We start from the raw sequence: 72,089 nt of genomic DNA, 5'->3' as shown, positions 1-72,089 counted from the left end.
GGTGTGTCCGACATCATGAGTTGCATGTCATACAATACATGTTATATCTAACATGAAACATGGAATAAATATAATCAAAAGAATTAAATTAACATGAAACAACTGTACCTGTGTGAAGCTCGTATGATGTATCTGCTCTATATCTATGGTAAAGGTGGAGGGTCCTGTGGAGAACTGATGCACATGCATAATTTTTTTTTGTCAATCCTTAATATGATTACATAATAAATATATGTATTAATTAAAATGATTAAATTGATACATACCTCAGGACTCGTTGAAGGGACAAAAAATGGGCCTGGAGGATTGCTGCTAGGCCCAGCAACACTTTGACCCTAAATTTTGAACAATGTCAATAAATGCTAATTAATTAATCATTCACTATACATATTAAATGTGATCAAATTAGTAATTTACCTGTGTGTCGATGCCAAATGTCTCGTTCAGGAACTGATCGATGACAAGCCCATCATCCGCACCATCTCCAGCATGAGTGCCAAATGTGCATAGGGATCCGCATGAAGTGCACATGTGACCACGATGCATAGAAGGCTCCCCCTCAACTAATGGGCTCATGGAATGGATGAGGGTCTGTGTCTAAGCATTAATGGTCCCTAGAGTGTTGGCATCTACATGTTCCTTCACAACTGAAGGAATAATCACATGCTCGTGTTATGGATGGACCACAGGTGCCCTAACTACATTAGGGTCACGACGTGCTCCTAGCCTCTCAAATGATGACCCCCCACCTCTACCCTAGGAGTCTAACATATCAAAATAATTTGGGATCTCCCCAAGGACAAACTCACAATATAATTTGTTCAAAAAATACATGGGGACCTCGTGATTGTTGCAAGGAGGGGCATAAAAAACCATCCACCATCTATCCCAAACATTATTTCTAATAGCATCGTGTATGCACCAATGGATGGGGAATCATTTAGTACCCTCTCTAATAGTATTTTTCTCACCGAGTTTTCTAAATAATGTACATATACTACCTTTTGGTATTTCTTTTTTTTTTAACATCTTCATATGACAATTTATTTGCATAAAATCTTTTTTGTTCATCCCTCTTAGCCCACCAAATATCTAACTAACCACTAACTGAGGCTATTTGAGTGTTAATGGATTTGAGGGATGATGCCAACTAAGCCCTCATTGGATTGGTTTGTCTGGATTCTTTCAACCGAGCAATGAGTCTTTCTAATTTAGTTTTGCCTCTCTCTATTTCATTTATTATATTTTCTTGCGTGCTTGGCGGAGATCTTGCAATTGGTTCGGGTTGTGGAATTTGTTGTTCTTCTTGAGGAGGGTTTTGATTTTGAGGTTCTTGAGGGTTTTGTGGATTTTTTGGTTGATTATGGACATTTCCTGATAAAAAATCAATTGAAATTCAACTAAATAAATAAATCTAAATGAAATTTGTAAAAACCCTACAAAAGAATATCAAAAACCAATAAAACAATATGGAAAACATATAAAAAAATGCAAACTTAAGTTTATATCACTTACCTCGTTGTCGTGGGTGTGCTCGTTGTCTTGGATTTTGTCGGTGAGGAGGCATTTTGGCAAATGGTGGTGAAATTTTGCTGTCAAACCCGCGTACGCCCTGTTGGAGAGCCAAAAAAAAAAATGATGGGCCACAGGTCTGCAGCCCATCATATAACTTTTTGGTCACAGAATAGCACGTATGCGCTATTGAAAATTAGAAAAAAAAAATACTTGTCATCTTTTTGGCACCACAACTCAGTGCATATGCCCGTGACTAGTCTTTAAACAGCTAAAACATGTGGTTTGACTCAACCGTCTTTTGTAGTCACTTCTAAAATGTGTTCTTGTGCAATTTTTAGAAGCATGTCCATACTCTTGACAATAGTGACAACTATACCTAGTAGTATAATCGCAATTATAAGAGTTTCCATTGTGCTTTACCTTTGTCTACTTGTTTGATGACCATCAGGCTTGGATTTGCACTCATATTCTCTATGTCCATACTTCTAACAATTATAGCAATATCCTTCAAATCTTTGTGTGCTTATGGTCTTTTTTTTGCATTCATGTGCCTGATGTCCTTGTTTTTTGCATTTGTGGCAATGACCCATGAACTTCTACTTAGGATTCTAATTTGCAGTCTTGCTCCTACAAACGTTAGCAATATTACCTATCTTACCACAATTATGACAAGTAGGTTTGAAGTTCCTACCTTTTCTACTTCTTTCTTCACCACTTTCGGATCATCCTCCTTCTTTAGTGCTAGTGTAACCCAATCTAGAAGTGTCACTATTGGATCTAGGAGATCTCATCAATTGCTCAAAGTAATTGATGGATTCACTAGGTTTGTTGAAACTTTCAATAAACTCTTTTTCTCTGTTCAGATTAGTTTTTAGTTGTTCATTTTGAAACTTTAGTGTTGTGATCTCAATATCCTTTGCATTTAGTTCATGATCTGCAATCATCATTTGACTCAAAGTTTCCAGTTGCATGTTAGCAATCCTATTTACCTCTGATGTTTTCTATTCCAATATGTCTGTCAGTATTCTTCTATCATCTTCAATCATGATTTTGTCCTATTTAGCCTTTTTTTCTGCTTGATCACCTCACATAGTAATACTGATTGGAATTCTTGTTCTCTCTTGAGATTTTTGACCTGTTCAGATAGGGTTCCATTCTTTTCCATCAAATCTGCAACTGCTACATCAAATTCATTAGTGTTTCCATCTACAAAAAAATTAGTAGTGTCAATTTCTTGATATTATGTGTCATTCTCTCCAATAGCTATTTCCTTCCTTGTTTTCAATGATCACTTTAACTCATCTCTTGCTTTATTCAGCTAATATAGGGCAAGTTGTGTTTCAATTGTTTGGTTCTCAATAGTCTTTTCCAACTTGTAGATTTCCATTTCCAAGATGTTTCCTCAAAGTTGCAAAGCTCTAGTTTCTAAAGAGCTCAGCTCTAATACCAATTGTTGGAAATACAATAGGGAAGTAAACTCTAAGAGGGGGGCAAGGGGTGAATCAACACTTAAAAATTTCAACCTCAAAAACATTCACCACACATCCATCTCACAATCTATGCATATAAACTGAAATACCAAATTAAGCATATATGTCCATAGCAAGAACATAAAACATTCAACACATGGATGACACAAGATATTTGGTTACCTAGAAACCCTCTAAGGAGAAGGTAAAACTAGGGTGGGGATGACACTCACAAATCTTCACTATTGCAGTAATAAAGTGTATCCAATGAAGTTTACAATAATATGATCATGAAACATGATCTACTCTATGAAAGGTCTGCCCTGTGAAACACTTACAAGATTGTTAGATCTTACCTTGTTAAAGGATTTCAACACCCTATTAGAAGTGTACCTGGTAAAAGGAATTTAACTTACAATGAAATAAACCTTGTTAAAGGATTTACAATAGCCTGTTAAGACTACTTTGTTAAGAGATTTGACTGATTCACCTATTAAAATGTCTTAGCAAAGATCCTATGATTAGCACTCTATTGCTTGATGTCAAATCACCTCTTTCCTAATGTGTATTTGATCTTTTTTTATTAGATGTATCTTTGAAGTCCTTTGATTCCTTTCCTCTATTCTCCTCTAACTGATTTTCCACTATATCTCAAATTATAACTCCTTGGTCACCATGAATGCTCTAATTTTGCATGTAAACTTCTCTTAAATTCTCCTTAAGCATTCATAAATTTTTTAGGGTTTGTCCTCCTTAAGAAGACCTAGGTGACTTAGGGTTAGGTATGAATCAATGATTGTGGTTCACCCATATTGCCGCTTAATCCTTCCCTTTTTCTAATTGGATGCATGTAATGTATAGGGATTCACAATTAAGATTCATCCTTATCATCAAAGATCATAAAAAAATCCTTAAGTTGGCCCAAAAATAGTTTACATAGAAGTTTGTGCTATTACAAACAACTATGTCAAAACTGTATAACTTGGCACTTGAAGTCCCTGGTGTTCAGCATCAACTACAACTTTAATGTTGTAACTCAAGCTTTGAATGACTTGGCATCCATTGATTTCTTGACATCTAAATAGCTCATGACATACTATCTTCTCAACACTTGAGTGACTCGACACTTACTAATTACTTGACTTATACTAAATATCTATTGCTCGACATATACTATCTGACAACTTATGCTTGGCATGTATTAGTTGTTCGGCATGAACTAAGTAAATGAATTAAGTATATTGTCACTCATATGTCAAAACCAATCTGAGATTAACAAAATGTGCATATACAACTACCTTATGATAGCTACCTTTACAATGCCAAATGGCCAATTTAAATGATGCAAATTGAACGTAGAACCTGATATACAAATTGGCTAATGAGTGGGTATTTTTTACGAAACTGTTCACTTCATTATAACAACCAACAATAAATATATTCACCAATTTAAGCACAAATGAAAGGACTAAAGAATCTCTTCCAATTTGCAACCCTTCGAAGGATATTTCACCACTTCAATTATGCTAATCTATGAGAGTTTTTGTTCCCAAAGACCAAGTAGATAATATGCATAAACCCTTAGCTTCACAAAGCTCATTAAATGCAAATGACAATAACCAGAACCTCTCATGTTAATTTATTATTTCATTGTGGGATCTCACTTACTTTTCTCCCCAATGTGGGATAAAATATATTCTTATATTTGCACTTTATTATAATATTGTAATATTAAATTATACCTCATCATAAAGTGCCAATCCCCAATAAAACTCTCTATCCACCATATTAGCCTATGAGGGTCACAATAATAAGCTAATCTCTAAAAATTTGATGCTTCTAAAAAATATGGGGACATTATAGTCCTCCCTCCCTAAGATTGTTTGTCCCCAAGCAATCCTCAAAATAAAATGAACATCACAGTCAACCTAGATCCCAAGGGTAGAATTGTGTACTATCCCTACAATGTACAAGAAACTCTTGTAGCACCAACACCCAAACAATGAATATCACCATTACAATCATCTAAAAACTTACCCTAGGTGTTGATGAAGGCAATGACTCGTCAGAACTCAACCCAACTAAAATACCAACTTTGTCCACACTTGAGTCCCCATCAAACTAATACTCATACCCAACTGCATTATGGAGATGGTAACAACTATAGGTACCTAAAACACTACCACCAACTCAAACATCTTCCAAACTATACTGGGTGTGTAGATAATGCAAGGGGTCTAACTTGCAATTGTCAATCCCATCTGCAAAAGATGGTGCTAACCAATCCCATAATGGATGGTATAAAATTGGACCCAATCCACACCAACATGAAACCAAGTCCTCTACCTGTGGGTTAAAAGAAAAGTCATGAGCACTCCTCATAGTGTAATTCAATAAAAAATCCCAATTTCTATCAAGGGCTCATCATCATCAAACTAGGAATCAAGAGATGGTTCCAATCTCTATTTAAACTATTGATTGGGTAGAACTGTGGTCGATCCTCACAAAAAATCCAACCATGAAATCCCTATGGGGAAGCATAGTAGACAAAGTCTCTACAATCTTTCCCACCAACCTCTAAATAACATGAGAGCCTTGAATGGAAGTATCCTCGAACACTATGTATGAATCCTCCCACACATCTAAAATCTCCAATAGATACTCCATGAAGGATTATGTATAGTAGAAATTATATGTGGGAGCATCAACCTGCTCCCTTGTGACCCACAACTGATCCCTCTAAAAATGTGGCACTACTAATTGTCCCAAGCTATCAGCTATATGAGATGAAGAAATAGATTTCCTTCTAGAAAAAGGAAGAAAATCAACATGAGAACTTGACTTCTCTGATACTCTTACCTCATCAGTACCAACTGCACCCATATCTTGGATGAATGTGACTACCACATCATCATGTACCTCATCCCCAACCATGGAAGCAAACTCACCACCAACCAAAATGTGTAACTGAACAAGGTTTGGGGTTGGTGTCGATCATACCCATTCTAACTCCATGGTAACATCATCTAACTATGATTGTGACTCCTAAAGAGCCAACTAAGTATACTGAAGAGAGTCCATAGTCACCTCAAGCTACTGGGTGAGCTCCATTACCTTCTCCTCTTTCCCTAACAATCTATCATAAATAGGTGCTACCCCACTCTAGAAGATAATCCTTGTTAGAAACTAACTGAGAGTAACTATGCTTCAAGATCCTAACAACATATTGAAGCACATGAACTTGTACTAGGGAAAACTACTATCATCATGCTCATCTAAGATAAGAGCACCCCAATCAGATGTAGCTAGCATTTGAAAGATAGCATCATAATGTTCAAAAGTTGAAGAAATGTCACTATTACTCAGTTTTATCTGAAAAGTCGCATGAAGCCTCTGTGACCCCTGACTCCTATGCAAGATCCATGTCTTACTAACTACACTATGATAGGAAGCTAAATTAGAACAGTCCAGTACAAGATTGCTCATACATGTGCTATCATCCTCACACATCTCTGTATCCAAGATACAGTTGCTATGTACCTCAATCAACTTCTCATCTAAAGAAATGGAAGCCCTCGCAATATCAATCTCCTTGCATATGCCAACTTCCACCTCAATAGTAAGATCTAGCAAATATTGATCTTTGGATTCATCCAAAACCTCCTTGGAGTCATTAGCCAATATCTGGCAAGGGGCATCATACCCAGTGCAACTCATAGCATCATCTGAAAAATCATCAGAGCTTTCTATACTATCTGCATCCCCACCACCTGACAAAGTCTCAACCGTCATCACTTGACTCTACACAGATGACTTTATGCCTAGTTGTGAATCAATAATGCTAGGAGCATTAACCCACATCTACTAACTTTTCTATAACACCCAAATCACCAACATCATAGCTAGGTGACTCCATACATGCATTGGTCCCACCTAAGAAAGCAATTGCCTCTTGTATTGGAGAACCACTATGAAAACTCACATACAAATCTCCAATAATAATCCCCTCCTTGAGAGAGCTAGAGGTATCAGTGGTAACAACTGCATCAACTATCTCTACACTAACTACATCAACAGCTCTAGGAGCCTGAACTTGTTGAAGCTCAATGCCACTATCCTTTGTTGCCACTAACACAACCAAAAATCCCTATGAAATAATTCCATCACTAACATTTTAGATAGGACTAGTAGTTGTTGCACTAAATATAGGTCTATTTGCATCAAAGACACCCTTTGGGAAACTCAAGCTTTCTTCCCTACAACCTCCATGTTGACCTTCTAAAGACATAAACGAATATACCTTGCTACCCTCCCAACTATCTTTGGATGTGACAAGCTTTTTGTCAACCTCTATTGATGAAGCTTAATTTTCTCCGTACTCTCCTTCAAAGCATTCATTTTTGTGCTAACTTCCTCATTACTCCACTAATTCCTAGAACTGTCAGTCCTCCTATGTCTATCCATGGCTAGAAAAATGTTAGAATGTTGATCACTCTAAATGCAATAGAAAATTTGAAAATAAAATAACTTTCCTACCCCACAAGATGGCAAGAAACTGCTCTAATGTCACTATAACAACCCCAACCAATTATAACTTCAAAAAATACTAATAAATTGTGGGATTGGGGATGTTTCCATCCCTCAATTTGACTGTTACATTAACAAAGGGGACCCACTGCATGAAAGGAATCCCTCGGAGGGTGTGGATAAGAATGCTAACCTATGTAGTGTAGAGGACCAAAAGAAGGAGAAGTTGGAAGTTGATCAATGAAAGTGATCTTCTTTTTTGGGAAAAGACCTAGAGGGAAGTCTTCTTTTCCTCTGGTAACATCGAAATCCTACTAGGAAAAATGTGAGTTTCAAATCTTTATACTAGATTTGATTGTTGATTATTCTATTTCGATAATGGATTTTACTCTAGTTGGTAAATTTCTGGGGGCTAGGCCTAATATTGATGCATTGAGAAAAATGATCAAAATAAAATGGGCTCTTCGTGGTCAAGTGGATATTGCACTTATAATGAATGGTTTATTTTCCTTTGTTTTTACATGTAAGAAATATTTAAACATGGTGGTATGTGGTGGACCTAGGTCATTTGGTAATAGTATTTTAATGATAAAAAAATGGGAATCTAATATGGATTTGTCTAATGCCTTCTTCCTAACGACTTTGGTTTGGGTGAGACTACCTGGTTTACCCCTTGATTTCTAGCATGACGAAATCTTCAAGGGGATAGCTGGATCTTTTGTTGAACTTATAGCTATTGACAATGTTACGGCCTCAAGATCAAAACTTTAGTGTGCCAAAATCTATGTGAAAGTCCCTCATATGAAGAACCTTCCCCAAAAGGTGGAATTGAATTCAAAATTTGGTAAAAGGATGCAAGAGATAATCTTTGAAGATCTTCCAAATGCTTTTTTTGTCCATAAAAAATAGGGACATTGGGTGAAAATTTTCCTTTGAAAATTAATAATCAACCTAAGCTAGTAAATGTGGAAAAAAAGATAGAAACTAAGATCCAGCAAAGGGAAAGGGTATGGAGACCTAAAGCAATGCTTGAAAAGGTGATTGAAGGTAAAGATATTCTAGATAATCAAGTTTTAGGACTGTAGAAGGAAGTAGAGGAGACTTCAAGTGTTGGAATTACAAGTGGAAAGAAAGTAAACTTCTGAGAGTGGGGGTGAATTAGGAATTTAAACTTGAACCCATAAAACTTCACCATTCATACATCACATGCATTAATATATTGAAATAACTTGTAAAGAATATACATTAATCATGTAAACATGTAATAAAACACACACATAACACTAAATATGATTACCCAGAAACCCTCCAAGTGAGAAGGTAAAACTAGGGTGGGGATGACACCCACAAATCTTCACTACTACAACCATAAAGTGTATCCAATTAAGGTTAAAATGGTTTGAACATGAATCATGGTCTGCCCTATGAAAGGCCTAACTTGTTAAAGGCTTAAAAAGACTGTTAAGTCCCACCTTATGAGAGGATTTCAACACCCTGTTGGAAGTGTGTCTAGTTAGAGGACTTCAACTTACAATTAAGTAAGCACCTTGATAGAGGATTTATTACAACCTGTTAGGACTACTTTGTGAAGAGATTTAACTAAAATCACCTGTCAAAATGTCTCAGCATAGATCCTACAATTGGCACTTGCTTTCCTGATAATAGATCACCTCTGCACAATCTCTAATTGATCCTTCACAATCTTATGTATCATTGTTGTATCCTTCTCTATCCTCTATTCTTCTCGAACATATTTTGCAATTTACTCTCACTTCTAATTCACCTTGAATGCTCTACAAACTATCTTGTTCACTTCTCCAATTTGATCATTCACCCCTTCTTACACCATAAAGAGTTTAGGGCTTTGTCATCCTTAAGAAGACTCTAGTGGCTTAGGGTTAGGTATGAATCTACAACTGAGATTCATCCATTTTGTTGCTTAAACCTTCACATTTTTTAATTTTTTGCATGCAATTGCATATGGAATCCACATATAGATTTGTCTTTATCTCCAAAAGACCATAATATATCCTTAAGTTAGCTTTAAAATGGTTTACATAGTTGTTTGTGCCATTACAAACAACTATGTCAAAATTGTTTTACTTGACATATGAAGTCACTGATGCTTGGCACACATTGTATTTCTTCTTTTGACTTAGCACTTGCACTACTTGACATCGATTGTTTACTCGACACTTGAGTGACTTGGCACTCATTGCAACTCGACATGGTCTAATATTTACATGTTGTGCTCGATATATATTACTAGTTCGGCATGAAGTAAATGGCTTAAGTGTGTTGACACTCACTTGTCAAAACTAATCTAAGATCAACATCAAGTTTGCAGGAAAAAGAGGAGGATGCAATTCCAATGAATCAGATGGTCATTTATCAAAAAAATGGCTAGATTGGAAAGATCTAGAAGAATTAGAAGAGACAGAGGAAGGAGAAATTCTTGAGAAAAAGAGTTCTATTGTAGCATTACAAAGTATTCAAGTGTTTGAATCTCGGATTCAAATGCCACCACTTTGTCAAGAGATTATATCCATTGAGAATGCCCTTGAATCCAAAGGTATAGATGTGATTTTAGATAAGAAAGAACCCAAGCAGAAATAGAGTCAAAGAAAGAAAACATAGAAGAAAGGTAACATTTTATCTAAAGGATTTGAGACTCGAAGTAGTAAATTGGAAATGTGCTTTCCAAAACTAAAACCAAATGTTGATACTCCAAAGAAACCTAGAAGGAAAATGTCTTAGAAAACCAAAGAAAGTGAAAGTTTATAGAATATTGTTGATGGGAAACAAGCAACTCTTCTAGATTTTACCACTAAAAAGTTATGATGAATATTATTACTAGGAATATCAAAGGGTTGAATAGTATTCATAAGTTAGACATTTTTCAAAATTTTGTTAGAGAGCACAAACCGGATCTATTAGTGCTTTAGGAAACCAAAATGGATAGAAAGAAAGCTTAAATCTTTTAATAACTATTGTATAATGGCTAGTAGTTCAGAAGATGCCTTAGGAGGAATGATGATAATGTGGAAGCATTCATTATTTTTAGGTACTTTTTTTAATACTAATAAACATTTTATGGTGGTCAAGATTAAGCCTTAAACAATGAATGGTATATTGTAAATGTGTATGCACTGAACATCAAGAATGCTAGAAAAAGGTTGTGGGATACTTTATCTAACATTAACAGTAAAGATTACTATCATATATGGATCTTTTTGGGGGATTTTAGTGTTATGCTTTATGATCATGAAAAAAAGGGGGAAATGCTAGTCAATTAGATGGCAGACTGGATTTTATGGATTTCATAAGCAAGGAAGGATTAATGGATTTAGATCTTCTTGGGATTGATTTCACTTGGAGTAACAAAAGGGTTTGTGATGGGGACACAACCCAAGCACAAAATGGACACAACAGTAAAGGGAAAATTTTATTAACTATGAAAATATGCTAGTACACTTAGTGTAGAGAAACAGACTCCAAAACATGCCCTATGGGATTACAATAGCATAAATCTAGAGATAAATTCTTGTCCTAGTACCTTCTCTCAAACTCCACTCTGAACTGCCTTTTAAAATGCTAGAAATGTCCTTAAATAGACCCCAAAGGGTTAAGGATTAGGAATACATTCTAGAAAGTGCTATTTGTCATCCACCAACCAAGTAGAAGGCTCCAAAAGCCATGTTAGGAGTTGGCACAAAACTAGAAGAATCTAGAAATGGTAACTGAACTTTCGAGTGGCATAACTTTTGAACCGTAGCTCTGATTGACAAACCATTTACATTTTCAGAAAGCTCTTGAAGCGCTCTATAGCCCTATGGACCAGCTTTTCTCATCCCCCATTTTTTGGCCCTGTATGAGGTCATTTAATGCCCCTAACCTGACTTTGAAGCATTCTTAGGAGGTCTCCAAAAATCAAAAAACTACAATAACTTTCAAACCATTTTGACCTAATTCTTTTTCTGGAATGCTCTAAATTACAATTACATTCATCCAACCAATTTACACCCTCTAATTTACCAAAATTATTGCTCAATTACATACTCCTATTTTTTTGGCATTTACATGTATCCCAAGGTGTTCAAATACTCTAACCTAGAACACTGATAGTGGAACTGTGAGAGTTGGAATCTTTATTTGACCCAAATGGGTATCCAGAAATGAAAACACATGAAACAGAAACTAAGTCTAAGTACATTTTTTTGGGTGATATAGGATTTGCCTTATACCTCTGGATGCTCCTGCATCAGTTGGTAATCACTGTATCCAAGCTTGCTTGGATAGAGTTCTTATATCATTGGATTGGACAAAAGATTTTCTATGTAATTTAAGGCCTATCCAAAAGATTAGTTTGGGTCATTTTCCATAGATATTTAGAGCTAAGGCTATTCTAAACAAAAGGAATTTTCCTTTTAGATTTGAGAAAATCTAGATTTACCATCCACAGTTTGAGGATCATTTGGTTGAATGGTGGAACATAAATATTGAAGGAACAACTTTATTTCAAGTGGCTTCTAAACTAAGAAATGTTTAAAAGGAAGTTAAAATTTGGACCAAAAGATTTTTTGGGAATATTTTTTATAGAAAAACTAAAATAAAAGACGATTTGCTAACTATCCAAAATAGAATACAAGTGAAAAGGTATTCTAAGGATATGGTGATGGAAGAAAATGAGAAGATGGTAGAGTACCATGATATCATTACCAAAGAAGAGATTTATTGGAGGCAAAGATCTAGATCTACTTGGCTAGATGAAGGTGATAGAAATAAAAAATTTCTTCATTTGTCAACTCTAAAACATAGAGCAAAAACTCAAATTTCAAGTCTTGATAAAGGAGGAACTAAGTTAACTGATGAAAAAGAAATCTTGGAGGAAATGGTTTCCTTTTTTACTTCTTTGATCGCATCAAATTTTGGAATTGATTTGAACCATCAAGTTGAGTTGTTGGATGTTATCCCTTCTTTGGTTATTGAAGATTAGAATAGATTTTTGTGTCCTATTCTTAAGGAAGAGGAAATTTATAATGTTGTTTTCTTGCTAGGGGGATAAGTCACTAGGACTAAATGGTTTTCCCATGATGTTTTACAGAAAGAATGGAATCTAGTTGGTAAAGATGTGTTTGATGTTGTTAAAGAATTCTATGGTGCTAAAAGGATGCTAAAGGAAATTAATTCTACTTTATTCTACTTTCCTATGTCTGATTCCTATGAAAATTGGTGCTAATTCCTCGAATCAATTCAAACCTATCAGCCTTTGCAATTTGATTTACAAAATTATTTCTATAGTTGTAACTTTGATATTGTTTCTCATGCTTCCTTCTCTTATTTCTAAGCAATAGAATGGTTTTATTCCTAGTAGACAAATCCTTAATTCTATTATCTCTATGCATGAGAATATCCATTCTTTGTCTATCAAATAATTAGGGGTTCATTATGAAAGTTGATATTGCTAAAGGCTATGATAGAGTAGAATGGTTCTTTCTTCAGAAGATCCTTTTATCTTTTGGTTTTAGTGTCAATGTAATTAAGCTTATTATGTAGATGATCTCTACTACTATGGTTGTTGTTCTATTTAATGGGTGTTCTTCTTCTTTCTTTAAACTGACAAGGGGGTTGAGATAGGGAGATCCTTTATCTCCTATCATCTTCACAATTATGGCTAATTGTTTGGGTAGATATATTGGGAAACTGGTCTCTTTAGGGGAAATTAAAGGTTTGAGACCTTCATCTCAGCTCATATTTGTTCTCATGAACAATTAGTGGATGATTCTATTTTTTTAGGTAAAGGTAAGCTTAGGGAGGCGAGGAATCTCAAAAAGGCCCTAAATCTTTATTCTTCTACTTCTGGTCAATTGATTAATTGGAATAAGAGATCCTTGTATTTTATTAATACTCATGTCTCTAGATAGGGAAAGATTGCTAATATTCTTGGTTTCTCTATAGGGTCTTTTCCTTGTATTTACCTAAGTCTCCTTTTGGGACTTAATCCTTTGGATTTTTTTGGAAGGATCTTGTTAAGAAATTCAACAAGAAATTGGCAGGTTGGAAAGGTAATCTACTAAGTCAAGCTAGTAAAGTCACTCTTCTTAAGGCTTGCCTCCAAAGTATCCCTACTTATGCTTTGAGTCTTTTTGAGATTCTAGCTAAACATGTTGCTACTATTGACAAAATCCAAAGGAATTTCCTTTGGTCTGGATCTGAGGAGAAGAAGAGAATGGCCTTAATTTCTTGGGAGAAAATTTGAAAGCCTAAATTGGATGGTGGATTGGGTAGTAGGTCTGTCAGGAGTATGACTAAAGCTTTACTTGCTAAGCAGGGTTGGAGAGTATATCATGACAATAAGGAGTGGAGTTCAATCTACAAACATAAATAGCTCTTTGCTGCTCCTTCTTCACCTAATTTTCTTTCATACCCTAATGTCTAGTTATCTTCTTCTATTTGGGGTGTTGTTCAAGGAGCCAAAAATATCTTAATCAAAGGATGTATCTCACAAGTGGGCAATGGGAAAAAGATCAGGTTTTGGAATGATGTGTGGCCTTCTAGATCATCCTTTGATTGAGGATTTTGAGGATAGAACTCTTATGGATAGATGTAAACATAAATTTGGTTTATTAGTAGAGAATTATTGGATTAATTGTGAATGGGTCAATCTTGTAGCAATTAATATAGTCTTTTCTAGTATCCAGTTAATCCTGAATGTTTTTAGTCTTTATCCTCATATTGAAGATAAAATGGGTTGAGGGATTGAACCAAGAGGTTGTTTTAAAGCCTTTTCTATTTTTAGAACTAAGGAAAAGGGAATGAGACCTTTATGGGCTAAAGCTTGGATTAAAGGGCTTACTCCTACAATAAATATTTTTTTCTAGATCTTGCTTCAAAAAAAAATCTTAACTTTGGACAATCTGAAAAAGAGAGGGGTTTATGTGGTTAACAGATGTTTTCTATGCAAAAGGGAATCTAAAGATAGGAATTGCCTCTTCTTAAACTGCAGGTTCAATCAGAAAGTTTGGAGTTATATCCTTCTCTATTAGAACTTATATTGGGTTTAGCATAATAATATTCATCAATGTTTCCAGAGTTGGACTTGTCCTTCAAAGGATGCTAATATTGGTTTTTTGTGAAAAATTTCTCTACCCCATCTCTAGTGGGAAATCTGGAAAGAAAGAAATAATAGAATTTTCAAAGAAAAAGAAATTCCTAAATGGTTTCTCAGTGATAATATTATTAGAGCCATCAAGGAAAATTTCAATTCTTATAGCAAACTAAGTGATGAAACTCAAATTAACAATCCTATGAAGACTAAAAGCTATAAAACTAAAATTGATCATCAGAGACAAAATTTTAAATGAGATTTTCCACCTATGGGCTAGATTAAAGGAAATTTTGATGGTGCTACTAAAAGTAATCTTGGTAAAGATGGTTGTGGAGGGGTGTTGAGGGACCATACTAGTAGAATTGTTGATGATATTGCCATTCCTATAGGGATTTCTACTAGCCATAAAGAAGAGGCTATGGCTGCTTTGTATACCATGAGGTTGGTAGTGGATTCTAGTTATCAGAATCTTTGGTTGGAAGGAGATTCACTTAACATTATTAATATGCTTAATAATAAGAGCATGGTTACTTGGACTATTGAGGGAAGTATAATGGAAATTAAAAACCTTTTTAATAAATTTGATAATGTTTTATTTTCTCATATTTTGTGGGAGGGTAAATTAGTTGCTGACTAGATTGCCAACCAAGTTGTCTATAGGGAAAGTAAGCTGAGTTGGCAAGTTGACCAATGCAAGGAAGTGGAGTTGACGGCGATAGCTAATTATGACAAGACATATGCTAGAGAAGGAAAGATTTTCTACGATTAGAAATTTTATTAATGGGAGTGATAGGTTTACAAAGGATAGCTTGAGTTTCCATAGGAAGTACTTTGGTGCTATTATGACTTGCACTCTTCATGCATATAAGGTTAATAGCTCCTCAGTAATCATTAAATCTTTACTCTTTTTTCTGGTTTCCATTTCTCAGGTGAATTGCAGGGGAAAACAAGATTTCAAGATGGGAGGGGAAACTAGAAAGCAAGAACTGAGCAGTTGTAGGGAATGGAAGGCTAATGCTTCTATGTGGGAGATTTTGCAAAAAGAAAAAGTGATGAATTACATTAAGAGGCTCCATGGGTATAAACCTCACATTACAGAGGCCTTTTTTCAAAAATTGGTTTGAAGAAAGGGTCACTTTGCATGGGGTCATGGTGAAATTGATTGAGGAGTTTATGTCTGAGCTTATGGGGCTTCCCATGGAAGGGATAAAATTCAGTAAGGAGACTACTATTTTGAATGTGGTGTCCTAAAGACGAAAATTGGAGAAAAATGGTGACTTCTATGACTTGAAACAAATTAAGGTCATCTACGGGGATGTGTTGTCATGTATCTATGACTACTTCATTCTTGATGGTAGGGAAAAGAGAGTTCATAAATTTTACTCTATTTTCCTAAATCATTTTAAGCACAAATATATGATTTCCTTTTCATTTTATCTGAAGTATTGTCTGCTACAAAGCCTCTATGCTCATAGGAAGAAAGATTCTCATCCTGTACTTCATGAAAGTTTAATTTTACTTATTGAAAACTTCTGTAAAAGTAATGCCATTAAGCCCTCTCCAGTTTCAGAGAAGAGGAAAGGGTCTAGTAATGATCCTCATTCTAAGAGAATTAAGGTTAAAAGCGAGGAGACTAGTGAGACTAAGAAAGTTATCAAATAGGAGAGGAATAAGAAAAATGTGGAGGATATCATCGAATTTGAGAATTTTAACAATGATGAAAAGATGGAAATGGGTGAACTTAGTTCCAATTTGGATGGATACTCTGGGAGTAAAGGGGTGTCGACTAGTAAAGATAATGTGGAGGGTAGCAAGGATAGAATTACTAAATCAAATGTTGGGTCAAAAGCCCTTGGGGAGGATGAAGAGAAATAGAGTGCTCACCCTACCCACCCAAAGAGGAATGTCAGTAAGGAGAAAATGGAGGAGGGAACTGGTAAGGATATTGAAGATAAAGATCTTGCTGCTAAGGACAAAAACCTAAGTAAAGAGGAAAAGGAGGAGAGGACAAAGAAGTAGGATATCAATTTTGATATCCAAATCAATACAGTTACCACTGCCATTGATTCTGAGATTAGGGTTGTTGTTGATGGCAGGAAAGATTCTCATTAGGCTAAATTATTCTTTCTTCACACTACTAAGCTTAAATTGGAGGCTCCCCTTCAGGGTGATTCATAGCTTTACAATGAAATAATGGTTCCCAAGAAGAAAGAGAGGGTTACGCAGAAAGAGCTGGACTATGAATGCACCATGAGAGCTCAAATGGAAGTATAAATAGGTAACATCATCGATAAGCTCAAAGATTACAAGTAGGAGCTCCATTACTTAATTAAGGAAAGTGGTCAAAGAATAGAACAGTTCACTTCTAGTCTGTGTGTAGTAGCGACCAGTCTAGGTAAGAAGAGTAACAAGGAGATAATATCTCCTAGTAATGTGGGATTGGGGAGTCCAAGTGGTCCTAGTAAGAGAACGAGGTAGAACACAAGGAAAAAGACCACTAAGGCTCTTGAGACACCTATTTTAGCTTTGGCAGACATTATCCAAAGTATTGCAGAAGTAGATAAATAGGTGGAAAATATCATCAAAGAGTTGTTGTAGGCATTGGTTACAGAGCAAGTCTACTGGGTGCTGGTCTGGATGGTTAAACTAGTTTCTGCTTTTTGTTTTCCAGCTTGTTTAAAACTTTAGGTTTCAAGTCCTTGTAAAACCTTTTTTTTTTTTTATGGTTTAAACTTCTAGTTTCAGGTCCCTATAAAACCTGGTTTCTTTTTTTAAAACTTTAGGTTGTAGCTCCTTGTAAAACCTGGTAGTGCTTAATGCTTATCTTTAGTTTTTTGTAAAGGGTTTTGAGTCCTTTCAAAACTTGATTTTACCTTAATCTAAAACAAATACCAAATTTTGTAATAATTTAGTCGTTTGACATTTTGTCAAATACATTGTAAGAACACTCTGATACCACTGAAATATCCCTTGACAATTTGCACCTCAACTTGTTGATTTATAGCTCAAGGAATATTGTCAAACACTTCCAATACAATCTGTATGCTTGTTGTTTATGAGTTTCAAATTGATTATGCTTTCTTGAAATGATATCAAAGGGAATCTAAAAGCATGTAATTGATTACTACTATATCTAAGCAAAGAACTAAATGCATATGAAATTCTCTTTTGGCTTTTCAAATGCATATATTTGAATTCTAAATAAAAAAATGTGCACTTATAGCTAATTGGTATTTTATCAAACACTTGGCATGCATACTATTATGTCAATCATGAAAGATATAAATATGCACATTACATCAAATATATATGGACCTATAACTTATCACTCTTTTTGTGAGATGTTTTCTAATTCAATGCTTAACATAATATTCAAAGGCTCTTGGCTTTGCAACCCCAAAAATTTAAGTACAAATGACATTATAAATCTGATATAAAATGTTCATCTACAACTACCTTATGATAGCCACCTTTACAATGCCAAATGACCAATTTAAATGATGCAAATTGAATGTAGAACCTGGTATACAAATTGCCCAATGAAGGGGATTAAATTGCAATTATAATCAAGCCAAGTACTATAACATGGGTACTGCTCATGACACTATAGCAACCAACAATAATTGTATTCTCCAATTTAAGCACAAATGAAAGGACTAAAGAATCCCTTCCAATTTGCAACCCTTCGGAGGATATTTCACCACTTCAATTATGCTAATCTATGAGAGTTTTCATTCCCAAAGACCAAGTAGATAATATGCAGAAACCTTTGGCTCCACAAAACTCATCAAATGCAAATGACAATAATCGAGTGAGAAGAAAAGAACCTCTCATGTTAATTTATTCTTTCCTTGTGGGAGCTCACTTAATTTTCTCCCTAATGTGGGATAAAAGATATTCTTATATTTGCACTTTATTATAATATTAAATTATGCCTCATCATAAAGTGTCAATCCCTATGAATAAAACCCTCTAACCACCATATTAGCCTACGATGGTCACAATAATAAGCTAATCTCTGAAACTCTAATGCTTCCAAAAAAAATGGGGACATTCCATTCAGCACTTTGCTCTTCTTTAAACTAGAGCATATAAATGTTTCTCTTTTTAGACCTATCTGATTGTTATTGTTTTCCAATAAGACTCTACATTAAAAGACTTCCTAGATCCATAACTGTATTTTCATCTAAAAGATAAATAGCTTAAAAAATGAAATGACTCATACATTAAAAGGATTGACCCTAAAAAGAATCCCAAATTTTATATATTTCAACTATTGGATGACAACATCAGAATTCTTGAATGACAAGCACATGGCTTTTGAAGAAGGCATGAACCACATGTCTAGTTGTTTAACGTCTATCCAAAAGTATAAAATGCATACATATTGGTGAATCTAATTCAATGCATTCATGTGAGGCTATTACTAGTAGAATATCCCTCCAAGAATTGGAATGACACTTTTGACTTCTTTGGATTAAGGTTTTTTTATTGTAAGGTTAAAATATGTTTACTTTATTCAAAATTAGAGTAAGAGTGTCATTAATTGTCATGTTAGAATTATGATGCATTTTTATCATGGCTGTGACTGTTGAGTCCGATGTGAAGTAGGTGTTGCATATGGCAAGGTAATTGTTATGGATGAGTTGTGTATTGTTTTTGTGGAAGTTGTTATGTTCAACATATCATGAGACTAGCAAGTTATTGTTTGTCATATCATGCACTTATTTGATATTGGAATTTGTTTTGGAAATCATGAATGCTCTTCTGAGCTCTATAAATATGGCTTCTTACCCATGTCATTATATGAATTCTTGAGTGCAATTTCTAGTTAATATTAAATGTGAATGTTAACATGGAAATTTTCAATTAACACAGAAAGATTAAGCATGAGCTGAAATAAACAACAATTGCTTATTGGAAAAAAAAGAAGTGAAAAATCACCCATGTCTCAATAAATTGTCTTATATTTTTTCTAAGTATTCTCTACAAAATAAGTAGACAACGATCTCCACAAATACTTTTTTTTGTGTATGAGAATTTATCTACAATTTTATATTCTTGTATTAACTAGTGAAAGCATTGGCTCTAAGCACTACAGTGCAACAATTAGTTATTGATGGTAAGGCAATTGAATCTAACTTTTGAAATGTGATTTTTTCCCTTAAATATATTTTATGGTAATATATTTACTAGTATACATCTAGTATGATTTGTTTATGGCTTTATGGCTCGTTTGTTTGTTGAAATAGGAATAGGAAAATTAGAATTGATTTGGTATTCTCTATTTGGTCTGCCAAATCAGAATAGGGAATATGGAATTCTATTCCAATTTTACCCCAAAAATAAGGATATGTCCATTCCAAAAAAAGATATCATTGGAATGGCCCATTCCTATTCCACATAATATTTTTTCAAAATTTTACAATTATTTGGAGTCCGTTATTTGGAGTCTATCATCATTTTCACTGTTCCCACCGAGGTTGTGGAGGAGGGTTTATGAGGTGCCCAAAAAGTTTTCAGAGGCACCCACAAATATTTTATAGGCACCCATAGATTGAAAAAAACAAAACCACCATTACACAAATATCAAACCAGTTCTGCTTTTGAAAGGTATGAGAAGGGTTTTTTTTTTTTATTACGGTTTGTTTTTTTCTTCTTCTCGACAATAAAGATATTAGAATGTAAAGTTAGGATGTCTCTTGAATTGACTACTTTACAAATTCCTACTGCAAAACCAGAGAATCCGATCGTAATAGATGAGGAGAAAACACAAAAAAATGAAGAGAATAGATTATAAATTTTTTCAATGGGCTGAGGATGGCAACGCAAATGAAAACTATGAATATCACATGTAGTAATTCCACTTGAAATCTTGAGCTAATGGGAGTAAGAAATAATAGAGCCTTTTTCGTTTATGAGGTATGAATTACCATTAAAATATAAACTTAACTATATTCCAATTTCAATTTTGTACAACCAAACAAGGGAGTAACATGTTCCCAATCAAATACCAGGCGAACCAAACAAGAATGGGATTGCTCTTTTCCATTCTCATTCCTATTCCAATTTTCCATTCTAATTTTCTATTCCTACGCTAACAAACAAACAGGCCCTTATCTAATTTGTACCAGTGAAAGGTATGCCAGAAATTTTTAACATTGTTTTTCCTATTAAATTTAGCATTTAGAAATATTTACTGTACATTTGACCAACATAAATAATTCAATGATTGCAAATTTTATCAATCTAAAAGAATAAACATTCAACTTTGACTTCAAATCTTCTCTTCAGAGAACTCGTGCTCTAAATCAGCAAGCATATAAAATATGAAAAATTGGCTGTTACATCACATTTTGTGCCATTGTGCTTTCTTATATGTGAATAAATGAATTCAATACCAAACAAGGACTCTCAAAAATAACAACCATAACACCTCCAGCAGAACTCTCTCTCTAATAACTCCCTGAATCTACAACTCTTTTTAATGATAGCTAATCATCTTCATCACATTGCTGTAAACCCAGCCACTGGTTTCCATCTATGAAGGAAGCATTGAGGAAAATGGCAGCTTCCTCATCATTCAGTTGATGAGACCAACCTACTCTTCTAGAACTCTCCGCACCTGGTCCCATACATTTGTGTTCTGCAAAGTATGCATATCTGACATAACAATAGGGAATCGCTTAAACATCACACACTAAGCTTAATTCCTAGACTAGAAGTATTAAATGGTCGAAGTTTGACTTTTTTTTCCAAACTTAATTCTTCCCTTACTGTGTGATGTTTAAAGGTGACCCAAAAATACAAGAAAACAAATAGAATCACACATTCTATCCAACACAAAATAAACATATCATCAAGAGAAACAAGCAAAAGAGATTATTTTTAAAAATGATTGGATCCCATATTACATACTGGTCTATAGTAGTGTTCCCCCAATCTGACCATCCTTGTGGAGAAACAATGGCATCCATCTGTGTGTAGCTAAAAACAACACGAGCAAAAGGACCCCAAGCTCTGCCCAAATGCACAAGCCCCGTCCCACTGATTGAACAATTCACAAAAGAAAACCCCGTTCTCTCCTCTGCTGATCTACGGCTATGTGCTGTTATGTACCCCGTTACATGCCCCGTTCTGTTATCTGCAATGGAATGGATATGGCATCCCTGTTTCACTTCGACTCATAAGACTTCTGTTTCTCAACATCACATTCTCCGCCACACTTAAACATTAACAATGAGAAAAACACAGAATTCTTTAATGAGATACTAGAATGTATTTATGGTGTTTACCTGGTAGAGAGATTGAGCAAGTCCAAAGATGAAGTCGGTAGATCCTTGAATGAAACAGTGTTGGAAAAAGTGGCGGCCATGGTCGTCAAGGAGGGTATCTTGCCTGCCATAGAATCCACATCTGTAAAATGCAGCTTTGTCTCCTGATATTTTCAATGCTACTGCTTGAGCTCCTATGCTCCTCGGAGCTGGCTCAGCAAAGTTCTGCTCATCAAAATTCAATATGTGTCCTTGTTAGACGTGTTTGGAAAGTTTCTTGTTCATTATTCATTTTTTTGGAGCAATTGTACACTTGTGGAGGTTATAAGAACACGGTAGGGAGAGATCTCTTTCATGGTGTGGTCTATCTAGCCATCATAATGTAATTTTGCTTCTATTTATTAATTATCTAAAAACAGAGTGTAATAGAGTTTTTACTTACAATTAGTTAATAGATATTCTATGTGTTATTCTCTTTCTTAGAAATGGGTTATAATATGGATACTGAAAATGGCCACTCAAAAGAGCCTTTCAAAATGGGAGACGTCTATGTAGAGGGAGGGACTTCCTTTATCAAGGAGGATTTTCTTATTTCTTCTAACTCTTCTCTAAGCTTTTACTTACAATTAGTTAATAGATATTCTATGTGTTATTCTCTATTCTTCGAAATGGGTTATAATATGGACACTAAAAATGGCCACTCAAAAGAGCCTTTCAAAATGGGAGACGTCTATGTAGTCATCAAAAACTTACAACTCTTGAGGGAGGGACTTCCTTTATCAAGGAGGATTTTCTTATTTTTTCTAACTCTTCTCTAAGCTTTTAAGTTCTACATAGCTGCATAGGCAGTGCATCAAAATAGGGCACCAAAATGAATCATAGAAAACAAAATGTAATATGTATTTTAGTTACAATTTTGAGATAAGAATTTCACTTTCTTTTGAAAAATTTGGAGTAGATTGTTTAATTACTGTTATTATTATTTGGAAAATAATATTCTTATTTTGTTAATTTATAATATATTTATTCTTTTCATTTTAAAAGAGATCTAGATAATAAGTACGATTATTTTATTGGTCAAAGTTAATGTCCTGTATTTCATTTTTCATTTTTCATTTTTCAAAATTAAGAAAGTGTGTGGAAAATGAGTTCAAATTTAGTTGTTCCTTATATATGCTTGATATACTTTTCAATTAAGTGGATATAGATTTTAGATGTATCTTTAGTTGGTGAGGCTTCTACTTCGTAATTGAACATTTGTTCCCCTTTGATAAGTTTAATAAATTATTGTTGGAGGTTTTGAGAAATTATAACCTTAGATCTCTTTCAATAACTTTGTTATGTGTGGATGCACATATTCTTGAATTTCCTTTGTTATGTAATCTTTGTAGCCCATATGTCTCATGAGTCTACAAGTTCCATTTTTTAGGTATAGAATTGTTTCTTGTGACATGTTATTCAATATCTGAGTTACAAATCTCATAGTTTATAGAGTCTTTTTTGTTACCTTACAAATGTCTTGGTGCTATTCATAGTTTCTCATTCAATAATTTGGCTAAGTGATTAGTCTTTCCAAGATGCCTCCAATGTCCTGTCTATCAACTTTGTAGATTTCAATACATGTGAGCCTTCTACTTTTGTTGGCCTCACTTGCCCTTTTGATTGGCTTTACAATCCTTCTCATCCTATTGACCTCACATAATAAGTTAATAACCTCACAAGTTGTTACTCATTTAATGTATTACATAAAAATTTGAAAATGCTAATGTTATGGTGGGCCCAATCGTACTTTCTTGTCTATTATGGACCTTTTACACTCTTCCTAGTTACAACTATGCTAATATTCTCTAAGATGTATTAGAATATTATTTCTACTAGCATTAAAATAATGGTGCAAATTTTACATGTGAACCAAAGTAGTTACTATCCAAGAGGGTTTTAAAATTTTCCAAAGTAGATGGAACAAGAAAAGATGGAAAATTTTGAAAATCTATTTTTTGGATTTTTAATATTTTGGTAATTTACATCTTTAGGGCCTTTAAAAGATAATTTAGAGTCAAAATTGTAATTAGTTCCTTAAATTAAATAGTTGAATGCATTAGATTTATGGTACTCAAATTAGAGTTCTTAGAGATCTTTCCAATGATGCAAGATGATTTCAGGTTTTGAGCACCAAGTGAGAAAGTTATGGCCCTGCCAAGTTGGAGTATCTAATTTCCTAGTTTTCTAAATCATAATTCCATTTATTGTATTCTAGATAACTTTATAAAACTCATTTGAATTGAATTAATATTGACATTTACTACTCACACTTCTCTATTTTATGAGTTATGTTATTTCCCATTTTTCTCCAACAATACTAAAGTTGTTTGCATACTTGGTATTGCTCCATCAATTCACTACTGAATTCAAATCAAAATCCTTTTACATCAACTCTTTTGAATGCTACCAACCTTGAACCTACAAAATCTCCAACATTAGTCTACCTCCTTTTCCCTTCAAAAATTTTCAGCCCTCATTTAATATTAAACCTCAAACTTCAAAACTACTACCCAGTGGTCTAGAGCTTTCTAAAATTCTCTTTGTTGAAAGAAGCTAAGCTTCCTAAATGAATTTTACATGGAAGTGTTTACTCTTTTTGTTGACATTAGCATTGCAATTCCTTCTACCAAGTTTTTTTTTCACCAAACTATATTATTGATAAAAGAAAAGTATGACATCTCGTACCATATTTGGCATGCTTTGCATTATTCTTATTATTCATTGGTTGATGATCACTACCTAAAATCTCACCTTGATTTGTTGATATTTAAATTTTGACATATATAATGGGCCTTAGGTACTCAAATATAATGGTGGGTGCATGTACATGCATAAAAAGCTATCACATATCCAGATGCCTATAGTTGAACCTTACCTACACATAATTCATATTAATACCTACCAAACTAATATCATCTTTATTATTAACCTAAAAACATAATTTTCCATGTACAGGTCCATTGTGATATTACTTTTGATATATAAATTTTTTATCATGAACTATGGGTGAAAATTAAGAAGACTTCAATAATTAGGTAAGTGCACCAAGTTGGTGTGCAACAGGAAGGGGTATAAGTGGCCACTTATTTTCTCAAATTAGGTAAAAATAAAATTGAAAGTAAAATTTGATAGTTATGGACTCAAAATCATAAGATTTGCAACAAAAAAAAATTTTTGTAGTAATCTGAATATAGTTTCTAAACTACTAATTTATAAAAAAATGGATAAGAGCATCAAATCCATTGTGCATGAAAACTATTTCAGTTTTTTTTCAAAAAATGATAACATAGATTATTTCATATGCATCAAATAAGATGTAGTTAAATTTAGCATTTGGGAAAACCCTTTGGTAGAAAGATCGATATGAGTAATAGCTATAATTTGTTTAATTTTTTGTTGAGTATTTTGTTTTTCATAAATTTTAGAAGTGGGCGCATAGATTGAAAACTAGGTGTTTGTTCATGTGGTGGACATAACATAAAGACAAATAATTTAAAATAAAAACTTTCTTTAAAAAATTTTATAGAATCAAGTTTTGATAAATAATATGTAATTGTTTGAAAAAAATTGCTCAAGAAGATCAAAAGTTATTAAGAAAATGGTAAACATGTCTCTGGGAACTATGGAGGCAAGGGAAAAGAAAATTGAATTTTACTATGTTAATTTTGTCTAAAATAGAAAAATAAATATGATTAGAAAGCTTAGAAGATGTGCAAAATTACGGTGGTTATTTTACAAATACCTACTTGATAATGTGTGAACCTATGATGAAGAAGTTGAAAAACCTTTTTTGAAGAGAAAAATATTTGAAAAGGGAGGGAAATTGAAGGAAATGAAGCTCCTCTCCTTTTCTTATTCATTTATGAAAACTAAGCTTGATTTTTTTTTTTGAATTTAAAGTAAGCCAATTGTACTAGAGGTATTTTCTTTTGTTTTTTTAGAGTAGATGGCCTATTTTTTGTATACCATCATGGGGCACTTGAAGGACTCATGATAACATTTTCAAATGTCAAAAGTAATCTAATAATCCTAAAGTATTTATAAAAACTAAACATGTAGTTAATGGCATTGTTACCAAATCAAAACATGTTCAAGTTGTCCAAATACTCCTAATAAGAGAATTCTCACTATACAACCAAGACATGACATGAAATATAGACAATTCATGTCTTTAAGTGATCAATTAGAAGTGAGTTTTCCCCTAAATTGGAAAAATAAAACATGCTCATGTTTCCATATACCAAACAATTTGATAAAATTAAAATTAAGCCAACTAGGTATAGCATAATGGATATTATGAGAACTATAAGATTGAATTAGAATTCTACTAATACATGTATGAAATTCAAAAAGTGTTTTCAAGACCTCATTAATAATGGGATATTGAGGTAGAAGGAGACAAATCATTATCACCAAATAAATAATTAAGAATGTGTCATAATTTCTCATTTTAATATTCATCATCAAATATATGAAAATCACCACAAAAAATCTAAAATTGTCATGCTAATAATATTCATTATAATAAATATTCCATGCATATGATATTATGATAGGCCACTTCCACTATTCATAATATCAAATGAATTTAATTAAATTAAATTAAAATGTGCTACTTGTAATGTAATGAAAAGATATGGAAAACATCACTATCCAAGGTCCTCCCCTACTTTTTATGATGTTCATTAATAATACCATTGGAATTAGAGAAGACTAGAAAAATATGAATCTTAAAGCTTTTGAAGTGTATATAAATATCCAATGTTCATAAATAAATAAATAGTGTGAATTCATCCATGAATCAATAGTCATCATCATAATTCTAGCTTGTCATTATCCATATATATTCAAATAAATAGTTTTCATTTAACCAAAATGATATTCCTTTCATATAGTTACATCTTATAATATTCATCTACAAACTGTAGTAATCATCAGTTAACATACATTAAAATTGGTAATGATGCATAGTGAGTCCAATTTAAATATAAATACTTTAAACTTAATTATAAATATTATGTATTCAAAAGAAGTTTTGAATCCTTAGATAATCACCATCAAAGTTTATGACAACACATATTGAGAGTTAATTATAGAAATATAGATATTGCTTGATATGGGTCTTGTCTGATGATAATCCTTGTTACATGCCACTAATTTTGAACTTCCTTGCAATTTATTGGATCATATATGGATCCATGTAATGGAATTTTTTTACCTTCCACCTTCTACCAACATATCAAATTCCCACACTTGAAAATAGAAGCAATGATCCTTACTATATAAGTTCAATATTCTATTTATACCACAAGATAATTATGAAATCATCAACCATTTTCCTGAAACTGATGTTACCCTAAATATTGAATTCAATAAATCCTCTTCTTATATAGATCTAATCAAAATTCCATCGAAACCTACCACATTGCAATATAGTTGAAAAAGTTCAAAAGAAGAATATGGGATCAACTATGTCTTTCACAAAAGAAAATTTTCTTTCTCTCATCAATATTTTGGTAGGTTTGTAGAAATTTGAAGAAAACAAATATCTTAGTTGAGTATTGCTGCAGTGGTAGAGAAGAGAAACGCTACAGGAGGCAACATTGTTGAAAATGTAATAGGAAATTTAATGTTATGTTTTAAATGCTTTTAGTTTTTGAAGTTTGTAATAACGTCCTACATGTGGTGGCATACCTAGAGTAGCAGTTCGATAAGGTCTCCAGATATAGCCACCTAGGACCAGGTGTGTGGATCTTAAATTAGAATATTTTTTTTAGTTCGTAGGTGGAGTGTTTAATGATTTTTAGAATCCAATAATAGGTAGTAGGCAGTTTTTGGAATATTTCTGATTTAGAAAATGACTATATAATATTGGTAGAAAAAATGTTTCAGATTTTTATCCTTTTTTTGGATAGAAGACATTCTTCTTTTCTAAAATAAGAAGAAAACGTTTCACATCCTTTAATAGGAAAAAGAAAGTCAGGTTTAAGGGAGAGCCAGTCGGCTATGTAGAAACGAATCAAATTTGGAGAGATATGGAATTTTTTTTCATTTTGTCTTTATGCAAGTTTTCGATAGTCTGAGTTTTGAACAGATTTTTCTTATCTTCTCACTGGAAACAAGTTGATAGTTTGCAGAAGATTAAAAAGTTTTAGTTTTGGGTCAAATTTGGTATGTTTGCAGAAAATTAGTCTCAGTGCGTGGGTAATATCTCCCAAATGCACCGTTGGATTTTCATGAGCTTTGGATATGTTATTATAGGCCTAATTACGCCCATCGTCATTAGAGAGATTGAAGAGTTTTGATCTGGTTCAAAAGTTATACATGTCTGTTCACGGGTCTATCTAGAGACAGCAAGAAGCAATGTTTTACAAAAAAATGTACTCCGATGCGTGGTCAATATATCGGGTTTGAACCGTTGGATTTCTCTCAAATTTTTATATGTTGTTTGAAATCTAGTTATGCCAAATCTCAACGGTTGGATTGAGTAAATCTTTTTTTGGTTTGAAAGTTATTCATGTCTGAGTGTAGGTCTATCCGGAGGCAGCAAGAAGATATTTTGGGGGATTTTATTTTCAAAGTTTTGTTTTGAATCTGATTTTAGTGTGTGATCTTGGAGGTTGTAGATGCCCCTTGAAGCAACTCAGTTGAGTGTCTGATTCCTCCTGAGTTTTTCAAGGTGTGGCTCTACATCATTTTTGGTATCAGAGCTCAGCAAAAGGTTTGGAAAAAAGTAGTTGTGTATATGTTTGTGTGACTGTGAAAGATTGAGAGAAATAGTCTGAGAAGAAGTCCAGGAGACTAGATAAGAAGAAAATAACCTAGCTGAGGAATGATGGGACAAGAAGAAGCAGCTTTATTGTATCTTTTTAGAAGGTATCGGCAGAGAAAGGATTCTAAATAGAAGGAGATAGAGGAAAAGAAGAAAAGAGAGAAAGAAGAAAGGAGAAAACAAAGAGAAGAGCTAAACAAGATAGAAGAGGAGATAAACAATTTGAGAAGGAGACTTGAGGAGAATGACACTAAGTTGAAAGAGAATAAAGCTAAGTTGAAAGAAGTGCAGCAAGAACACAAAGTGCAGCAACAAGAAGTGTAGCAAGTATCTCTTGACGAGAGCAGTAACAAGACAAGCCCTATTGGATTTGAATGCAAACAATATGTGGTTGGAACAGTAACATGTCCTTTGAAAATAGAGAAGAGTGCAATGTTGGAAGGTACTCCTACGGAAAAGATTTTGGAGGCAATTGATGAAGCCTTAAATATTTATAATGAAGAAAAATGTCAAGAGGAATGGCATGAAGATGAAGCTAAGGAATGTGTAACAGCAAGTTCTAAAGAAGAATCTGATTTATGGGAAAAATTTGCAGCCATTGTGGGAGAATGGAAAAGGCATGGCGGTAGTACGAAAACTCAGCTTGAAGAAGAAAGGAAAGAGTGCAATACTATTATTGTTCTTGAGCAAAGTTGTAATAAGAAAGAGATATTTGAAAGTGAGATTACTACAGAAGATCAAGATGATAATAAATGTTTAATAAAGGAAGAAGAGATAAATACGATTCTTAAGATTCAAGATGTGAAACTGGTTGGTAGTCAAGAAGCAGATATGTTTATGGTTACTATTGATGAAGATAGATATGATGCACATTACATGGTGTATAAGGAAGCTCATATTCAAAAACAGAACTCAAATAATCTTAATGCTGATGATATGTTTTCTTCTAATAATGTTTATGCAGGGATGCAGATTTCATGTATAGTGAATCATGCCGGAGAATTTTCTATGACATTTACAGCATTAAAGAATCAAAGCTACAAGGTGGAGAAGTTGGATATTATTTTTGTTTTTCTTATAGATATGCTCATCCTAGTTCAAAGAAATTGGAAAGTTCAAAAGAAGAATGAGATTCATTTCTACAACACATCATCTCAAGAGGACTTGAGATTCATTCTACAGGGGAGTATGCTACAGTGGCAGAGAAGAGAAACACTACAGGAGGCAACATTGTTGAAAATGTAATAGGAAATTTAATGTTATGTTTTAAATGCTTTTAGTTTTTGAAGTTTGTAATAATGTCCTACATGTGATGGCATACCTAGAGTAGCAGTTCGATAAGCTCTCCAGATATAGCCACCTAGGACCAGGTGTGTGGATCTTAAATTAGAATAGTTTTTTTTAGTTCGTAGGTGGAGTGTTTAATGATTTTTAGAATCCAATAATAGGTAGTAGGTAGTTTTTGGAATATTTCTAATTTAGAAAACGACTGTCTAATATTGGTAGAAAAAATGTTTCAGATTCTTATCCTTTTTTTGGATAGAAGATGTTCTTCTTTTCTAAAATAAGAAGAAAACATTTCACATCCTTTAATAGGAAAAAGAGAGTCAGTTTTAAGGGAGAGCCAGTCGGCTATGTAGAAACGAATCAAATTTGGAGAGATATGGAATGTTTTTTTCATTTTGTCTTTGTGCAAGTTTTCGATGGTCTGAGTTTTGAATGGATTTTTCTTATCTTCTCACTGGAAACAAGTTGATAGTTTGCAAAAGATTAAAAAGTTTTAGTTTTGGGTCGAATTTGGTATGTTTGCAGAAAATTAGTCTCAGTGCATGGGTAATATCTCCCAAATACACTGTTGGATTTTCATGAGCTTTGGATATGTTATTATAGGCCTAATTACGCCCATCTTCACTAGAGCGATTGAAGAGTTTTGATCTGGTTCAAAAGTTATACATGTCTATTTATGGGTCTATCTAGAGACAGCAAGAAGCAATGTTTTGTAGAAAAATGTACTCTGATGCGTGGTCAATATATCGGGTTTGAACCGTTGGATTTCTCTCAAATTTTTATATGTTGTTTGAAATCTAGTTACACCAAATCTCAATGGTTGGATTGAGTAAATTTTTTTTTGGTTCAAAAGTTATTCATGTCTGAGTGCAGGTCTATCCAGAGGCAGCAAGAAGATATTTTGGGGGATTTTATTTTCAAAGTTTTGTTTTGAATCTGATTTTAGTGTGTGATCCTGGAGGTTGTAGATGTCCCTTGAAGCAACTCAGTTGAGTGTCTGATTCCTCCTGAGTTTTCCAAGGTGTGGCTCTGCATCAAGTATGACTCTTGACTACTCTCACATGAGCTTTTAATGGATGGAAATAGAAAATGTATAAGGGATATTTCCTCTATAAGGAAAATAAATTTACATCATATTTTGAAAAATAATTAATATCTTAAATTAAACAAAATAATTTTTTAAAATGTGAATTACAAAAAAAGGACCCTTATATTTCACAAGAAAGTAATCTCAAAATATATGCATGTGATTGAGACTATTGCAACTAGGCAACAATAATAGATGTCTACCAATGGGGAAAAAATTGAATAGTTGTTGATTTTTATAGGATTTGGAATAGACTTAATGTAATATGAATATTGGGAACAATTATATTCACATTATTAATGAGGATCTTTCTACCCAAAACTTATTCAATGATATTGCCATTTTTATTATCAACCTTAAACTCCATTATCCTAAAATCCTTGACTAGCACACAATTTTTTTTTGTCTTGCATCATTTTTTTTCCATTTCAAAATGATAAAACATTTTTAAAAAATCATGGTACTTAAATGTTAAAAGTATTTATAAGAATCCATAAAGATCCAAAATAATATCAATAAAATGAATCTAAATGAAAATGCGGAATATTGTTAGCAATGGAAATGTAGAATATTGTTCCCCTTTTTCCTAATGCACAATCAAAAGCAAGATGACCCAATAGGGTCAAGTGGGACTTAAGCACTAAATGAGTTAAAGATCCTTTATTGACTTGGAAATGAATGACGAGGATGATGGTAAGATGATACAAAATAGAAGGGTAAATAAGAAAATATAGACAATTAAAAATTATAGATTAACAAAAAATAGAAAATTGTTAACCACAATTGAGTGGGGTGGTGAATCAGTTGTAAGAAAATATAATTAATTCAAAATTTATAAAATCAATCACCAACAATTAAAACAATGATTCACAACAATGAGAAACCATACTCATAATATAGTGATTTGTATTCTCAAGAAAAATCCTTTATTAGAGGGGAAAAGCCTGATGGAGATGGCACCCACAAAGTAGTGTACTAATATATAAGTTCCATGTAAAAGGATATGACCATATTAGAGGCCATATATAGTGCATTTACTACAATAGCCCCTATAAAAGGACATATCCCTATTAGGAGTCTTTATTGATCCTATGTGTGCAGTGAATGTTACTTTACATCACAAAAATGATCGATGGTACTTTTTCTTGTGAAGTCTTTGTTGATCCTATGTGTGTGATGAATGTTATAAATAAAGAGCATCTTTTCAAAAGATAATTTTATCAAGATACATATGCAAAAGATTAATGTGATGATTAAAACATTCAATGGTTTGACTATCCTACCCATGTTTCTATTACCCTCCTAGTTGAGGTTGGTAAGAAGTTCTTAGATGTCACATTTGTCATTAAATTCCCAACCCTATCATGTTTCAAGTAAGACTAGGATTTCCTTGAATTACTTCAATGAAATCTATTGCCTCTTCTGAAAAACCTCAACTATTACAACCTTGCCAAGGCCATTTCTTCCCATTGTACCAAAAATTTAGACATAATGTGATTTCCTAATTGAGAAAACCCAAGGATTTCCCATCTCCTTTTCTTGGAATTAGACTAATTCCTACACATTTAATTCCTCTTATTTATATTTATTTTTCACCTCATATATCTTACAAGCATCCCACATCCTCTAAGGTCTCTCAACCTAGAAAGGTTCCTTATATTCCTTCTAAGAAAGAAAAGGCATAGATGTTGATTGATCCTAAACCATTCCAAATTTTAAATAAAACCAAAAGAAATTTCTACAATTATAATTGATATTGTAGACATCATGCTATGACCTATGATCTTGCTTCCTAAACCATCTTTCTCCTAGTACACCTCGTGATGCCTTGATCCCATTTGACCAAACCATGACTATTCCTAGGGATGAAGAAAATATTAAGAAAATCATATTTTCTAAACATGATAATTGTTCTTTTTATATATTAAGAACACTATTTTGAATAATTTAGATATGATATATGATGATAACAATTTTAATGATTTGAATGATTTTGATCCTAATGATTTTGATTATATGTATGAGGCTATTGGAGTTTGTAATAAATTGTCTTCAACATTTTCCAAAGCATTATCTCTAGTTCCTTGTGACAAGTAAAGTGACTCACCAATAGAGCACCTCCTTGTTTGTAACTCATAGTATCTTCATCTACTTTTATTGATGTTTCTCCTCTTGTATGTTTTCCACCTTCCTTAAAATTATTTTTTAGACAGATGCATTGGTAGATGATGCTCATTAATATCTCCTCTTGTGTAGTGTATTTTCTTTTACGTATTTTCTTGTTTGGAATATTCTTTCACTGTGATATTTTACTAATCACATACGAACCCCAAAGTTAGTAAATCTCTAGTTTTATTTTTGTCATGTTCTCTTTTTCTATTTCGTTTTCCTTTCTCAAGGCAACATCATAGTGAAAACATATTTTGGATGTATGCATTCAGCCAACTTAAAGATATTGCTACTATTAAGGAATATATAATTAGATTAATATAGCATGCACTCCACTCCTTGTTACACATTATATACACACTACAAATGCAATTTTTGAATCTTCCCGTAGAAGGTTTCCTTGGATAAAATGCTTTCCCTAGTTATCCTTTCTACCATTTATTTTCAAGGGGATCTTCTATCGTATAATACTTTGTTTGGTTGTCCTCACAAGGTGAATTGCCTAGAATAACACAACTTGCCAGATTCTCTCTCTCTCTCTCTCTCTCTCTCTCTCTCTCTCTCTCTCTCTCTCTCTCTCTCTCTCTCTAGGCTAGTTCAGTCATGTCTCATCTCTCTCTTTTGTATATTGATTTTTTTAATTTTAGTTTTGTATTCGATGAGGACCAAAGTCACTTGTGGGATTGGTGTCTCTTTTTCTCTTTTACTTTAAGATTTGTTTCTTATACTTTGGTCTACTTTACCATTTGAGTATATGAAGTAAGTCCATACTCTCATTAAAGTATGACTAATATAGTGTTATAAATTGTATGTACTTAAATCATTTCTTGTTCAACTAAGCCTCATTTTAATATCCTTGGTTCTCCATGTTCATTGTACTTGACCAGCCATAATTCTTCTTATTCAATGTCATTTATGCCATCATTTTTTCTATCTCCACCTAGAGTTGGAATTTCGTACCCAATTTAAGACCACATGGGAGGGAACTTGGTGACCTATTTGCCTCATTACCCTATGTTGAGCTTCGAATTAAATTTCTACAATGATAAATTCATTTTAATGTAGAATACAAACCTATATTAATCAACTTCACTTTTGGATCCCAAAATGATGAGAGAGGTATATAATAAAGGTTGCCTCCCTCATTTTGGTATCTCATCTCAAACATACAAGAAGCAAGCATATTTGATGCAGGAGCATCCTAGGTGTAAGAGCAATCTTGCATCACCCAAAAAAATAAATCTTTTCAGTCTTTTCTATTTTAATAAGGACAGTAGACACAGTGGTTACTATTTATGAGAACTTGCTAGCTTTATTAAGTTTTTCATATGAGCTTGAAATGTTCTCATTTTCTATAGGAAGGTTCATTTTAGAGTTATAAGCCTACCATAAATATCTCATTGCTCCAGCTTAAGTATCAGAGAAGGTATTGCAGATTTTAGGTAGAAAAATTTGTAGAAAATCTTCAGGCTCACCATTGGAGGCCTTAGAGTGCCTAGATGAAGTCCAAAAACTCAACAAAAGGCACTTGTGTGATTCCAAGTCTATAGATCAGGATCCAACATTTCCAAAAAGTGGTTATAATAGCTAGTCGAAGCAACGGCTCGAGAGTTATGGCCTTCCAAAGTTGGGCTATCAAAATTTCTAAAATAATTTGTCAAAGATGTATTTGGCCAACTCTATATGTATTTTTAGGGTCTCTCGGCCCTAGGTATTAAGTTTGAGCACCTAGAACCTTCTCGGGCGGCATAAAATTGCCTATTTAAGAAAGGCCTAAACATTGTCTAAGACAACTCTAGGTGATAATTCGTAGCTTGTCTTGTAGATTATTGTAATGAAGTCACCCATGTGGGTTAGCATATTTTACTTGTGAATTATGTAATTTCACATTTACGACATAAATAAGAAGTCCATATTTTGTTCTCACATTTGTTATTATTTCTTTGTTTTTGTTATGGTTTATGGCAAGCACCCTTCATCAAGTGGTATCAGAGCTAGAGTTCTTGAGTGTGTGGACAGATCACCGATTGTGAGGCAATTCACACCAGGACCATGGTTTGGGCTGAGCATGTAGATAGATCACTAATTGTGAGGTAGTTTGCACTAGGGTTTTAGTGGAAGTGTGAAAATGCCTTCACGAAGAGAGCGTGGTGGAAGAGATATAGGTGTTACACCTAAGGGTTTTAGAACCCTCTAAAGATAAATTCAAGCATTAAAAGAACAAATGCATATAGGATTGAATCTTTCTGTAAGAGATGAAAGTGAGGATGAGGATGAAGTAGAAAAAAATGCTGAAGCAGAGGTAGTTCTAAACCCAGAGGAAGAGAGGCTTTTTAGGGCCATATCCAAGATTGGAAAAAGACCTAAGTTTGAGGTTCCCACATTCTTGAGAAATCTTAACCTAGAAGAGATGATCGATTGGATCAATGAACTAGAGGAGCACTTAGAGTATGAAGATATTGAGGATCTAGATAGGGTCAAGTTTGTGAAGGAAAAATTGAAAGGACATGCAAAGATCTGGTGGCAAGAGGTTCAATTGGAGTGAACTAGAAAGGGAAAGGAAAAACTCACCAAATGGGATCGAATGATAGCTAAACTGAAGCGACAATTCATTCCCATGGGTTATGAGCTTAATCTATTTAAGAAGATGCAAGGGTTGAAGCAAGTGGAAAAATATATTAAAGAGTTCTACTAAGCTCTCATTAGAACTGGCCATGCAAAAGTTGATAAGGAGAAAGTGGCATGTTATCTTAATGGGTTAAGGCCAAGCATTTAGGATGAGTTGAGTCTAGTTTGAATGAACATTATTGAGGAGACATGCCAATTTTCCCTAAGGGTTGAAGAGAAAATAAGCAAGAAGTTGGACAACAAGAATAGTGGAAGAGGTCATGGTGGAAGATCTGGTAGATGATCATATGGTGGTTGTAATGATGATCAAATGAACAAGGATGGGGCTGCAAGTAGCAATTAGAACCAAAGGGGAAATAATTCCAATTATTTCCATTATCAAAACAATAAAGATCAGAGAGGAAGATGTAGAGGACAAGGATTTGGAAGAGGAGGCTTCCATGGAAAATGTTTTCACTATGAAGAAGAAGGGCATAGAGCATTTGAGTGTACCCAGTGCCAAGGAAGGACAGATTGAAGAACATAAGGCTAGGCCAAAGTTGCACATGTTGATGAAGATGCTAGATCATCGCATTCTGAAGATGCTGAAAGAGGAGAAGTCCTAGTTAATAGAAGAGTTTTACTGAGTGGTGAGAATGAACCTAATTAAAGAAAGAGCTTATTTTGCACAAGGTGCAGATGTGAAGATAAGTGTTGTGATGTGATCATTGATGGTGGAAGTATTGACAATCAAGTGTCAGAAATGATGGTCACCAAGTTGAAGCTAAAGAGGCAGAAACACTCACATCCATACTATATTGCTTGGGTGCAAGATGACCTCAAGGTCATGGTCAATGAATAGTGCTTAGTGAAGTTCAAGATTGGAAGCTACCAGGATGAGGTACTTTGTGATATCATACCTATGGATAGATGTCATATGTTTTTGGGTAGGTCATGGCAATTTGATAGGCATGTTGTACACGATGGGTGAGAAAATACCTACACTTTGACCAAGGATGGAGTGAAACAAAAGTTAAAGTTGTTGAAGAAGAAAGAAGAAAAGGTATTTAGTGTTGCTAGAATATGTTTTGTTGATGGAAAAGAGTTTCTCAAAGGTTTGAAGCATGAGAATATGTGTTTTTCTATAATTCCAAAAGACAGTAAAGAAGAAGCAGAGGAGGTGCCTACAGAAGTGTAGATATTTTGGGAGATTTTCTAATATTGTATTAGAAAATGTACCTGATGAATTGTCCCAAGTGAGGAAGATCGGTCACCAGATGGATTTGGTTCCTAGAGCTAGTTTCCCAAACAAGACAGTTCATGAAATGACACTACCAGAAAGTGAAGAGTTGAATAGAAAAGTTCATGAGTTGTTTTAGAAGGGGTTGATTTGAGACAGTTTAAGTCCATGTGCTATACCAGTAGTATTAGCACCAAAGAAGAATAGACAATGGAGGATGTGCACAAATTCTCATGCTATCAATAAGATCACAATCAAGTACAAATTTTCCATTGCTAAGGATGGATGATATTATGGACTGTTTGAGTGAAGTTGAGTATTTCACAAAGATAGATCTGAAGAGTTGGTACCATCATATATGTATTAGAGAAGGTGATGAGTGGAAGACTACTTTCAAGACCAAAGAAGAACTGTACGAGTGGTTAGTCATGTCTTTTGGGCTAACCAATGCACTAAGCACTTTCATGTGGCTCATGAATGAGGTATTGAAGGAGTTTTTGGGTAAGTTTGTCATTTTTTACCTAGATGATATATTGATCTTTAGTAAGACATTGGAGGAGCATTTGATTCATATTTGCAAGGTATTTGATAAGTTGAGGAAAGAAAATTTATTGATAAACCTGAAGAAGTGCAGTTTTGTAAAGGAGTTGGTGTACTTGAGATTTTTAGTCTTAGTAAAAGGTTTGAAAATGGACCTAGAGAAAGTGAAGGTTATCCTTGAGTGGCCTACTCCAAGGAGTGCAATAGAGGAAAGATCCTTTCATGGACTAGCTAGTTTTTACAAAAAGTTCATAAGAGGTTTTAGCAATATTTGTGGACCCTTGACTGAAACAATGAGAGGGTATAGGAAATAATTTAAGTGGACTATAGGAGTAGATAAGAGTTTTAATCTGTTGAAATAGAAAGTTACTAAGCAACCTATTTTAGCACTTCCTGATTTTAACAAGGTGTTTCAAGTAGACTGTGATGCTAGTGGTATAGCAATAGGAGTTGTTTTGAGCCAAGAAGGTAGACCTATTGCTTATTTTAGTGAGAAGTTGAATGATACAAAAAGAAAATATTATGTTTATGATCAAGAATTTTATGCTATAGTTCAAGCATTGAAGAAGTGGAGACAATATCTTCTTCCTAAGGAGTTTTTTTTTTGTATACTGATCATCAAGCTTTGCAATATTTGAATAGTCAAGGAAAATTTGAACAAAAGGCATTTAAAGTGGGTTGAGTTTTTGTAGATTTATGCATTTTTTTTGAAACATAGGAGTGGGAAGTCTAATAAAGTTGCAGATTCTCTTAGTAGAAGACAACTTTTACTAATAGAAATGCAGATAGAGGTGGTTGGGTTCAAGGAACTTAGTACTTTGTATCCAGATGATCCTGATTTTGGAGAAGTGCAGAAGGCTTATCCAAACTCTATTACAATTGACAAGACAAAGTGGTTGGATTTCATGATCCAGGATAGTATGTTGTTTAAAGGAAGCCAGTTGTGCATTCCCAAAATTTCAGTGAGAGAGAATCTCATCAAGGAGAAGAATAGTGGAGGATTGGCTGGACATTTTGGGAGAAATAAAACCATTGCTTTCATTGCTAAGAGTTATTATTGGCCATAGTTGCAGTAAGATGTGAAGAATTTTGTATAGAGTTGTGGAGTATGTCAGATGGGGAAAGGAGTAAAGCAAAATACGGGGTTGTATCAGCCATTACCTATACCAGAGAAGCTATCGAAAGATGTCAGCATGGGTTTTGCTCTTGGATTATCAAGGACTCGATATGGGCATGATTCTATTTTTGTGGTGGTTGATAGATTTTCAAAGATGGCACATTTTATTCCTTGCAAGAAGACTAGTGATGTTGTTCATGTGGCAGAGTTGTTTTTCAAAGAAGTGGTGAGACTACATGGTCTGCCAAAGAGTATAGTTTCAAATCAAGATACCAAATTTGTTGGGTATTTTTGGCATACATTGTGGAAGAAGTTGAAGATAGATTTGGATTTAAAATCATCACATCATCCATAGACTAATGGACAGACAGAAGTTGTGAATCACAGTTTGGTAAACTTACTGAGATGCTTGGTTGGAGACAAATGAAAAGGATGGGATGTGATTTTACCCTAGGTGGAATTTGCATTGAATAATTCTATCAAGAGGAGTACTGGTAAATCACCATTCTAGATTGTATATGGGTAGTCCCAGAAATGCTTTTGAATTGAGGCAGTTGGATAAAGGAGAGATAAGTAGTGTTGAAGTAGAAGATTTTGTTGAACATTGAAGAACATCCATGAGGAGGTGAGGAAGTGCATCATAAAGATGAATACACAATATAAGGCTAAGGTAGATATGAAAATGAGGTATAAGGAATTTCAAATTGGAGATGATGTCATGGTTCATTTGAAAAAGGAGCATTTTCTAGTGGGTACATACAAGTTAAAGATGAAAAAGTTTTGACCATGCAAGATAGTGAAAAGGCATGATTTTGGAAATACGTATGAAGTGGAGTTGCTTGTTGAATTGAATATTTCACTAGTATTTAACATTTCAAATTTGATAGAGTATTGTGAAGGAGGTGATGAAGATGAAGTTGGAGAAGCACACTAGAGTATTCCAACAACTAGTTTAGCTACAAAGGAGATTGAGGAGATAATGAACGGTCGTATTGGAAAAAGTACTAGGAACAGAACTTATGAGGAATATCTGGTCAAATGTAAAGGGAGGCCAATGGAGGATTCATCATGGCTAGCAAGAGAGGAGGTTAACCATCTTGGTTTTCCTGTGAACACCTGAGACATGACAGATTCACTTCTCAAATTACCCTGGGTATCTGATGCAGGAGCATCCTCGGTGTAAGAGCAATCTTGCATCACCCCAAAAAAATATTTTCTTTTTAGTTTTTTCTATTTTAATAAGGACTAGTAGACAAGGTGGTTACTATTTATAGGAATTTTCTATTTTAAACAAGTTTTTCATATGATTTTGGAATGTTATCATTTTCTACAAAAAGGTTCATTTTAGAGTTATAAGCCTACCATAAAAATCTCATTGCTCCAGCTTAAATATCATAGAAGTTATTGCGGATTTTCGGTGGAAAAATTTGCAAAAAATCTCCATTGGAGACCCTAAAGTGCCTGGATGAGGTCCGAAAACTCGACGAAAGGGCACTTGTGCAATTTTGAGCCTGTAGACTAGGAGCTGGCATTTTTGAAAAGTGATTATAATAGCTAATCGCAGCAATGGTTCGAGAGTTATGGCCTTCTGAAGTTGGGATATCAAAATTTTATAAAATAATTTGTCAAAGATGTATTTAGCTGAATATATGTATTGTTAGCGTCTATTGGCCCTAGGTATTAAATTTGAGCATCTAGAACCTTCATGAGCAGCATAAAATTGCCTATTTAAGAAAGGCCTGAATATTGTCTAAGACAACTCTGGGTGATAATTCACAGCTTGTCTTGCAGATTATTGTAATGAAGGTGCCTATGTGGGTTAGCATATTGTACTTATGAATTCTATAATTTTACATTTGCGATGCAAATAAGGAGTCCATATTTTGTTCTCACATTTGCTATTGCTTCTGTTATGGTTTATGGGGAGCACCCTTCATCAATATTTCTCAAGCACTCACAAAGAAAATTTTAGAGAACAAGAGATCAAGCCTTTCAAGCATGGAATAATAGAAAGTAATTTTTAGATACAAGAATTTTCTGGCCAACTTGGTTAAGGATGTGCTAGCATCAAGTAAGGGTAAGGGCTTTCCTCTCCCCTTAGGGTTAATGTATGGACCCTTTAAGTGGGTTTCCTCTTCTCCTCCTCTAAGGAGCAGGCACAAAACAAACCAAGAGAAGATTAAACTCATAGGAGATATATTGATAGAGTCTAGGTCAGTGAAACCATTGGATGCTCATTTCCCCATTCTACTCAATGATGATTATTCTCTCATGGAATGTTAGGGGGTTGAATAACATCTTTAGACAAAAGGCTATTCAGAATCTTTGCCAGCTTTGTTCCAGGAGGCTACTCGATACTTTTCTACCCTCTTCTTTGAGTACTCTCCTCTTGCTGATAATGAAAAAAATATTATTTTGTCTTGTATTCCTTCCCTTATCACTCAGGAAATGAATGATTATCTCATGTGACCAATATCTTTGGAAGAGCTGGAGGAGGTGGTCTTTGGCATACCTAAGGGCAAGGCTCCTAGTCCTAATGGCTTTCAAGTTGAGTTCTTTCAGGAATTTTGGACATCATTAATCATGATTTGTTGGAGGTGGTTAAGGAATCCTATTCTAGCAAGCAGATGCTTCAGGCATTGAATTCTACTTTCTTGACTCTTATTCCAAAGAGAGAGGGTGCTAATCAGTTTGAGTTTTTTAGACCAATTGCCTTATGTAATGTGGTTTACAAAGTTATTACTAAGCTGATTACTAAGAGAATTAAAAAGTGACTCCCCATTATTATCTTAGAAGAACAAGGTGGTTTTTGTTGCTGGAAGACAAATTTTGGATGGGGTGGTTATTGCTACTAAGGTTATTCACTCTATGGCTACTTCAAGGGAGAGAAAAATGTTTATTTAGTTGTATATGGCTAAGGCCTATGATAGAGTTAAATGGAGTTACCTAAGGAGTATTCTTCTTACTTTTGGCTTTAGCTTTGACTAGGTGAGTTTGACTATGAGTTGTGTTACTTCTACCTCTTTTTCTGTTCTTCTTAACGGTCAACCTTCTCAGCTATTTGGTGCCTCTAGAGGCCTCCATTAGGATGAACCTCTCTCCCCATATCTATTCATTATCATGGCTGGGGGCTTGGAAAGATTCATTAAGTATCAGGTGTCCCAGAATTCTATTCAGGGGTGGTGGTGGGGTAATGGTTTACCTACTCTTTCCTACCTTCAATTTGTTGATGATTCTACTCTTGCAGGTATTGCTAGGATCATGAAAGTTGAAGCCTTTTGACATACTCTAGACATTTATTTGGTAGTTTCAGCCCAAAAATTGAATGAGCACAAATTTTCCATTTACTTTTTTAACACTCCAGATTCTATTCAACATAAGATTGTTGGTATCTTGCAGTTTCAGATTGGGTCACTTCCTTTGACTTATCTTGGCATCCCTATTGTTGTTTCTAGGTAGGCACATCCCTTTTAGCAAAATTTGATTACCAATCTTTAGGATAAGGTAAATCATTGGACTCATAGATGGCTTTCTAGTACTGCTCGGGTTACTCTTCTTCAATCTATTATCCAAGCTCTTCCTACTTATAGAAGCATGGTTTAGGCTGCTCTTGTTTACTTTCTCAAGGATTTTGATGCTCTTTCTTGAAAATTCCTTTGGAGTGGTAATTTGCATAGCACTAAATGGAGCTTGATTAGCTAGGAGACTATTTGTAGGCCTAAAAAGGAGGGTGGTCTTGATCTTCGATCAACTCTTTTGAGTAGTCAAGCATTGGCTGCTAAGCTTTATTGGCGATGGTGCTCTAGACAACATCAACTTTGGGCTCATATTATCACCCATAAATATTTTCATGGTGCTAATCCTTGCTCTATTTTTGTACTTCCTCTTGAAGGTCATGGCTCAATGGTTTGGCATACTCTGAAGACTGGTGCAGTGTTAGTCAAGAGAGGTATGTTCTAGATATGTAAGGGAGGTTATGAGGCTTTGTTTTGGTCTGATACTTGGGATGGATTCCCATCCATATTATCCATGTACCCTCATCTTTAGACTCTTTGTGATTCTTTTCATGCCGTTGGATGGGATAAAGTGGCTCATTACAAGACTCCTTATCAATTGGGACCTGTTGTTGGTTACAAATGGAAGCACTCTTATGATTGGCCTCCTAGAGGCATAGACATGGATCGTCAGGAGCTTTCTCAGATTCTAGCCTCTAGAGAGTGTTCCTCTTTGCTAGGTCCATATGTTTTGGCTTGGGGAGGTACCTTGTCTAGTAAATATCATGTCTCTACTGGGTATCAGGAGATAACTAGATAATTATTTGAGGATTTTGAGGTCCCTTGGTGGAAGCAAGTTTGGAATAAATTTTTTTGGTCCAAGTGCAATTTTTTCATGTGGCTAGTGGCTCACAACCACTGTCTTATGTGGTATAATCTTTGTAAACATGGATTTTAGGGCCTCTCTTAATGTGTTTTGTGTGGTAATGAGGAGGAGTTTGTCTCCCATCTGTTCTTCCATTGCTCCTATTCTACTCAACTATGGCACCTTTGGTGGAGTGCTTGGGGTCGCTCTTGTAGGCATGCTTCCTCTTTGCCTGAGTTATGGGCCTGCATGGGCAGTACTCCCTCCAAGTCTTCTCCTCTTCATGTTGCTTGGATTGTTGGCCCATCATTCATGCTCTGGCATATCTGGTTAGAGAGGAATCATCAAATCTTCCAAGATGTTTGGCTTGGTGTTATGCATCTTTGGTGGAAGATCTCACATTCTCTTCAGGAAACTATTCAAGTGAAGTGTTTGCTAGATGGGGGTATGGATCCAGATGATCTTGATATATGCAATTGCCTCAATTTTCATCTTCAGGATAGGGTTGCAGCTCAAAGGTTTCCAAAAGTGTCTAGGCAACGTTAACATCAGAGGAAAGGTCGAGTGAATCAGGATGGGCATTGGACTCCTCCTCCTCATGGAGTTGTGAAAATTAACACTGATGGTTCTTCCCGAGGGAATCCATGCCCTACTGGTATTGGGGGAGTGGCTCATTGTAGTTATGGTGATGTTAAAAAAAAATTCTTAGTACATAAGGGTGATTTCACTAGCAATCTCGTGGAGGTTCAGGCTATTTTATATGTTGTGGAACAATGTTGCTTGTGGGGATGCAACAAGATTCTCTGTGAGTCTGATTCCCAAGTGGTGGTGAACTTGCTTTCCTCGCAGGAGGTTGAGGATGTTAATTGACAGCTGGCCACTATTGTTAATCAGATTATTCTCTTTTGTACCTCTTTTGAGTTTATTAGGTTTACTTATATTCCTCATGAATGGAATAGATCTGTTGATTGTCTAGCCAAATGGGCTTCTAGTCATGCTCCATGCTGGAATATTATGGATAGGGGGCAACTTCCCTTTGAGATGGTGCAAGAAATTGATATTGCTCAGGATAGAGCTCTTTGTTGAGCTCTCCTTATTGTATTTCTTTCTGTCTTAATAAATTTTTACCCATCTTTTTTTCAAAAAAAGGAATTTCTAAAGGTTTCTATGATCTTCTTGTCATTCAATTCAATTTCGAGCATATTCTTTATAGGCATTTAGTCAACAAAAAGGTTTTTGAAGGTGTAAGAATTTCATATTCAAATATAGCCTATTTTTTATGATAACACACTTTCCTTTCATGTACATTTCATTTATGTTTCTTGGCTAATTACAATATTGGGGCTTGACTTAGCCAAACCCCTTTCTACACAACTTTTTCTTTCTTTTTTGTGTAGGAATAACTTGTGTTGATATAAAGAAAAATGCAAATTGATCAAAAAATGCCTACACTTTATAATTTTGATCTTTGAAAAGTGTAGGGAATGGGATTGACTAAGTTTCCTTATTCCCCCTATCTCATCTTTAGATTTGGTTTGCAAGTGTGTTATAATCTTCTCTTTCTGTTTTTGCTGCCCAATTTGGTTTTTATATTTTTTGTTATCATGTGCATGCAAAAAACTACTTCTTTTACCTATTTGGCCCTAGATCTTGCACTTAAATTCACAATTACACATAAAATCCTTAACTTGCAATGAAGTATGAATTCATTCGCTCAATACTTGAGCCTTCTTTATCCTAGTGGATCATTTTCCTTCTAATGTAAGACAAGGCATAGGCCTAAATTTTCTAGTTTGTAATTATCCTAGTTGTATAACTGTTATTATGTCATGTGTATTCTTTGGTATGACATGTGTGTAAGAAATGTAAGAAAATAGTGTCATGTAAGATGTGTAAGAACATATGTGATATTGTAAGTGCATAAAATATTTTACATTTTTGCATGAGGGCATGTAAGAGTAATGTTACAAATTAAATTAAGAATATTGAGCAAATTGTGATGTTTCTATGTCACATGTCATAAACAATTTGTGGCAGAAGCTCCATTGATGAGGCAATACCATATTATGTGCATTCATATTAGGGGGTTTAAAATGGGGGGAAATTAGGGTAATATATTGCCTATATGGGATGCAAATGGGAAGAGGGTGAGGTAGGGGATTCAAACTATATGGATGAAAATGGTGTGTGCTGTGTTGGGTGGGTATTGGACGTGGTTACAAAAAAGGTATTTGGGACAATATTTTTCAAAAGAAGAGTATTCTTTAGCACGCCACGAACATGTGTGATATGACCCAAGTGCACTAAGTGAAACCCTATGAAAACATCTTTAAGGAAAATTGAAACGTAACTAAGAGGTACCCAAATTTGGTGGGCACATTACGAGATGTAAACAAATATTTTAGTTTTAGTTTGTTGGCCCATTATGTAGAAGGGTGTTAGAACATGTGTTGAGAGGTTTGATGTCATATTTTGGATCATAGTGTTAACATATATTATTTTTAAAGTACTTATAAATTTTCTATTTGAGCATTGACTATATCTATTAGATGTGTAAGTTGAGGTTGATAGAGGAGAGTTTGCATTCTAGGGCCATGCTATTGGATTTGCTCAAGTAAAAATTTGTGAACATTCATATACATGTTAAGACTATGGGCATGACATTTCCTCATAACATGTGTGTTGTTGTTTCTTTGATAAAATTGCATACTCATTTTATTAATAGAAAAAATAGAATATACATTAAATTCTACATACTTATTGTTTTATATTGATTTACTACTTATTTTATGGAGGGTTGAGCTTTTGGATCATAGTTTTAACATATTTTTATTTTTTTTAAGTACTTATAAATTTTCTATTTGAACATTGGCTATATCTATTAGACATGTAAGTTGAGGTTGATAGAGGAGACTTTGCATTCTAGGGCCATGCTATTGGATTTGCTCAAGTAAAAATTTGTGAACATTCATATGCATGTTAAGACTATGGGGCATGACATTTCCTCATAACATATTTGTTGTTGTTTCTTTGATAAAAATGCATAGTCATTTTATAAATTGCAAAAATAGAATATATATTAAATTCTACATACTTATTTTTTTGGAAAAAGAGGGGTAAAAATTTATTAAGACAGAAAGGAATACAACAAGGAGAGCTCAACAAGGAGCTCGATCCTGAGCAACAAGATCACCAAATTCTTGCACCATCTCAAAGGACAGTTGCCTCCTATCCCTAATATTCCAACCCGGATCATGACTAGAAGCCCATTTGGCTAAACAATCAGCAGTTCTGTTCCATTCACGAGGAATATACGTGAACCTAATGAACTAAAAAGAGGTAGAGAAGAGAATAAGTTGCTTAACAATAGTGGTCAGCTGCCAACTAACATCCTCAAGCTCTTGCGAAGAAAGCATGTTCACCACCACCTGGGAATCAGACTCATAGATAATCTTATTCCATCCCCGCAAGCAACATTGTTCCACAGCATATAAAATAGCCTGAGCTTCCATGAGATTGTTAGTATAATCACCCTTATGAACTGAGAAGAAAAATTTAAAATTCCCAGAACTACAACGAGCCACTCTGCCAATACCAGCAGGGCCAGGATTCCCACGGGAAGAACCATCAGTGTTAATTTTCAGAACTCCACAGGGAGGAGGAGTCCAGTGCCCATCCCGGTTAACCTGACCCTTCCTCTGATGGTGAAGCTACCTAGACATAGAAGGAAACCTATGAGCTGCCGCCCTATCCTGAAGATGAAAATTGAGGCGATTACAGATAACAAGATCAACCGGATCCATACCCCCACCAAGCTCACACTTCACAAGAATAGTTTCCTCAAGAGAATGTGATATTTTCCACCAAAGATGCAAAACACCAAGCCGAACATCTTGGAATATGCGACGATTCCTCTCCAACCAAATATGCCAAAGCATGAAAGATGGGCCAACAATCCAAGCAGCGTGGAGAGAAGAAGACTTGGAGGGAGCACTATCCAAGCGGGCCCAGAACTCAGGCAAAGAGGAAGCATGCCAACAAGAGCAACCCCAAGCGCTCCACCAAAAGTGTCATATCTGAATAGAATAGGAGCAATGGAAGAACAGATGGGAGACAGACTCCTCTTCATGACCACACAAAACACAATAAGAGGGGCCTTGCAATCCACGTTTACAAAGATTATCCCAGGTAAGACAATGGTTGTGAGCCACTAGCCACATGAAAAAATTGCACTTGGACCAAGAAACTTTATTCCAAACTTGCTTCCACCAAGGGACCTCAGCATCCCCAACTAATTGTCTAGTTATCTCTTGATACCCAGCAGAGACATGATATTTACCAGATCAGGTACCGCCCCAAGCCAAAACATCTGAACCAAGCAGACCAAGGACCCTTTGACATTGATTTACTACTTTGCCCGATAGCATTTTTATTAAATTTATACCAAAAAAAAATAGACATAATGTGATAATTATATTATAATGTCCCTAAAGATTCAAATTCTCTTAAGATTTTATTTTGAAATATCCCTCAAATCTTTTAAGATGATTAAAAGTACAAGCTACTAGACTCTCCTCTAAACTATTGAATTAAGAGTGAAAGCAATGGAGCTTATCATAAAGCTCAACTTCAGCAATGAATACGAAGGATTCCTGGTCCATCTGTAGATATATTCTTTATTCAACTGACAATTGGAGCGAAATCCCCATGACTCAGCGCATGTAAAGAACATCGACCCAGAAAAAACATAAATACACACACTTGTGAAGTTGGTGGTCGAGTATTCGAACCTCTAGAGACACATGGCAGGCACTACACATCATGGTGGACTAACTGGTACTCTAAAATGGAGCTTCAAAATACAAAGGGAAAGACAAAGAGAAGGAAAAATAGAGGAATGAGATGAGAATGATATAGGATCTACATAATTCTTAAATTTTGATGTAAGCTGTACATTTCTAATTTTCTAATTTGGTGTAATCTCTACATTTATAATATAGAATATGCATTTATAACATAGAATCTACATAATTTTCAAATTTTGGTGTACTATGTGGGTTTATAATATACTGATTTAAGAGGATTTATAAATTTTGATTTCCTTAACTGGTATTATTGAAAAAGTCACTCATTCAAATAAATCAAAGCTGGTTAATAATTGGTAGACCTCGAGCTTAAAATAACTACAGACAGAACTATACCACTAATTCATGATAGTTTTGATTGATTTAATTCTTTGGTTTCTTTTTCTTTTTATTATCAGAGAATCCCCAATTCCATCACCATGGGTAAGCTGGAATTATAACTCTCTAATTTTTTCTACATAATCTTTGATTTAAAAGACAATCTAAACTCAAAATCAAAATTATTATCCATGTTTTTCAACAGTCCAAATTTTCCTCTAATCAAACACTAATTGATTTCTAAATAAATGCAGCAACTCTGAAAGGCCAAGAATATGAAGTAATCTTACATGAAAGCTGATATCTTTGGCAATGAAATCTGAGGCTTCAATATTAACTGATGCACTATTGCTAGTACTGTTTCCTGCACTTGTAGCTGTGTCATTCCATCCTATATGTGTACTGTTTGCTCCTTCCCCATGGAAGCTTATCTTCCTTTTCCTCCTTCCAATTAATACTTTTTCTCTGTAATCAATCAGCCAATCACATACCCATTAATAAATAATGGTGAATCAACACATTAATCCCCATCATTAATGACCATTTTAATACCCATATAGTGAAAAATATCTCTAATAGTTCTAATCAGGTTGAGAAAGACTAACAGATATGTGCCTGACTTAATATGTATGATAGTCCTCTGCATATTCTCATTTTCCACAGAATCTATTGCCTCCTGTATTGTTGTGTAATTCCCACATCCAGATTGATCCACATAAATATGATCAGAGACATTACATGTAGAATAATCTATTGTCATTTGTTTGACTGATAATGATCTCAGATTTTCTTCCCTTGCATTTTGGAAGAATTTCATTGCAAAATCAGTACTGAATTTTGAATATGATGATGGTAATGAAGCCCAAATGATTGCAACTAGAAAACAATGGAGGTTCAAACCAGTCTTACCCATTCTGATTTAGCTTTGCATTGAGGAAACTCTAAGTTATTACCTCCTTTAAATGAAAGGGAATGCAAAATTTAAGAAAATGCAAATTGTTCATCAGCATTGTTACATTTTATGGAAGGTGCCAAGAAAATGTATCCATATATTTACAAAGAGCTGGCCATTTTAATTGTTTTAAGGGTTTTGTTTGGTCCGGTGATAGACACATGACATTGGTGTTTTGATTAAACATCTGCAAATACAAACGGAATATTTTGGCACAATTATTTTGATGTACATCATCTTTGTTTGGAAATATAAACTTTGTTCTTTAATAGTTATTTGTCAACTTTTATAATCTGAAGACACAATTGTAATGTAGGGACGCCTTAATCCATATATTTTGTCTATTTAAGGACCATTCCCGATCCTTTAATTGACTTATAGAAAAGATATTTTAATATATATAATTGTCTATTTTAAAAAGTTTTGTTAGTCTAAACTTATATAATTGTAATTATATATTTGAACCATTCAATCTTTGTGATGCTTTTTTAGTAATATGGTTTCTTTAACTCAATAAGGTCTATATAAAAAGGTAAAATTAAATATTACTTAAGATTGAAGAATAATCATTTTTTGAAAGATTTGTAGATTTATTAGATGTGTATTTTCAAATAAAATATTTCAATAAGTATTCTGATATTTTTGTTGAGTTTAAATGTATATTTTCAAGATGAGCTTATGATATTGTTGGTTTAAATCTAAATTCATCCTAACAAATTTTACAAGCTCATGTTTTGTTTGACTCAAACAAGAGTAGAGACACTAATCAACCTAAATTCAGATTCAAAGCTGAATTAAGTATTTAGACATAAAATGATAAGAATGTCGCCCCATATAAAGTAAATGTCATTTATTGTTTTGTAAATGTTAGTGTGTAATCATACTTGAGTGGTTTGTCTATATGACAAGTTGGGTATGATGTTGTGTAAGATATTTTCCTTTATATATACTTTAACGCTTCTCTTATATACCCCTTGACTTATGCTATGTATTCATCTTTTTTTTACAATTTTGTATATTTTTTGTTTCTATTTGATTAGTGTTCCTCCATAAATCTCGCAAGGTATCTAACCAAGTTACTACAATTGAATCCACAAAACATTCTAGACAAAGTTCTATGAAAATTTGAAGTGGGGCTGCAAATTGAAGTTTCATTCAAATTTAGTTTGGTTGTACAAATTAAGAGAAAGATGACAATTACTTGATAAAAGGAATTCAATTTGTAGTGAAATTTATTGAGATTTTATCTCATTCCAACCAATATTCATGAAAGATCTATTCATTTATGAAGTAATTACAAAATTTTGCTAAACTTATGTAAGATCTCAATCATACTAAGCATTGCCACATCAACATAAGGGTACAAAATACAAAAATATGCATGAGAAACCCTAGTTGACTATTCAACCATTCACACAATTTAAAACTATAATCAAGATTTTTTTTTTAAATCATTAATGAAGCATTCATTATGTTAATTCAATGATGATGACCTGTATGTCATAAATCCATGACATAAACAATATAACCATACATTCAACTATACAATATATAATTAGATACTTTATTTTCATGTACATAATTACATCAAACTATCCAATGTAAGGTGATTACATCAATTACAACATATGAATAGTTATGAACAAAGATTACCTCAGACAAGTGTCCATCTGCGAGTCCTAGTCTCCTCAGTCATTAGGCATTGTCCATCTACTGTTTGAGACGGAAGTGTGGCCCGTGCACTTTTACCACCCCAACCATAGAGTGTTAAGCTCCCCTAGGGTTCTTCCTAACACAAAGAATGCCCTGACCCTGGCTCAAGAAGCCTAGCAACCCGAAACAAGAGGATCAAATGGATCTGGAGTAGTCATTAAACATACTACTTTCTACATGTCTATGTATCCCTAATCATGGAAGTGGCGGGGAAAAGAGTGTATACAAGCATATCTACACATATGCAAAATAAAACGGCTTTTTCCAAAGCACTTAATCTAATATTACTGATAGAAAGAAACAAAGACAATGTATCCATGTTTCTAATCATAGAAAGAAACAAAAAAAATGTATCCATTTCTATCCCTCTCTGATTTCCACTTTTCGCACTCCTCCCATAAAAAATATACACACTCATACAAAGGAAAATCAATGAACAATAATAAGTTTAGAAATGGATAATTCTCCTTAAACACTATCAACTCATAGGCATTCGTTTAAGAAAGACATAAGCACTTAAAAAGTGAAACTTGATACATTTCATTTACAATGTTGCCACTAGTTCACTCAATGATGCCATAATTTTCACATATAAAACATGAAATTTTTAGAGATTCTCGTTCTTGGTTCACAAAATATATTAGAATTAGTTTAAATATTCAACTAATATTTCAAGAACTTGCAATAGAAAAACATTAAGCTAAACCTCCTTCAAATTCTTATATTCTTTCCAAGGAAGTCATAATGCAAGTTCAAAAAGATTCATTAGATCTCATTTTACAAGAAAAGAAAAGAATAAACCAATGGTAGGGTAGTAACACATTGTATACATTCTAGTTTAATCAAAAACCTAGCACTTTCGATAAGTATTCTATACAAGTGATTTGAATCAAACATCATATAGTCTCTAGCTCAAATTTTGTGATCCCCAACGGATAACATCAATAGTTCACGGTATACTGCTCAACAATCACATTCTAATTGAGATCTAGAATAACAACAATGTATTCTAATTGAAACATAAATAAAAACATAATGGAAATAACAACAAAATGTTCTAATTTAATAGAAATAACAACAAGATGTTCTAAGTTATTAGAATAGCAGGAGTGTATAAGCATGTGTATAAAATGCAATGTACTCCACACATAGACATGATATTATGTAAATGAATGATGTTCATGTAGTGTAGAGTGAAATTGGAATAAGAAGAAACCACCACCAAAGGCTAACATGCAAGGAAAAGTGTCCTAATCTCCTTCACACAAACTCAAAAGATATACACAACCTTTAAATGATAGTGCTTCTAACAATATATTCATATTAGTGGAGGTTAATGTTTAGTCATCTATTGTCATCACCTAATCTAAATTTCACTATTATGCATTAGCAATTTGAGTTACTACACTAACTATAATCCCATGTGTTGTTATTTCCCTTATTCTTGGATTTAACACATGTGTATTGGTTTAGTTATTGGCCACAATAGCACTTGTTTAATTATGGGTTTCATGCAATTTTTTCTCTAGGCTCCTTTATTAGTTACTTTACCTTTTTATACACTCATACTTCCATTGTTTAGTAAATACACCATTCTAAATTTTATTAGTTCAATAAAATTAAGGTACACATATAGGTGTAATTTGTTGGAATTTAGAAACTAAATCTTATTGTTTGAAGCCTTCATCTGATTCTATTTCTAAGTAGCTCATTTACTTCCCAGTAGCTTGAACGAGCTTGAGAAGCTAAACCATATTAGAAAGTCAATATTAATCAATGCTCAAAAATATTAATCTCTATTCCACCATAACTTAGCAATTAAGTTTTTGAAGCAACTCTTTCAATTACAAGTAGTGGAGAAATTTCCTACCTTATAAATAAGGGAGAAGGCAACATTCTAGAGAGAGCAGAAGAAGATAGAAGATAGCATATACCAGAGAGAAAATAGAGCAGCCTTCCTTTATTTCTCATTGAGTGTTTACAATAGCATTTGTAGCTTAATGTTTTTTCTATATTTGTAAAGCAATGATTGCTCTAGACTGTTGTAGATCTCATAGAAGCTTGGTTGAACTTAGTATGTAGCCATTGAGTGATGGAGACTTTGCTTTTTGTAATAGCAATAGTTATTTTCTCTAGAATTTTATTTCTAGATTACTATTTGTAATCCATTTTTAATATACATGCAAGCAAGAAATTGTACATCTCCTCTTATGATTTGATTATCGCCATTTGAATACTTATTCCGTTGTGCATTTGTTTGTTGGAAAAGACAGAGCAAAAATCTGTGTTCTTGTTCTGTGATTTGGGGTTTATTTTCATAGTTCATGCAGTGGGCTAACATGACTAGTTCAAGGTATTAACATTTACTCAATATTAACTGTTTCAATGTTTTATTTTACCGAGTAACTCAATTTCCTCTTTTGTCAAGTAAACTTGGTTCCTTCTATTACCAAGTAGCTTGGCTATGTTTGTAGAAAGTTAACCCCTTATGCTTTATTATATTATTCTTCACATGGTATCAAAGATATTAATCCCTTTTGAGCATTTTTGTTCGTTGGGGGTTTGAAGTTATTGTGCAGGAGACATGGTTGGAGATGAGAGAAAGGTTTGGTAGCAATCACTGTCCTTTAATGGACAGAACTATCATGTTTGGGTAAGAAAAATGAAGACCATCATGATAGCTAATGATTTGTGGGATCTTGTGAAGAGTGGTTTCACAGATACCACAGACCCTATTTAGTTTGTTTCCCTCACAAACAATCAGAAGACTTGATTGAGAGAGACGAGAAGGAAATATGTTAAGACAATGAGCATGATTGAAGAAACCTTGACAGAGGCCTTATTTCTAAGAATAACAATGTTGAAAATATAAGAGGAGTAGCTGAGAGGGGAGGGGTGAATCAGTTACCACTAAAATAAATCTTAGATCCCTTTAGATGTCAGTACAAAATAAACTCTGAAAACTATATATTGTTGATGCTCGACAAACACACATGAAATGTTGTAACTTGATAAATACTAAATATGCTCAGTAAATGCTTAACATGAAAATCTTAGATGTTATCTATGATTATCATTATCTTAATTTAGATGCAAACACATAAAATAAAATAGCATGAACACATTTGACACTAGGATTTAACGTGGAAACCCAATTTGGGAAAACCACCAATTGCAACTAGTTACTATTTTCACTCTTCTGAAGTGAGCCCCATTAGGAGCCAACCCTGTTAAAGGTTACAAAACACCCTATTAGAATTGGCCTTGTTAGAGGTCTTTAGACAATTCAACAGAACTACCACCTTGTTAGAGGTTTTACAAATAGCTATTAAGCCAACTCTATTAAGATATTTAGATCACTACTATAATGGTTAGAGTAACAATGAGATGACCTGATATAAATGCAACTAAATTATTGATTATAGATATATGTTCTAGCTTGTACTTGATCTTTCCTGATCGAATATATCTTTTTAGCTTCACAAGGATATTTTTCTTGTCCTTTTGAATTGCTTCATTACTGCATCATTAGATCTTCAAAAAAATTCGTGCACTAACATTACTTGCACACTTTCAAATTCTCAACTTGCCTTATTCTTATATCATTCATATTGTCAAGTCGGCTCATATACAACTTAGAATAATTAATATTCATTTCCTCAGTTGGCCAGAACTAATAGATAAATCAATTAAACTCAATATGCCAAAATAAGAAAATCCTTCTTTAGCCGACCTTGCTCGGTAGACACTAACTAAAAAATGATTTTGTTGAGTTAACCAGGTGACCTCAGTTAACACTACATATTCATGAAGATCCTTTGGTAATTGAGTGAGCTTGATTAACACTAGTTCTACTCAAAATTTTCTTCATTAACTGAGTGAGCTTAGTTAACACTCATCTTCAGTAGACTTTCCTTTGATGCATGAGTGAACTTGATAGGCACTACCTTCTGAATTAGGCAAACATAGAAATGCTTAGTAAACACAAAAAACTATCTTCACTATTCGAGTGAGCTTGGCATGCATTAACTAATAATGATATGACATTTGTGTAACATCAAAGACAATACACAATTAATTAATTGTAACCAACGATCTCCCTCTTTGGCATTAATGGAAACACAAAATTTCATAACATAATGAAATTTTTAGAACAGGAATAAAGTAAGGAACATATCTTTAGTTTCATTCTGATTCACATCTATGAGAATTATTTATGTCAGTATGAAGTCTTTCTGCCTTTGGTTTCTCGCTTTGTTAGGAAACTTCTCTCTGCAACAACTTCTACCAAGTTCATTCTCCCTTTTAGACATTTCTATGATAGCATGCTTCTCCCTCTTACAGGAAACTTCTTCTCTTTGTAATAACAAAAATTCTATGAGATATGATAGTAAACTTCTCCCTTTTTGACAACACATGCCAAAGACAAAAATTTTATTAATATCAATGTACCTTAAGTACTAATTGATTTTCAATATTTCATTGTCAATACTGCACTAACTAATTGATCTTCAATAGGTTCTAGTTGATGCATCACTAAACTACATTTAGTGAGCTTCAGATAAGGGAATGACCCCTAGCTTACCTCTTAGATATAGAAATGCATCCTTAGGTAATGGCTTGGTGAATATGTCTGCAATTTTTTCTTTTGTATTTACATATTCCAATTTGGCTTCTTTATTTTGCACCAATTCTCTTAAGAAATGATATTTTATAGCAATGTGCTTTGTTTTGGTATGCATCATTAGGTTCTTTGATATATTGATTGCACTGGTGCTATCATAGTATATGACTACTGGATCTTTGATCTCTATCTTCATTCCTTCCAATAGATGTTTGAAAAAAACAATGTTAGAACAATTAACTATTGTTGCCACATATTCTGATTCTATTGTAGATTGAGAGATGCAATTTTGTTTCTTGCTTGTCCAAGACACTAGTCTTTTACCAAGAAAGAATGCTCCACCACTACTGATTTTTTTGTCATCGAGACTTCATGCCCAATCAACATCAATAAACACCTTCAAGTCCAAATTGCCTTCAAGTTTGTACCATAAGCCATAGTCTTCAGTACCTTTCAAATATCTCATGATTCTCTTGATTTTCATCATGTGATTTTCTCTGGGATTTTCTAATAATCTTGCCACCATACCAACTGCTAATGCAATATTAGACCTTGTATGCACTACACACTACAATTTTTCAATCATTGGTTTGTATGTGGTCTGATCTATTTCTTTGGAATCATCATTCTTGGAAAGCTTATGTCTAGTTAACATAGAGGTTCCAACTAGTCTTGAATCTTCCATTCCAAACTTCTTTAGTATCTCCTTGATATACTTGGATTGAGTGATATAGATACCATTTTTGTTTTGTTGTATTTGCAACCCAAAAAAGAATTTTATCTCACCAAACATGGACATTTCAAATTCTTTACTCATTTCTTCTAAAAATGCTTTGTACAAGTCATCATTTCTTATGAATAAAGTATCATCAACAAATATTTCTACCAACACAATCTTCTTATCTGGTTCTTCTTTGATATACAGACTAATGTTATCATTTTTACTTTGAAAGCCAATATGTATCAAGTAATTATGAATTCTTTCATAGCAAGCTCTAGGAGCTTTCTTGAGACTATATAATGCTTTGTGTAATTTACAAACCATGTCTCTTTTGCTAGGATCTACAAAACCTTCTGGTTGTTCAATGTAGACTTCCTCATCAAGAATTCCATTCAAGAATGTAGATTTAACATCCATTTGATAGATTGTAAATCCTTTGTGTGTTGCATATGCTAGTAAAGTTCTAACACCTTCTAATCTTGCAACAGGAGCAAAAGTTTTACCATAATCAATACCTTCTTCTTGAGAATAGCCTCTACATACCAATCTTGTTTTTTTTCTAAAAAATTTTCCATCTTAATTTAGCTTGTTTCTAAACACCCATTTTGTGCCAATTACATTTTTATCCTTGGGTCTAGGAACGAAGGTCAAATTTTTATTTTTTTCTATCTATTCTATCTCTTTATTCATTGATTTAACCCAACTTTCATTATCTAATTCATCTTTAATATTTCTTGGTTCAAATTCAACAAGTAAACATGTGCCTTTTAATTTGCTTCTTATCATTGTTCCATCAGATCTATCGCCAATGATCTGATCCGGTGCATGATGCCTTCTGACATATCTTGCTAATACAGGTTCTTTGGATTTGGAATAAATTCAACTAATTTCATTATGAAGTTTAGTATTAAGACTAGGTCGCACTGTCTGTGACTCAGGTCCATCAAACTCAGTTTGAACTAGCTTGGAAGTTTCTGACTATGACTTGGGTTGCATTGTCTACAACTCGATAATTGTTGGAGATTTTGGGGACTTGGGAGATGAAGTCTCCTTTCTTTCATATAGGTTTGGTAGGGTATTAGGTTCATAGTAAACAAATCTACTATAATCCTCTAGCTCTTTATTGCTTTCTTCTTCACTCTTTTCTACAAACCTATCAATTATAATATGTGCACTTTCTATGATTTTGTGAGTAAACAGATTCAAACATTTGTATGATTTACTTCTATAGGAGTATCCTAAGAATATGCCTTCATCACCCTTGACATCAAATTTTCCTTGTAGTGCCTGCCCCTAGTTCTCATTTCTATTATCATTATTGAACTCTTTTAGGCCAATTTTACGCTTATGATTAGTAGCATTACTTTGAGTTTATCGATTATTGTTTCAGATTTAGTTGATTTTTATGATGAGATTACTTGGTACTTTATATTCCATGTATGTATGATGATTATTCAGTGTTCTTAGTTATCGATGATGATTAGTTAGATGGTTTATTATCACATGTGTTTTCTTATGGATATTTACCCCATACTGCATGTGTATGGTGCGTGTGTTTATTTTCTTTATGTATGGCATTTCTGATGTGGTTAAGGAAGGGAGTCGTAGTCACCTGCTAGTTGGGATCTACACGATGCACCACTTCCTGCCATTGCTTGTTTAGCTTAGAATATTGTGTCTGTACATGCGTGGATTTTATGCAGGTTGCAGGTACTGGGAATCGACTTCTCTAAATTGCCAGGATGAGCGTACCCTATCGCATTATCTCAATGGTAAGAGAGGGGAGATAAATTCTTAAGTCCAAATCCTAAACCTTTAAGCCATTTGTCCTAATTGAAAATTAGGATAAGTATCTAATTCGGTACCCTATGAATGCATCGGATGACGTTAATTTGTGATTATAACCATTTTGTTTGATTTAGTATTTGTTTTGCAATGATGGGTTTTCGTATGTTGTCTTATGAGTCTTTGGTGTATTTTCTATTAATTAAGTCTAATTAAAAGATTAATTAATGATTTAATTTAATGGAAAATTATTATGATATTTGAATATTTAATTATATTTAATTAATTGAGAAATTAATTAAATAAACAAGAATTAAATTTGAAGATAAAGTTATAAGTTTAAATTTAGAGCATGATAATATTTATTTAATTTAATAATAATATATTTAGAGTTCATTTTTACATAAATGATAAATATTATTGTTATTTAAGTTAATTAAATATTTTATCAATTAAGTTTCTAAAATAAATTTAAAAGTGAAAAATATATTATTATAAGATTCTAGATTGCATGATGCGTGCATGAGTTGAAAATAAAAGAAATTAATTAAAAAGATAAAATAAGTGAAAGCAATAATGTTATTTTAATTTCAAAAAGTGCACATGGAATTAAAAGTAATAAATTAATTAAAAATTGTAGTCAAGTGGCAAATTAAATAAAGTTATTTAATAATTTGGTTAATGTGCATGAAAAGATAAAGCAAAGATTAATAAAAGTTAATTTAGATTTTGAGTCTTGTGAGCAAGGAGTCCTCTCGGGTGAACACACAATTAGTGCCCTGATTTGAGGAGAAAACTCCTTATCACAACTTTGGGGTTCATTTTTGAAGGACCGCAGATTTTGGACACGGATTTTGAGACACAAATTTTGGAAACGAATTTTGGAAATGAACTTGGACGTGAATTTTGGAAGTGAATTCTCTCACAGTTTTCAAGTGGTTTTCATATTAGCATCAGGGTCAGGTAGGGTCTTGTGTTTTGATCACTGATTAATTACGTAATTTTCTTTCATGTATTCTTCGTGCCTATGGATTGTGATGAAACCCTTAAACGTTTCAATATTGTAAATTGTTAAATGCTAGCCAATGTCTTCTGCATGCGTAGAAATTGGATAAGTAATCAAAAACCCTCATTACATAGATTAAAGAGTTTAGAAATCTGATTGGGAAGAGTTTGATTTAGAAATGAAAATCCTATATTGAATATTCGAATGGTTCAATTTATTCTTCCTATTAGATTAAAATTTCAATCATTTAAAAATAATAATAATAATAATAAAATTTAAAATATATAAAGGAGGGATTGCTTTGGTCAAAGTTTTATTTAAAATAATATATATTTATAAAATTTGAAGAGATTGTTTTAAAAAAATCCTTAACCATAATTAATATGGTTTTTAAAAATAAAAATAAAAGTTAAATTTATTAAACAAACAAATGTTAAAAAAATAAATAAATAAAATAAAATTAATTAAATTAGAATATACACGCATTCACCTTTTTGTTTGGGTTGGTGGCTAGCATAAATCACAGGTACCTGCGATTGTACCTGCAGGTTTAAGTGGCCACACAGCTAAGTCAATAGGGTGATGGCCTACGATTTTATTAAATCGCATATGTTTTATAAAGGTTCCTTTTTGATGTTTATGGTAAGTTTTGAAATGTTCTTTTTAAATACGTAGGGGTTTAATATTTAAATTTTCTTTTAAAATATATTATATATGTAATGTTCTAAAGTTATATAATGTAAAGTTATTATAATTAGATAACTTTTTCATTAATAGGATTTGTAAATAAATTTATTATTATTAAATAATGTTAATTAATAGATTTTATATTAAATGTATTATTAATTTATAATACTTTATTAATAATATTATTATTTAATAGTATTTATTGATAGATTTTATTATTATTTGTTAAATTTAAATATTAATGTATTTTAGTATAGTTTTTGTAATTATTAATTTATTAATAGTTTTTTTGGTTAAATATTAATAAATTGGTAATTAATGAGGATATTAATATAAGTATTTCGATCAATAATTATTAATTAATTAAATTAAAATTAGTTTAATTAAAGTTAATTAATAATGGATATTGTTTAATAAAATTGTAGAATTATATTAATGATTTAGATTAGATTGCAATTTCTTATAAAAGAAAATAATCAATAGTTATTATTTTAATAAGTTAAGTAAATAATTATTCTTGGATTATTTGTAGGAAAACTAATTTAAAACATGATGGGAGGATAATTCTAGTGAATGGATCAACCTGTAGGGTTATTAAAAATCCTTTACTTGAAACATACCTTGAAAACGAATACTGAAATTCTAATGTTTAACTCAATTGCATGTTTTGAAACCCAAACTATAAGACTATTCTATTTCTTTATACTATTTGTTTATGCTATCTATGTTTTGGATTTTTTGGGGTTGATTAGATGTTGACCAATTATAGGATGTTTACCAGAGGCTTGGGGGTTATGTGTTTGTGATGTCATGCTGATGTTGATCTCGATCTTTTATACCCGACCTTGATAATGTGATGCTATGCTCTATGACATGTTTGTATTTATTGTTTGTTATTGCATTCCAGTCTTCTTGTGAGAAGCTCAAGTGTATGTATATGAGATACCTGACTTAACCATTTTTGGGTCATCGATCAGTTATATTTGATAACCTTTTTTGAGTCTCGATCAATTATACTTGGATTACCTTCTAGTCGCTTTGAGAGGACTAAAGTGTTTGTTTTGATCTTGATGATGTCATCTTGTGACATGTTTTGACTTGACCATTTTGGAGTCTTTGATCAATATTGCGATTTACTATTGGGATACTTTCTGGTTGCTCATTGGAGAACCATTGAATATTGTGATTTATCATTGATGCCTTCAGCTGTTGATAGAGAACTGTTGTGATCATATGACTATTATTTGATGCTTATCAGTTGCTCATGAAGAACTGATGTAATTATTGTGGCTTATCTTTTATGATGTTTTTCAGTCGCTTGTATAGGACTGAGGTGATTTTATTATGATTCTTTGATTTGTGATTTCATGAACCTAGGGTAGGTTATCTATGTGTAGAGTCAGGAAGTGGCTTGCAATGGGGGTCAAGGCCCTAAGAGGCTGCCTGGAGAAACCCATTGTAAGTTGTTTTAATAAGTGAAAACATTTACACTAAATGAGAGAAAATGAACCTAACAAGATAATTTTATGTTCTCTCCCATGCCTTGAGTGCTAGTACAGACTAGGATGGGGTAGAGAGAACGCTTGGTTATGACCTTGCATTTCGTGGTATGCCTCGTCAATATGAGAGGATACTAGTGGCCGCAGGGATCACTAGGGACCTAGGATTCCTAAGGGATTGCTCGAGTAACTTCTATGTGACTTTTGTGATGACACTTTTCCGCTTGCATAGTAGATTCCTACATGTTTCTGTTGTGCCTCTGGGTCTAGATGTCGATCTATGTGTTGGAACCTTGAGTTAGTATACTTTTAGGATTTCCTGGACTTAGAGAGTACTTGTGTTATTTGATTTGATATCCTATTTGGGACTTGAGACTATCTCCTCAGTGCGGTGGGAGTGGACCATTTAGGTTCCACGCGGTCGAGTGGTAGTGCTTTTTACTCTTACCATTTGAGATCCTTCCGTAGTCACCATGGCTAGAGCTTCTTGGGATGCTTTTTTATCATGATTATATGATGTCATTTACTGTTGTATTTCCTTATATTGATGATTGGCATGTTAGATTTATTTATGCATATGTTGTAGCATGTTTAAGTGTGACATCCTTATTATGATAGTATCGATGATCTCTTTGGTGACTTGGGATGTTACGTGCGGGGGATGGCTAGGGCCCATGATGGTCTAATGATGCTATTGACAGTTGGGAGGAACCGTGCATTTAGTTAGTTTTGTTTTATGATGTTATATCTTTATGATTGATAGATGTATCATGTATGTTATTAGTTTCATTTATTTTATTGTACTTGTATCATGGATCCGAGGAGGATGTTGTATTTCATATTTCTTCATATGTATATTCTTTTAGCCTTTCATACCCTGTGACATGTACAGTGGATTATTGAGCATTCCAAAATAATTTGCCAAGAGGCATTCAGAATAAGTGTATATTATATGGACATTGGACTTTCTGATTATTCTTTCATGTAGATGTGGTAGTTGTTAGACTTAAGATTAGATTAAATTTAAATGTGACTCAACGTCTTGGGATCCTTAAGGAATGTAACCTGTTATGTATTTTTGTTGATGATTACATGTTATTGCTTCTGCTACTATGTGTTTAATGTGAATGATCTATCTTTATTACTTTTTTAAAAACATGTTTAGCAAACCTAGTAAAATTTTAGGTTAATTCTTTTAGATCCCTTGGCGGGGCATTACATTCCTTTTCTAGATTCTTTCAAGTAATTTATATTAGGTTTGTATCCATACCATAGTTGATAAAGAGTTTTGTTTGAATCTTTCTTCAATTGTACTTTGTTCAAGGTATGAACTATAGCGTTGATAGCTTCCTTCTAGTATTTGATAGCAACATTTTTTTCAATCATCAAGGTTCTTGCACAATCCATAATGGATCTGTTAGAGTAAAAAATTAATTATTAATTATTTATTCTATTCACTTAATCTTACTTAGGTTAATGCATTTATTTAATATTTAATATTTAATAGTTGTAGTGGTTAGTTGTTGACAACACGGGAGTTTGTTCCCTTCTAGCATGTTCCACCTTTTTGTGGAAGAGTGCTTAGTTGTCAACCTTATCTTCTACCACCTTCCAGCTTGTTCTACAAGCTTCCATAAGGCCTTTATAAGTGGTCTCTCCCTCATTGTATTTCATATAACATAACTAATATCACATTTAGCATATTGTAAATACATATTTTTCTTGTGTTGCAATATCTTCTTGTCTCTCATGTCCGTTTAGGGTTCTTCCCTTGCTCCACGCTCTTCCTTCCTTAGCTTCCCTTTGACAAGTTTTTGCATGCAGGTGATCTTGGGCATCTTCAAAGTTGGATTTTATCAACTCCAACATGGTATCAAAGCCTCCCTGTTGCTACTTGGTTAAAGAATTTTTGAAGCCATGATTTGGAGTCACAAACCCTAGTTTGTTTGTGCATTTTTCTTCAAATCAGGCAAACATCATTTTTTCAGAGCACATTAGGCCCAAACGGATGCTACCATTTGATCCAAAAGGTCATTTATAGTCAGGATTCATATAAAAAATTCCAATTTTGGAGACAAGGCTCTGGGAGGCAAAATTGTTTAGCTTGGAGGGCTTTCTGTACGGATCGTATAGATGCAAGGTCAAAAAAAAAATTAAAAATTCATTTCGGGCCGTGTCACCACGGTAGTGCCTAACAACCACCGCAGGGCTGCTCACACTTAGCCAAAGTGCCACTTGCACCTAGCAACTCTACCTAAGCGCACAGATTTCGTCGCTGCCCGACTGAGCCTCTCCTCTGGCAGAAGCATCCTATGCATCACCAAATTTCGTCGCTCAGCCCGCTTCCTCCACCAATGCAGAGCCTATGTTAGCCACCCCTAGTACACTTGGCATCCGCATGGACATTTTCTACAGTGACACTTGGAGTAATTCGTGGTACAGTCAGCAGCAGTCACCTAGTCTATAGGTGACACTTGGCAAGTCTTCCACGTGGCCCCTGCCACATCAACTAGTTTACCATGTGGCTTCTTTTTTTCCGCGACGGCTGACAGGCCATCAAATTTAATGGTGTGATTTGCTTACATCATCATTATGTCATCACTACATCAGCATACTTTGCTTGCACATCTCCAGGGTCATTTTGGACCTACCTTCAGTTTTTTGGCCATAACTTGAGCATACAGAGGTATTTTTTCGATCTAAAAGAAGCACCAAAAAGTTGGTTCTAAGATAGAGATATTAGTGTAGGTATTTTTAGGTTTTGATACATTTTTATTGCCCATTTTTTTAGTTGAAATTTGAAGTTGTGTTTTTGACTCTGGCATGCATATCTTTTGCGCTCCATGTCAATTTTTTGAAAACTTTATATTTTTGGAAAGTTGGTTCTGTCACCTTTTCAAAAATATAGTCCTTTTTCTTAGATTTTGGCCCATGCTCTTTCTATCATATTTTTGGCATTTTTGCTCTATGGTGGATATCTTGGGTGTTTTAGGTCTGAGGATCGTTTTCCTGACATGGTTTCTTTTGTTTTAGGTTGTACCTTCTTTTGTGTCAGCTTTTTCCTTGTTCTAATCATTATAGACATCATTTGTAAGCTCTTTTGTATACACACTGAGATAAGGTGTCACTTTTACATTTTGGGTTCATGAACGTTGTTTTTGAGTCAGTTGTACATGCACTATTTTTATAAAGCACTAGGGGGGGATAGTTGTTTGCTGTTTTAAGCATTCTCCCTTTGTCAAGTGAGCATCCCTTCCATGAAATTAGCCCCATGTAGCATCAGTGTGACCATGTCTTTATAGGTGTTTTTACCTCTTCCTCTCTCATCGTTCTTGGTTCGTCTACAGGAGATTTTTGACCCACCTTCTCAGTTGTCTGTCATCTCACCCTGTCTGCATTAAGGGGGGGTTATGTTGTTGTTCTAATGCATCTGTGGTTCAAGAGTTCAATAGTGTGAACTATGTATTCAGTGGTTGATCCTATATACAAGGCGATTGCAATGGCTAGCTACCTATGCATTTCTATGAGATGGATCATCTACCATATAAACATGCTCGGTTCGTGCCTTCTTCTTCCTTGGAGGTTCTTCAGATCGGCATTTTTCTTCTTGATGGCAGAGTTTTTGCAGCTTCTTCATGCTTCAGTGATGCTCTTCATGATCACTCTTTGTTCCTATTTTAGGAGACATTTCCCTAGTTGGAGGTTGCTTCAGTTCTTCACTAGGTTCTTACCTCTTTTTGGGAGAGGGTTTTTCCCACATGATTTTCTCTCTTTCCCCATTTACAAAGGTTGCATCTCTTTGTATTGTACATGGGTACCTAACATGGCCTTGTTGTCGGGACCCATTCTGCATTCTACATTTTCATCTTAGTTTTGTGAGATTAAGGCATTTCCCTAAGTTGCACTTAAGGGGGGTGTTAGAGTAAATTATTTATTATTTATTATTTATTCTATTTACTTAAGCTTACTTAGGTTAATGCATTTATTTAATATTTAGTATTTAATAGTTGTAATGGTTAGTTGTTGACAACACGAGAGTTTGTTCTCTTCTAGCATGTTCCACCTTTTTGTGAAAGAGTGCTTGGTTGTCAACCTTATCTTCTACCACCTTCCAGCTTGTTCTATAAGCTTCCATGAGGCCTTTATAAGCAGTCTCTCCCTCATTGTATTTCATATAACATAACTAATATCACATTTAGCATATTGTAAATACATATTTTTCTTGTGTTGCAATATCTTCTTGTCTCTCATGCCTATTTAAGGTTTTTCCCTTGCTCCACGCTCTTCCTTCCTTGGCTTTCCTTTGACAGATTTTTGAATGCAGGTGATCTTTGGCGTCTTCAAAGTTGGATTTCATCAACTCCTACAGGATCTATTTCTTCTTTTAGCTATACCATTTTGTTGTGGAGTACCATGGGTTGATACTTGTCTTTTGATCCCTCTTTCAATGTCGAAATTATTGACTTCATTAGATATGAATTTACTACCTCTGTCTGATCTTAAACATTTCAATCTCTTTCCAATTTCTTTTTCTACTCTTGCTAGATACCACTTAAATTTTTGAAAAGCTTCATATTTTTCTTTTAGATACATTACAGTCATCATTCTAGAATAATCATCAACAAAAAAGAATGAAATTTTTTTCTCCATTGTAACACTCTATTCTAGTAGGTCTACATAAGTATGTATGCACAAGTTTTAAGACTTTTGACTGATAGTTTTTGCTTTTAAAACTAGTCTTTCCCATCTTACCAATTTGGCAATTTTTGCATAGACCCATATCAGGCTTCTTCAAACTAGGAATACCTCTTACTCTTTTATGTTTTCTTATCTTAACTAGATTATCAAAGTTTACATGACATAATATTTTTTTCCATAACCAACTTTCTTCTACTTGAGAAATAAAACATAAACTTTCACTAATATCAAGATAAAATAGATTACCTTTTGTTTGCTTGCCAAATCCAACCATATTTCATTTTCCATCTAGTAGTTTGGCCTGTCCATCCATGAATTCTACCTTGAATCCAATGTTATTCAACTGTGCCACACTCAGTAGATTATGCTTTGGTCCTTGAACCCAATAAGAATTGTCACATACAAGTTCCTTTCTCAAAGAAATACATCATTTTCCTTTTATGTTCCAAGGTTCATTGTTTCCAAACCTCACACTACCTCCATCATAATATTCCATGTGCTCAAATTTTATTTTGTCTCTTGTCATATGATGTAAACAACCACCATCAATAATCCATATATAATTTTTGCTAACATGAGAGAAAAGTTTCATTTTATCTCCCTCATCATCATATCATCTTTTACAACAATATATACCATTTCATCTTCATTATTATCAGAATCTTTAGCTATAAAACAAGATTTCTTACCTTTTTCCTTGTAGTTCTTGGAATCCTTCTTGCCTTTGTGCTTATTTCTTTTCTTTTCATCATTATTTTCTTTGTTTGGACACCTTGCAGCAATGTGACCAACTTCTTCACAAGAAAAGTAGATCAGATGAACTTTACCTTTGTACTTTCCTCTACCTTTGGAATACTTTCTTGCAAGTAGGGCTTCAACAACTTCAAGATCATTATCTAATCTTTCTTCTATTTATTCGTCTTCACTTCATGATTGATTGGACTTTGATTTCTTACTCTTTTTATTGAGTGAGAGTCTAGCTTCAAATGCAAACTCAATAACCTTTGAACTAGGAACATAGTTATCAAAGTTATCTAACTCAAAAGTTGTCAATCTTCCAATTAGAGAATCCAAAGATATTTTATTATTTGGATCACATTTCATCTCTTGAATAATAGACACTCTAATTGCATGAATAGGAATAATAGTTCAAGTACCTTGCTTACAACTATTTTCTCTTCAATGTCTACTCTAGATGCTTTAATTACACTTACACTTGCATTGATTCTTTCCACATATTTTGCAATGTTCTCATCTTCTCTCATTTTCATCTGATCAAAATGACCTCTAATAATTTCAGCCTTAGCTCTTCTTACATTTTCATCTCCTCCATATATGTCTTTTATTTTGGTCCACATCTCATGAGCTATTTTACAATCTTTTATGTCTTCAAATTCAGCATAACTAAGACCAGATGCAATATCAATCATCATGATGTTATAATTCTTCTTTTCAACAATATCTTCAACTGATAATGTTCCAGTGGGAGTCTTGTATTCAACATCAAGATATTTTTACCCTAAATCATTGATAGTAGCCAGGTGTAACCTCATAAGTCATTGCTATGCTGCAAAATTGTCTCTATTCAACTTGAGAATCTCTCTTCTATAAGACATCTCAATCTTTAGCTTACGTCCTTGAAACCTTCTCTACAAGCACCAAAAGCTCTTATACCAATTGTTGGAAATATAAGTAGAGTAACTGGGAGGGGAGGGGTGAATTATTTACCACTAAAATAAATCTTAGATCCCTTTATATGTTAGTACAAAATAAACTCTAAAAATTGAATACTGCTAATGCTCGACAAATACACATAAAATGTTGTAAATCGGTAAATATTGAATATACTTGGTAAATACTTAACATGAAAATCTTAGATGTTATCTATGATTACCATTATCTTAACCTAGATGCAAACACATTAAAAAAATAGCATGAACACATTTGACACCAAGATTTAACGTAGAAACCCAATTTTAGAAAACCACCATTTGTAACTGGTTATTGTTTTCACTATTCTAAGTGAGCCATGTTAGGAGCCAACCCTATTAAAGGTTACAAAACACACTGTTAGGTGTGACCCTATTAGAGGATTTAATCACCCTCTTAGAGTGGCTTTGTTAGAGGTCTTTACAGAATTCAACAAAACTGCCACCTTCTTAGAGGTTTTATAAATAGCTATTAAGCCAACTTTGTTAAGAGATTTAGATCACTGCTATAATGGTTAGAGAGTAATAATGAGATGACCTGATTTGAATGCAACTAAATTTTTGATTACAAATCTTTATTCTAGCTTGTACTTGATGCTTCCTGATTGAATATATCTTTTCAACTTCATAAGGATATTCTACTTATCCTTTTGATTTGTTTCCTGACTGCATCATTAGATCTTCAAAATCTTGCATGCATTCACATTACTTGCACACTTTCAAATTCTCAACTTGACCTTATTCTTATATCATTCATATTGTCAAGTCAGCTCATATAAAACTTAGAATAATTAATATTCATTTCCTCAGTCAGCTAGAACCAATAGATAAATCAATTAAACTCAATATACCAAAATAAGAAAATACTTCATTAGCTAACCTTTCTCAGTAGACACTAACTCAAAAATGATTTTCCTATGTTAACCAAGTGAACTCAATTAACACTACATATTTGTGTAGATCCTTTGGTAACCAAGTGAGCTTGGTTAACACCGATTCCATCCAACATTTTCTTCATTAACCAAGTGAACTCAGTTAACACTCATCTTCTATAGACTTTCCATTAATGCCCGAGTGAACTCAGTAAGCACTACCTTCTAAACTAGGCAAACATAGGAATGCTCGGTAGACACTAAAAACCATCTTCACTGCTCAAGTGAGCTCAGCATGCACAGACTGATAATTATATGACATTTTTGTAACATCAAAGATAATACATAATTAATTAATTGTATCCAACAATAAGTGGCTAGTTCTTCCAAAGAATCTTGGGATATTCTCGAGACTACATTGAAATGTACTAATCAAGTTTATGTTGTGAAGTTGTAGATGCTTCAAAGAGAGTTTAAATCTCTTCTTATCAAAGAGAATGAATCTATATCAGAGTTCAGCAATGGAGTCTCCACTTTGATAAACCAATTGAAAGATAATGGAGAAGAGATTGAAGAATAAAGATTTGTGGAGAAGATCTTGAGGAGTTTACCTCAAAACTTTGATACACTTGTAATTTCTATTGAAGAGAAAAAAGACATGTCCAAGTTGACTATTCATGAGTTGATGGGATCTTTCCATACTCATGAGCATCGTATTAATAGATCAAAAAATTATTCTCAAGAGCATGGTGAGACAAAGAAACAACTCTAGACATGGTAGCTCTATACAAAGAAATGTGATGCAGGAGTATCCAATGGTGTAAGGGCAATCATGTATCACCCAGAAAGTATGTCTAGTGTTAGTTTTTGTTTAATGTGTTCTCATTTCTAGATACCCATTTGGATCAAATAAAGATTCCAACTCTCATAGTTCTACTATTGGCTTTTTGGTTAGAGTTTTTGAGCACCTTGAGATATGTGCCAATGTAGAAAATAGGTTATTTTGTAATTGAGACATAATTATAATGAGTTAGAGGGTGTAATTTGAAGGGATGATTATACTTATAATTTAAAGCACTCTAGAAAATGAATTAGGTCAAAAGGCTTTATGATTTGAAAGTTATTTCAATTTTAAGTTGCCTAGAGACCTCCTAAGAGCACTTCAAAGTCAAATTTGAGGCATTAAATGGCCTCATATGGGCCTAAAAATTGGGGGCAAGCAAAGCTAGTCTATAGGGCTATAGAACACTTGGAGAGCTTTTTGAAAATGTAAATGGTTCATCAATCGGAGTCCCAGATCAAAAGTTATGCCTCTCGAAAGTTGGACTATTATTTTTGGATTCTTCTAATTTTACACTAAATTTTGACATATTTTCTAGAACTTTCTATTTTAGCAGTGGATGCCAAATGGCATATTCTAAAATATATTCCTAATCCTAAACCTAATTTGCGTACTTAAGGACATTTTTGGCATTGTAAATGCAGTTTTTGGCAAAGTTCAAGAGAAGGTACTTGAGGAGGTTTTTTTTCAAGATCAAACAACATTGTAAGCCCATAGGGCATGTCTTTAGGTCTATTTTCATTGTATTGAATGAATAGCAGATCTCTTCTAATAATAATATTCCCCTTTTCCTATTGTGTTCATTTTATCTTGGGTTGTGCCCTCATCAAGTGGTATCAAAGCAAGTTTTTCTGAGTGTGTAGACAAAGTGCCGACTATGAGGCAATTTGCATCAGGACCATGTGGTTGTGGGTTTTGATACAAGAAGATGCCTTCATGAAGGGAGTGTGGTGGAAGGGCTAGAGTTGTTACTCTTGAGGTTAGAGCCCTCTAGAAACAAGTCCAGGCATTGCAAGAGGAGATCCATAGAGGGATAAATATTGTTGTAGGTGATAAAAGTGAGGAAGAAAATGAAGGAAATATTGGGCAGGAAGGGGAAGGAGATAGAGAAGTCATAAACCAGGTGGAGGAGAGGCTTTTTAGGGCCATTTCCAATCTTGCAAAAAGACCTAAAATTGACGTCAGCATGTTTTCAAAAAGTTTAAATCTGGATGAGTTGATCGACTAGATCAATAAGCTAGAGGAATATTTTGAGTATGAGGATATCAAGGACCCTGACAGCATTAAATTTGTGAAGGGAAAAATGAAAATTCATGCCAAAATATTGTGGCAAGAGATTTAGTTGGAAAGAAATAGAAGAGGAAAGGAGAAAATCACAATATGGGATCACATGATGGACATACTAAAGAAGTAGTTCATTCCTATTGATTATGAGATTGATTTGTTCAAGAAGATGCAAGGGTTAAAGAAAGTAGGAAAATTCATCCAAGAATACATAGAGGAGTTTTATCGAGTCCTTATTAGGGCTAGGCATGCGAAAGAAAACAAGGAGAAGGTTGCTCGTTACCTTAGTGGGTTAGACCTAACATTCAGGAGGAGTTAAGTCTAGTTAGAATGACTAGCATTGAAGAGGCATACCAGTTTGCCTTACGATTTGAGGAGAAGTTTTAAAAAAAAGTTTGATGGAAGGAAAAGAGGGTATATTCAAGGAGGAAGGGAGGTGGTAGGTCATTTGGAGGCCAAAATGAGAACCATAAGAAAAATGAAGAAGTGATTACTAGCCAAAACTAGAGGAATGAGGGTTTCAACTACTTTCATGATCAAAACTTTGGAGATCAGAGAGAATGAGGTAGAGGATGTGGACAAGGTTCAGGAAGAGGAGGCTTTCATGGTACCTATTTTCATTGCAATGAAGATGGTCATCATGCCTTCGAATGCCCTCAACACTAAGGAAGGACAGATAGGAGATTTGATGGTCAAGCAAGGGTTTCTCGTGTGGTTGATGATGCACAGTCATTGCATTCAAAGGATGTAGAAAGAGGAGAGTTTCTAGTTAATGAAAGGGCCTTACGGAGTGGTGAGACTGAACCTAGACAAAGGAAGAGTTTTTTTTGTACTAGGTGTAAGTGTGAGGGTAAATGTTGTGATGTGATTTTTGATGGTGGAAGCACTGACAACTTGGTGTCAGAGGACATGGTCTCAAAGCTAAAGCTCAAGAGGGAGAAACATCCCCAACCCTATTGAATTGCTTGAGTGCAAGATGATCATAAGGTCCTAGTTAGTGAGCAATATTTGGTAAAGCTAAAGATTGGGAGTTACCATGACGAGGCTCTTTCAGACATTATTCCTATGGATGTCTGTCATTTATTGTTGGGATGGTCATGGTAGTTTGATAGGCATGCTATACATGATGGTCATGCAAATACATACTCTCTAACAAAGGATGGACTTCACCAAAAATTGAAGCCCTTGATAAAGGAGGGTGAAAAGGTATGCAGTAGTGCTAGGGTATGTATTGTTGATGGAAGAAAATTTTGATATGGCATGAGAAATCAGCATATGTGTTATGCTTTATTTCTTAGAAATGATAAGGAAGGTAGTAGTGAAATTCCACTTGAAGATTTAGGTATATTAAGTGAGTATGGAGATTTCATCTTTGATAATGTTCCAGAAGGGTTGCCACCAA

The 72,089-nt window shown here is 33.9% G+C and overlaps 1 protein-coding gene across 1 annotated transcript; it reads right to left on the bottom strand.

Annotated features, from left to right (window-relative positions):
- Positions 1-21,113: 21,113 nt before the first annotated feature.
- Positions 21,114-49,209, bottom strand: LOC149578286 (putative pectinesterase 15). Its single transcript, XM_089799428.1, has 5 exons — positions 48,902-49,209; positions 48,587-48,761; positions 21,915-22,118; positions 21,538-21,788; positions 21,114-21,282 (listed from the first exon to the last, which is right to left on the bottom strand). Exons 1-5 carry the CDS (start codon positions 49,207-49,209, stop codon positions 21,114-21,116), a joined length of 1,107 nt encoding a protein of 368 aa, XP_089655554.1.
- Between the last annotated feature and the right edge of the window lie 22,880 nt (positions 49,210-72,089).

Source organism: Cupressus sempervirens, chromosome 1, assembly GCF_028749045.1.
Source record: "Cupressus sempervirens isolate cs-2001-9-10 chromosome 1, ASM2874904v1, whole genome shotgun sequence".
NCBI classification, from domain to species: domain Eukaryota; kingdom Viridiplantae; phylum Streptophyta; class Pinopsida; order Cupressales; family Cupressaceae; genus Cupressus; species Cupressus sempervirens.
The sequence above is the reverse complement of the archived record's forward strand: the minus strand, read 5'-3'. Positions and strand labels throughout refer to the sequence as shown.

Coding starts and splice junctions, on each gene's coding strand:
- LOC149578286 (XM_089799428.1), bottom strand. CDS start 49,209: ATGGGTAAGACTGGTTTGAACCTCCATTGTTTTCTAGTTGCAATCATT. Junction 48,762..48,901: donor ATTAAGTCAGGCACATATCT/GTTAGTCTTTCT, acceptor GATTGATTACAG/AGAAAAAGTATTAATTGGAA. Junction 21,283..21,537: donor GGGAACACTACTATAGACCA/GTATGTAATATG, acceptor TTGTTATGTCAG/ATATGCATACTTTGCAGAAC.